The 72,089-nt window shown below is 37.1% G+C and overlaps 2 protein-coding genes across 5 annotated transcripts in view; one reads left to right on the forward strand and one right to left on the reverse strand.

Moving 5' to 3' along the window:
• Positions 1-9,811: 9,811 nt before the first annotated feature.
• DDX43 (DEAD-box helicase 43) lies at positions 9,812-42,739 on the forward strand. Of its 3 annotated transcripts, none has more exons than XM_077162235.1 (17): positions 9,812-10,165; positions 11,474-11,529; positions 13,612-13,741; positions 21,930-22,028; positions 28,251-28,332; positions 29,109-29,265; positions 29,499-29,617; positions 30,719-30,829; positions 31,248-31,389; positions 32,413-32,513; positions 33,300-33,387; positions 34,841-34,968; positions 35,177-35,286; positions 37,210-37,348; positions 39,477-39,564; positions 40,301-40,445; positions 42,292-42,739. In XM_077162235.1, the coding sequence occupies exons 1-16, from the start codon at positions 9,916-9,918 to the stop codon at positions 40,412-40,414; spliced, it is 1,914 nt and encodes a 637-aa protein (XP_077018350.1). In that variant the 5' UTR covers positions 9,812-9,915; the 3' UTR covers positions 40,415-40,445; positions 42,292-42,739. The 3 variants fall into 3 exon arrangements, 2 of the variants coding, with proteins under 2 accessions (XP_077018350.1, XP_077018349.1); XM_077162234.1 differs by having other exon boundaries at positions 21,897-22,028; positions 42,292-42,738; XR_013176226.1 differs by lacking the exons at positions 39,477-39,564; positions 40,301-40,445; positions 42,292-42,739 and adding an exon at positions 35,823-35,959 and having other exon boundaries at positions 21,897-22,028; positions 37,210-37,299.
• Positions 42,740-56,925: 14,186 nt separating this feature from the next.
• CGAS (cyclic GMP-AMP synthase) overlaps positions 56,926-72,089 on the reverse strand; it is a 25,218-nt gene continuing 10,054 nt past the window's right edge. Inside the window, exons 3-5 of one of the 2 annotated variants that reach the window (XM_077162237.1) lie at positions 69,398-69,640; positions 59,542-59,644; positions 56,926-58,493 (exon numbers count right to left, since the gene is read on the reverse strand). In XM_077162237.1, coding sequence (XP_077018352.1) covers positions 58,142-58,493; positions 59,542-59,644; positions 69,398-69,640 — 698 coding nt within the window. In that variant the 3' untranslated portion in view covers positions 56,926-58,141. The remainder of the gene's footprint in view (positions 58,494-59,541; positions 59,645-69,397; positions 69,641-72,089) is intronic. The other variant, XM_077162238.1, reaches the window with a different exon arrangement.

A 72,089-nucleotide genomic window follows, 5' to 3' on the forward strand; every position in this document is an offset into this window, starting at 1 on the left:
AGAGAACTGGATATCCATATGCAAAAGAATGAAAGAGGACCCATATCTCACACCCTATACAAAAGTTAACTCAAAATGGATCAAAGATCTAAACATTAGGTCTAAGAGCATAAAACAGTTAGAGGAAAATGTAGGGAAATATCTTATAAATCTTATAATTGGAGGCGGTTTTATAGACCTTCCACCCAAAGCAAGAGCACTGAAGAAAGAAAGAAAGAAATGGGAATTCCTCAAAATTAAACACTTTTGTGCATCAAAGAACTTCATCAAGAAAGTAAAAAGAGGAAGATGGGGGCTTAGTAAGACGCGCGGGTCTTAGTTCCTCCTCCAGAAAAGCAACTAAAGAAACAGAAACAATACAAAACAGCTCCCGGAGTCACGACAGAGACCAAAAAAGACAGCGTACCCCATTCTGGAACGGCTGAACGGGTAGGGAGAATCCACTGCTGTGAGATACCCGAGGGGTGCACGTTTTCCCGGCTGGGGTGGCTGGCGTCTGGGGTCCCCTCCACGCACGTGGCTCCCCGGTCTGACTGGGAACATTGGATAGCGGGGCCCTCCTGTCACGCTTGGCGTCTCGGGCCAGCTGGGCAATTTGGACCGGCACTCCCCCAAGCCATGGCCAGCGACCCCCGCCTCCACGCGCGGTTTCCCGGGCCGACTGCCCTGCAGACAAACGACCGCCACGAGCGCCACCTACTGGGCAGGAAAAGAAAAACAGAGCCCAGAGATTCCACAGAAAAACCTTTCAACCAGCTGGGTCCCACACCCAGGGAGATCTGATCAAATGCCCAGACACCAGCAGAAAATAATGGATGACGCTCGGAAAATTGAAGATATGGCCCAATCAAAGGAACAAACCAATAGTTCAAATGAGATACAGGAGCTGAGACAACTAATGCTGAATATACGAACAGAAATGGAAAAACTCTTCAAAAACCAAATCAATAAATTGAGGGAGGACATGAAGAAGATATGGGCTGAACAAAAAGAAGAAATAGAAAATCTGAAAAAACAAATCACAGAACTTGTGGGAGTGAAGGACAAAGAAGAAAAAATGGAAAAAACAATGGATACCTACAATGGTAGATCTAAAGAGACAGAAGCTACAATTAGTGAACTGGAGGATGGAACAACTGAATTCCAAAAAGAAACAGAAACTATAGGGAAAAGAATGGAAAAACTTGAGCAGGGAATCAGGGAACTGAATGACAATATGAAGCGCACAAATATACGTGTTGTGGGTGTCCCAGAAGGAGAAGAGAAGGGAAAAGGAGGAGAAAAACTAATGGAAGAAATTATCACTGAAAATTTCCCAACTCTTATGAAAGACCTAAATATACAGATCCAAGAAGTGCAGCGCACCCCAAAGAGAATAGACCCAAATAGGCGTTCTCCAAGACATTTACTAGTTAGAATGTCAGAGGTCAAAGAGAAAGAGAGGATCTTGAAAGCAGCAAGAGAAAAACAATCTGTCACATACAAGGGAAACCCAATAAGACTATGTGTAGATTTCTCAGCAGAAACCATGGAAGCTAGAAGACAGTGGGATGATATATTTAAATCACTAAAAGAGAAAAACTGCCAACCAAGACTCCTATATCCAGCAAAATTGTCCTTCAAAAATGAAGGAGAAATTAAAACATTTATAGACAAAAAGTCACTGAGAGAATTTGTGACCAAGAGACCAGCTCTGCAAGAAATACTAAAGGGAGCACTAGAGTCAGATACGAAAAGACAGAAGAGAGAGGTATGGAGTAAAGTGTAGAAAGAAGGAAAATCAGATATGATATATATAATACAAAAGCCAAAATGGTAGAGGAAAATATTATCCAAACAGTATCAACACTAAAAGTTAATGGACTGAATTTCCCAATCAAAAGACATAGAATGGCAGAATGGATTACGACCCAGCAATACCACTACTAGGTATCTACTCAAAGGACTTAAGGGCAAAGACACAGACGGACGTTTTCACACCAGTGTTTATAGCAGCAGTATCTACAACTTCAAAGAGATGGAAACAGCCAAAATGCCCATCAACAGACGAGTGGCTAAACAAACTGTGGCGTATACCTACGATGGAATATTATGCAGCTTTAAGACAGAATAAACTTATGAAGCATGTAATAACATAGATGGACCTAGAGAACATTATGCTGAGTGAGTCTAGCCAAAAACTAAAGGACAAATACTGTATGGTCCCACTGATGTGAACCGACATTCGAGAATCAGCTTGGACTATATCATTGGTAACAGAGACCAGCAGGAGTTAGAAACAGGGTAAGATAATGGGTAATTGGAGCTGAAGGGATACAGACTGTGCAACAGGACTAGATACAAAAACTCAAAAATGGACAGCACCATAATACCTAAGTGTAATGTAACTAGGTTGGAACACTGAATGAAGCTGCACCTGAAATATGGTTTTTTGTTTGTTTGTTTGTGTGTTTGTATCTTTTGTTTTTGTTTTTTTCTTTTTCCTTTATATATATATATATATTATTAGTATTATTATTTTAATTCTCTTCTCTATATTAACATTCTATATCTTTTTCTGCTGTTTTGCTAGTTCTTTTCCTAAATCGATGCAAATGTACTAAGAAATGATGATCATACATCTATGTGATGATACTAAGAATTACTGAGTGCATGTGTAGAATGGAATGATTTCTAAATGTTGTGTTAATTTCTTTTCTTTTTTTTGATTAATAAAAAAATTAAAAAAAAAAAAAAAAACAAAGAAAGTAAAAAGACAGCCTACACAATGGGAGACAATATTTGGAAATGACATATCAGATAAAGGTCTAGTTTCCAGAATTTATAAAGAGATTGTTCAACTCAACAACAAAAAGACAGCCAATCCAATTACAAAATGGGAAAAAGACTTGAACAGACATTTCTCAGAAGAGGAAATACAAATGGCCAAAAGGCACATGAAGAGATGCTCAATGTCCCTGGCCATTAGAGAAATGCAAATCAAAACCACAATGAGATATCATCTCACACCCACCAGAATGGCTATCATCAACAAAACAGAAAATGACAAGTGCTGGAGAGGATGTGGAGAAAGAGGCACACTTATTCACTGTTGGTGGAAATGTCAAATGGTGCAAGCGTTGTGGAAGGCAGTATGGCAGTCCCTCAAAAAGCTGAATATAGAATTGCCATATGACCCAGCAATACCACTGCTAGGTATCTACTCAGAGGACATAAGGGCAAAGACACAAACAGACACTTGCACACCAATGTTTATAGCAGCATTATTTACAATTGCCAAGAGATGGAAACAGCCAAAATGTCCATCAACAGACGAGTGGCTAAACAAACTGTGGTATATACATAAGATGGAATATTATGCAGCTTTAAGACAGAGTAAGCTTATGAAGTATGTAACAACATGGATGGACCTAGAGAATATTATGCTGAGTGAGACTAGCCAAAAACTAAAGGAGAAATACTGTATGGTCTCACTGATTGAACTGACATTAGTGAATAAATTTGGAATATTTCGTTGGTAACAGACCATCAGGAGATAGAAATAGGGTAAGATATTGGGTAATTGGAGCTGAAGGGATACAGACTGTGCAACAGGACTGGATACAAAAACTCAGAAATGGATAGCACAATACTACCTAACTGTAATACAATTATGTTAAAACACTGAATGAAACTGCATGTGAGAATGATAGAGGGAGGAGGGCTGGAGGCATAAGTGAAATCACAAAGAAAGATAGATGTTAAAAGATTGAGATGGTATAATCTAGGAATGCCTAGAGTGTATAATAATAGTGACTAAATGTACAAATTTTAAAAATGTTTTTGCATGAGGAAGAACAAAGAAAGGTCATTATTGCAGGTGCTGAATATAATGGTAATTAATATTTTAAAATGTCACCTTATGTGTGAGTCTAAAGCAAAAAATGTTTATTTGGTACAAAATTTTTTATTTTGACTAGTGCATTTCCTAATATAACTTATGTAGATAGTTTGAACACCATAAGTACTTGGAATCTCAGGTAGGACATGAGATTTTGTTGGTTTGTCCAGAGTGATGCCCTGATGAATCCCAGAGTGATTCAATCAGTAAGTGGAAAAGTATTTGCAAAGCCCCCTTCAGGGAATGGGGAGAATGGGGAGAAATTCAACTTCCCCAAGTTGAATTCTTGATATTCCCACAAGCAGTGTGGACAACCAAAGCTATAGGCTGAGCCCTAAGTCTTGGGGTTTGTTCATATGAAACTTAACTCCACAAAGGATAGGTCAGGTCTACTTAAAATTTAGGCCTAAGAGTCACCCCCAAGAGCCTCTTTTGTTGTTCAGATGTGGCCTCTCCAGCCAACACAGCAAGCAATCTCACCACCCTCCCTCTGCCCTCATGGGACATGACTCCCGGGGGTGTGGACCTTCCTGGCAACGTGGGACAGAAATCCTAGAATGAGCTGAGACTTAGCATCAAGGGATTGAGAAAACCTTCTTTAGGGAAGAGTGAAATGAGACAAAGTGTCAATGGCTGAGAGATCCAAACAGAGTCCAGAGGTTATCCTGGAGATTATTCTTACGCATTGAGTCGATATCACCTTGTTATTCAAGTTGTAATGGAGAGGCTGGAGGGAACTGCCTGAAAATGTAGAGCTGTGTTCCAGTAGCCATGTTTCTTGAGGATGATTGAATAATGATATAGCTTTCACAATGTGCTGTGTGATTGTGAAAACCTTGTGTCTGATGCTCCTTTTATTTACCTTGTCAACAAACGAGTAGAACATATGGAATAAAAATAAATAATAGGGGGAACAAATGTTAAAATAAATTTAGTTTGAAGTGCTAGTGATCAATGAAAGTGAGGGGTAAGGGGTATGGTAGGTATAATCTTTTTTTTCTTTTCTGTTTTCGTTTTATTTCTTTTTCTATTGTCTTTTTATTTCTTTTTCTGAATTGATGCAAATGTTCTAAGAAATGATGAATATGCAACTAAGTGATGATATTGTGAATTACTGATTATACATGTTAATGTTTTATTTGGTTTGTTAATTTTTTTAATTAATAAATAAATTCTTAAAAAGTTGGTATCTAGGTGGGAGTATGTTGGAGTTCTGTATGGGTTTTGTATTACTTTTACAACTTCCTGTAAATTTGAAAAAATAAAATAATTAAATGGTTAAATATATTAAAAAGTAAAAGTAAAAAAACCCAAAGAAAACACTGAATACACTGTAAAATACCAGAAATTTGCCTAGAAAAAGAGCTTGAAAGAAATACATTTATCTCTGGTGACCTAAACTGCTTCTCTCTAGATTGAGCTGAAGGCCTTATTTCTCTCAGGATCTTACCCATTCTTTGCACTCTCCCCATCAAACCTGATGACCATGAAATTAATCTTATAGCTGTAGGTCTGCAGAGAAAAACAATTCGGACTGCAAGGATAAAACAAAAACAAAAAGCAAAAAACTACAGCCACTAGCTATTTCCAATATCTGACTTGCCACGGACCTTCCCTGTTCAATTTGCCAGATGGTACCTTTTCACTGCCCTGGTCCTGCTATAAAACTTAGCCAACCCTCTGTCTTTTCTCGGGTGCCATCAGACCCGTTCTGAGCTTGATCTCTCCCTTCTCACAATAGCCTGAATAAAGTCAATCTTTGCCGGTTTAACACTGTCCCATGCAATTTTTCTTTGACACTGTTATATACATACATTTTTTATTCTCCAAATTGTATGCAATGAACATTTATTTATTTGCCAGCCCCTTGTAGGAACCCTCTTTGCCAGATGAGGTCGCGGGCGGGAGACCATCTCTCTAGAGCAGAGGGACTCCCGGGAGCAGACTTCAGGCGGGGACCCGGGGAGGGGGTGTTGGGGAGCGACCTCTGGACCTCTGGTTCCTCGCGGCCAGGGGGAAGGGGCGCCGATGAGAAGGCCGGCCACACAGCACCCTCGCTGATCCACACCTGGGATCCTTCAGGGAGAAGGGGATTATACGAAACCACCCAGTGGGCGGAGGAGAAAGGCCCCGGCACAGCACCTGGGGTTGGAAGCTAGAGCGGAGATGCCATCAGGGATGGGAGCATATTCAGCTTCTACCTCCTGCGCCCGCCCGAGGAGGCTTTCCCGGCAGTCGCCCCTGTCCAGCCACAACTGCGGCAAAGGTGTGAACCAGCGGACACCTGTGTATCTGTGGAAAGAAAGCACAGCCTTCAGGTCAACCCAGCGTGAACTCCCTCTGGCCTTTTCATCCTTTTCGGTGTCTGGAAGGTAAGTGGAAGATCGGACCTGAAAGAAAAGACCATGGTCGATCGATTTTCTATCTGCTTAGTGAATGCTCTGCCGATATCTAGACCAAAGTAAATTCTGTTGGTAAGAGTTTCTGCCAATTTTGATCGCAAAAGGCTCAGTGTCACAAACTTGAAAAAAAAAGCATTTTGCTCTAATTCATGAAAAATTTAAAATACAGGAAAATACAAAGATTCGTATTACCTGGAATTGTTGTTTAAGAAATGCCCTTCCTATTTGCAGAGTCCCCTAGGGAAAATGGTGAGAAAGGGGGAAAACTCAACTTCCCCAAGTGGAGAATTCTTGATACTCTCTCAGGCAGGGGGGACAGCCAAAGCAATAGGCTGAGCCTCCAACCTTGGGGTTTGTTCCTATGAAACTTAATCCCGCAAAGGATAGGCTAAGCCTACTTAAAATTAGGCCTAAGAGTCACCCCCAAGAGAACCTCTTTTATTGCTCAGATGTGGCCTCTCTCTCTCTCTCTCTCTGCCAACACAGCAAGTGGACTCATTGGCCTCCCCCTCTCTACGTGGGACATGACTCCCAGGAGTGTGGACCTTCCTGGCAACATGGGATAGAAATCCTAGAATGAGCTGGAGCTCAGCATCAAGGAACTGAGAAAATCTTCTCGACCAGAAGGGGAAAGAGCAAAATGAGACAAAATAAAGTATCAATGGCTGAGAGATTCCAAAGAGAGTAGAGAGGTTATCCTGGAGGTTATTCTTACACATTAAATAGATATCACCTTGTTAGTCAAGATGTAATGGAGAGGCTGGAGGGAACTGTCTGAAAATGTGGAGCTGTGCTCCGGTGGCCATGTTTCTTGAAGATAATTGTATGATGATATGGCTATCACAATGTGACTGTATGGTTGTGAGAGCTTTGTGTGTAATGCTCCTTTGTCTACCTTATCAACAAGTAAAACATATGGAATAAAAATAAATAAATAATAGGGTGTTCTAGTTTGCTAGCTGCTGGAATGCAATATACCAGAAATGGAATGGCTTTTAAAAGGGAGAATTTAATGAGTTGCAAGTTTACAGTTCTAAGGCCGAGAAAATGTCCCAATTACAACAAGTCTATAAAAATGTCCAGTCACAGGCATCCAGGGAAAGATACCTTGATTCAAGAAGGCTGATGAAGTTCAGGGTCTCTCTCTCAAGTGAGAAGGCACATGGCGAACACAATCAGGGCTTCTCTCTCAGCTGGAACGGCACATGGTGAATATGGCGTCATCTGCTAGCGTCTTCTCCTGGCTTCCTGTTTTGTGAAACACCCCGGGAGGTGTTTTCCTTCTTCATCTCCAAAGATCACTGGCTGGTGGACTCTGCTTCATGGTGCTGCTCTCTCTGAATCTCTCATTCTCCAAAATGTTTCCTCTTTTATAGGACTTCAGAAACTAATCAAGACCCACTCAAACGGGTGGAGACATAGGGGGAACAAATGTTAAAATATATTTAGTAGATGAAATGCTGGTGATTGGTGAAGGGGAGGGGTAAGGAGTATGGTATGTATGAATTTTTTTCTGTTTTCTTTTTATTTCTTTTCCCGAATTGATGCAAATGTTCTAAGAAATTATCATGTTGATGAATATGCAACTATGTGATGATATTGTGAATTAATATATATGTAGAATGGAATGATCATATGTTAAGAATGTTTGTGTTTCTTTGTTGTCAAATATTTTTTTAATTTAAAAATTAATAAAAAAAATTAAAAAAAAAAGAAATGCCCTTCCTCACCATCCTTCACCAGTCGAGAAAATGGAATCTCAGAATGTTGGAATTTGCTGGTCAATTGCTCAAGGGTAAAGAATCAGCGAATCCAATTAAAAACACACAAAAAAACTAAAAGCGTGACAGATACAAAATTCCTTTTTAAATATCGTTAATACTACCAACAATAAAGATTAATGGAGATTAAATGCATAATATCTTTCATCTTAATATTTAGTTTGTATTTATATCTTTCCTAGATGCGACCATAGCACTTTATTTCTATATCCCCAAATCATTGCATTGCATTAAAGTCGTTACTGTTAATTGGATGTGAGTTAATCCATTCAACTGGGAAACAGTGGGGATGGATAGTCTCCAACGTCTTATTTCAAACCTGGCACTGACCCATGTGCTTAGTATTATAATAGGTGTCTATTGTTTAACAGATGCTTGAAAATTCAGAAAATTTGAAGACCCTTATCAACGCAGTGGCACTCCCAACCTCGGTGGCATCCCTGCAGTATTCTGTCCAACCACAGAGCCAGGTCCAAGCATGCAAATATGTCAGACATTTATTCATTTCATTAGTTTTAAAGTTATAGCAACATTAGGGTCATAGTGTGAAGCAGCTTCTCAATTTTTTTGAGAAGTAATTTTTTGAAGGTTTATAGAATATTTTATTTCTTTTTTGTTGCAGATATCTCATTCATAACCCACCACCGCTAAGATTAATAAGATGCCCTACTCTGCACTTGGCTTTCAAGGTGTTTTATTGATTTAATGGTTGTGATTTGGGCAGAGAGCAGATTTTAAGTCCTACTCTTCAGGTGAATACTCAGAGGAGTGGGGAGCTGAAAGTTTTGCAAGGAAAACATTTTGTGAGAATTTGTCAGATCCCTGATATTTGTACTTGGATAAATCAAGTACTAATTTATTTATTTTCCTTGTGTTTAAGAGTTTAACAGGTACAGTGTTTCCAGTTGTTCCCATCTAATTTTGTTTAATTTCCAGGGTCGGTTGAAAGGTTACTTCTTTTCAGTCCTTCTACTAAGACACCTAGAAAAGCTAGAGCGCGGCTGGCCGGCGTGAGGTCCTAGTAGGTGCAGCAGGCAGTGAAGAGCAACTGGGTGGAGAGTGACCCAGAAGAGCCTGTATGAACCTACTGTCCTTGGGCAGTTAGCCACGGCCCGCTTCATAAAAGCCTCCTGGATTGCCTTCTTGTTTTCAGCCTTGCCGTTCCAGGTGGTAAGTGCACTGGCCTGCAGGGCCGATCCATAAGAGAAACTTAGTTTCCAGGACTTAGCTAGATGGCAAAGGTTGACAGCATTGAGGTCGAAAGAGAAGTAACTTTTAAATCATGGGTTATACCCATTAGTAGGTTATGAAATAATTCTGTGGATTAGACCAAGATTTTCAAAACTAAAATACTCTTAAATGTGTTAAAGAGTATTTTACCCCTACCTCTCATGGAGCAAGGGTAAATACGTTTTGTCAATCCTTTGTTTCAATTTTGGGTCACGTTGTAAAAGGTAATTCTTATTTGTAAGCCATCGTCAAAAACGTTTTGGAGTGACTGAGACTGGGTGCACTCGGGATGGGTGTTTAGTAGGGTGAGGTGTAAAGTGGAAGCTCCAGTAAAGTCCCACGCCTAGAGAGAAACACCCGCTGGCGCATTGACTCAAGGAGTGCTCCCACGATTCAGAGAGCGGATTGGTCAAGCCATGAAGGTCCCACCCACGACACCTCGTCGGCCAATAGCTGTGTGCCCAAAGCAGGGCGGGGCAAAGGCGGGGCGAGCCTCGCGCGTGCTCCTTAAGTAGCGCCTGCGTAGCTGCCCTGGTAGAAACAAGGCTTACGACTGCCTAGTTGGGCGGTGCGGGGTCAGAAGAGAACGACGTCGGGAACGCCGGCTCTTCTTCTTAGGGGCATGTCTAGGCGAGAAGCAGGCTCCAACGCCTCCTCCTGGGTCGCTGCTTCTCGGCGAAGCTCCGCAGTGTCCCGGGCGCCAGAGCGGAGGTCGGCTGAGGAACCGAATCGAAGAGGTCGCGGGGGCCGTAGGGGCGGCAGAAGTGGCGATTGGAGGGACCCTTCCGGCCTCACGGGGTATGTGGCCGCTGACCCCGGGGAACCGCCGCTCTGCTTTGGATTGAAGAACGACTTGGTCGGCGTGGTGATCGGTGAGAGCAAGAGAATGGGTGCGGCGATCGGAGCTGGGGAAGAGTGGGTGGGGTAGGGAGCGGGACCTGGAGAAGGTCATCCCCACCCATTTGCCTCGCCTCCAATCAGCTGCCGCCTCGCCTCTACTCAGCTGTCACCTAAAGAAATTCATGTCCCTCCCTATGATTCTCCTAAGATCATTTAGTGCTAGAATGATGTCATTTTATGCATCTTTTGATATTTTATAGAGATTGGTTTTTGTTTATTTTGCGTGGGCAGGTACTGGGAATCGAACCTGGGTCTACCCGCATGGCAGGTGAGAACTCTGCCTGCTGAGCCACCATGGCCCACTCGAGACGGTGTTTTGACAGGCAGCTCTTAGAGTGCTGATAAAACCTTTGATAGGGAGTAAAAAAGGTTGCTAAAAAGACCAGAAGTTTTTACAGACAGGCTACCCCAAAATGAACAACAGAACAGTGATGAAATTAATGTTTCTTTGAGCACCGTTTAGAGCCATTTAATCAAATGAAGGAAGTTATAGGACTTATTACAGGGCTGCTCAGAGTATAGGCCATATCTTGTACTTTAATTTTTTTGGTCTATTGTACATCTGCTGAAAAACAGGATTTTTTTTCTCAGTGTATCTTGAAATTTGCAGATTCATTTTCTGAAAAGCATTTTAAAATAGTTGGAATGGAGAGTTTCCCATATATTGCCATTAAGACTGAAATGATAAATATTAACATCTTGCCCACTAGGTATGGGAGATAATATTTTGCTTTACCCTTAAAAAAAAAAAAAACCGTTGCCTACGAAATTAACAGAGTTTACAGGCTGCTAAACAGTGCATTATAAGACTGATTGTTAGATTAGCCCCCCAGGAGGCTTAAGCTTAAAGATCTGAAGAGTGATACTTCAAAAATAAAACCATCAAGTCTGTAATAAAAACACTTCAGCTCTCATTCAGTTCTGTAAATACTTACAACCTGTGAAGAGCTGACACTATGCTTGAGAGCACCCACTTGATGTTGGATCTGGATCCAATTAATTTTTGCATGAACTGATAAGCCTTAGTATCCACCTCTTTGGGAAAGGAATCCCCTTCTACCATTCACCAAAATTTGGAGCGGACGCCTCTTGTTTCCCTTTTTCCAAACTTAAAGTAATTACTGAACCCTTAAAGCCTTCTTTGGATGATTTGGGTAAGAACTAGAGAAGCTGCTTTGAGGGAGGTAGGTAAATCCCCTTTATTGATTTCCGCTTATATATATTCCTTTTTTGTTCTTTATTTATTTGTTTGTTTTTTAATCCTTTATTTTTTAAAATAGGTCGTGGTGGGTCAAAAATAAGAGACATCGAAAGTACAACAAACACCAAGATACAGGTAAGGGATATATGTGATCTGCATTCTTAAGCATGTAATAATATAATTCATTCCTAATGGAACTAGACTCAGCCAGCAGACAAGACCCAATCCTGATTTCTGCTCAGTGGTTAACAGTGTGTTAACTTTGATATGTGGCTAAAGCTTTTCAGATTGCCATCCTTCTCAAGAACTTACCTGAGCTGTGGTCCATTCCAGGTTTGGATTTTGTGAGTCTTGAAGGTAAAAATCTTGAGGTAATCTCCGTTTAAGATTGAGATCTGTGAGGTATTTATCAGGTCCAAAATGACTCCCTTTCTCATCCCCTTTCGTGAAACCTTAACCTGTTGCTGTGTTCCCAATCCCAGTGAATGGCAGTATCATTCAACAAGTTCCTAAGTCAGAAATCTCAGACGTCTTCCATAGTACTTCACTCTCCTTAGCCTTCAACCAGTCCATCACCAAGTCCTTTCTATTTCCTGTGCTTCTCAAGCAGACTGCCATCATTTGGGGTAGTCTTGTCCTGCTCTAGCCATTCTTCACTGTGGCCAGAGCAGTCTTTCTAAAACACAGACTGTTTTCATGTTCCCTTCATGCATCATGGCAATTCAGGCTCTTAAAAAATCTGAACTCCTTAATATGGTCCAGTTGATCTGACCTGTTTACCTCCTCAGCCACCTTTTCCCACCCTCCCTCCCCCTACTACCTCTTGTGAACACTGTCACCAGTGCACACTGTTCCTACTTCTAAAAACCCCCCTGTCCTTTGCCAGGGTAACTCTTACCCATGTTTCAGATCAGCTTAGTTATCATTTCCTCAGGGAAATCTGAGACCTTCCTCTCCCCTATTTTGAGTTGAGTATTCCCTCTTTCACTCAGTGTCTTATAACTGCCCCATTTCAGTTTTTTTTTTTTTTGCATGGGCAGGCACTGGGAATCGAACCCAGGTCTCTGGCATGGCAGGTGAGAACTCTGCCTGCTGAGCCATCGTTGCCTGCCCCGTGCATCAATTTTTGTGTCCGTAAATCCTGCAGATAATAAGCTTTGAATCAACAGCCTAAAGTAACATCTGGTATAAAGTATATTCTAACTAAATGTTGCTAAATGATTGGGGATATTTGAGATTATGCCCATTTAAAGGTATTGCTTATAGATTTCCTTCTCAAAAATGTCATTATTTCAACCTTGTTCTAAATTTTCTGGTTTAGTTAGCTGAAGTTGTTGAAATGCAATGTACCAGAAATGGGTTGACTTACACAATCAGGGTTTATTAACTTACATGCTTACAGTTCTGAAACCAAGAAAATGTCCAAATCAAGGCATCAACAGGTGATGCTTTCTCTCTCAGACTTGCTACCAGTGATCCTCAAGGCACATGGCAACATCTGTTGGCCTCTTCTGGGTTTTGCTGCTTCTAGCTTCTGGCTTCAATGGTTTCCTTCCAGTCTTTTCTCTCTTAGCTTCTCAGTGTGTGTCTCTGAATTTCATCTGTTATAAAGGACTCCAGTTAGAGGATTACTGGAGCACGCCTCAACTGAAATAACCTAATCAAAATGTCCCACCCAACAATAGGTCTACACCTACAGGAATGGATTAGCTTTAAGAATATGATCTTTTCTGGAGTACATATAGCTTCAGACCATCACACACTGCCTTCATTATAGTTTACATGTATAAGTATAATATGACTGTTTCAGTAAAGTCTAATCTAAATAGTACATAAGTTAACTCTCTCCACCCCCATAAAAATTCTGTAAGTTTAGTTAAACATTATTACCATTTTGTAGGTGAGAAAATGAAGATTTGAAATAAAGAATTCCACCAGTCAGATTAACATGTTAATTTTCTTTCTTAAACTATTTGCTGAATTTCTTCCCTAGCTGTCATGGTAATTTTGTAATTTGCAATGTGTTTTACTCTTTCCTCATCCAAATAGAAGGTAAATCCCAGAGTAGAAAAAAGTAGGATCTTCCTCAAAATAATTAGAAATTCAAACATACCTATTGATAGCAAAAGTATGTTTGCTTAACACCTTTACACTATTTGAAGTTGAGTGAATGTTGTGGTGGGGTGGGTCTCATCTATTTTTCCCTCTTGTATCTAGATAACAAAAGGGTATCCTGAAGCAGAAGTCAAAATTTTTGGCAGCAAGGCAACGCAGACAAAAGCAAAAGCAGTGATAGATAGTCTTGTTAAAAAACAAGAGGAAAATTACCATTCAGAATCCAGAGTCGGTAAGTAATTTTTGCCCATTGAAGCCTGTTTTGGTTTGCTAAAATACATTATATTTATATTGCTGAAGTACAATATACAAGAAACAGACTGACTTTTAATAATGGGGATTTATTAACTTGCAAATTAGAGTTCTTAGGCCGTGAAAATGTATCAAAAGGAAGGCATCAAAAGGCTGCTGGTATCCATGGTTCCTCTGTCAGATCTTAAGGTGATGGCCAGTGTCTACTGGTGTCCTTCACTCCCTGGTTTTGCTGGTCTTGCTCCTAGTTTCAGTGACTTCCTTTCTGAGCTTCTGTGGGTCCTCTCAGCATCTCTGGGGCTTTTGTCACGCAGCTCCTTCACAGGCTTTTTCTTTACGCTTTCTCCAGACTTCTTTGGGCATTTCTGTCTGAGTTCTCTGGGCTTTTTCTGACTTTTATCCTCATAAAGGACTACAGTAAAGGATTAAGACCCACCTTGAATTGGACAGGTCACATCTCAATTGAAACAACCTAATCAAAAGGTCCCACCCACAATAAGTCTGTACCCACAGGAATGCATTACAAGAACATAGCTAGGGCACTAGGAAAAAAGGAGGAAATATTCAACTTCCCCATTTGAAGAATTTCTGATATTTTTACAGCAGTGGAGACAACCAAGTCAATAGGCTGAACCCTCAATCTTGGGGTTTGCCCCTAAGGGACTTATTCCTGCAAAGGATAGGCTAGGCCTACTTAAAATTGGTCCGAGGAGTCACCCCCAGAACACCTCTTTTGTTGCTCAGATGTGGCCTCTCTAAGCCAATGTGGCAGGTGAACTCACTGCCTTCCCCCTTCTATGTGGGACATGACTCCCAAGGGTGTAAATCTCCCTGGCCATGTGGAACAGAAATCCAGAAATGAGCCGGGACCTGGCATTAAGGGATTAAGAGAGCCTTCTTGACCAAAAGGAGGAAGAAGAAATAAGACAAAAGGAAGTTTCAGCGGCTAGAGACTCCAAACAAACGAGAGAGGTTATCCTCGAGGTTATTCTTATGCATTATATATATATCCTTTTTTAGTTTATGGTGTATTAGAGTGGCTAGAGGGAAGTACTTGAAACTGTTGAGCTGTGTTCCAGTAGCTTTGATTCTTAAAGACAATTATATAATGATACGGCTTTTATAGTGTGACTGTATGATTGTGAAAACCTTGTGGCTGATGCTCCCATTAGGGTATGGACAGATGAGTAAAAAATATGGATGGAGAATGAGCAAATAATAAACAGGACAAAGGTTAAAATAAATTGGGTAGATAGAAATACTAGTGGTCAATGAGAGGGAGAGGTAAGGGGTATGGTATGTATGAGATTATTCTTTTCTTTTTCTGGAGTGATGCAAATGTTCTAAAAAATGATCATGGTGATGAATGTACAACTAGGTGATGATATTGTGGCCCATTGATTATAAACCAACTATGGAATGTTTGTATGTTACGATTTATCACTAAAAATTTTTTTAAAAAAAGAACATGGCATTTTCTGGGATACGTAACAGCTTCAGACCAGCACAAAGCCCTTTAAAATTAAAAAAAAATTTTTTGAGTGTTGCATATATTATAGCTGACTCCTTTCTTTTTTTAAAAAAATTATTTCCTGTTTGCTCTTCTTTTTTTAAATTTATTTAATTAAAAAAATTTTACAAATGAAATAAAACATTAACATATATAATCAGTAATTCACAATATCATCACTTAGTTGCATATTCATCATTTCTTAGAACATTTGCATCCATTCAGTAAAAGAAATAAAAAGAAAATAGAGAAAAAAAGATTATACCTACCATACCCCTTACCCCTCACCCCCATTGCTCACTAGCGTTTCAAACTAAATTTAACATTTGTTCCCCCTATTATTTATTTCTATTCCATATGTTCTACCCATCTGTTGACAAGGTAAATAAAAGGAGCATCAGATACAAGGTTTTCACAATCACACAATCACATTGTGAAAGCTATATCATTATTCAATCATCATCAAGAAACATGGCTACTGGAACACAGCTCTACATTTTCAGGCAGTTCCCTCCAGCCTCTCCGCTACATCTTAACTAAAAAGGTGATATCTATTTAATGCATAAGAATAATCTCCAGGATAACCTCTTGACTCTGTTTGGAATCTCTCAGCCATTGACACTTTATTTCACTCTTCCCCCTTTTTGTCAAGAAGGTTTTCTCAATCCCTTGATTCTGGGTCTCAGCTCATTCTAGAGTTTTTCTCAATCCCTTGATGCTGAATCTCAGCTCATTCTGGGATTTCTGTCCCATGTTGCCAGGAAGATCCACACCCCTGGGAGTCATGTCCCAGGTAGACAGAGGGAGGGTGGTGAGTTTACTTGTTGTGTTGGCTGGAGAGAGAGGCCACATCTGAGCAACAAAAGAGGCTCTTGGGGTGAATCTTAGGCCTAAATTTTAAGTAGACTTGACCTATCCTTTGTGGGGTTAAGTTCCATATGAACAAACCCCAAGACTGGGGGCTCAGCCTGTAGCTTTTGGTTATCCACACTGCTTGTGAGAATATCAAGGATTCAACTTGGGGAAGTTTAATTTCTCCCTATTCTCACCATTCCCCGAAGAGGGCTTTGCAAATACTTTTCCACTCATTGATTGAATCACTCTGAGATTCATCAGGGCATCACTCTGGACAAACCAACAAAATCTCATGTCCTACCTGAGATTCCAAGTACTTATGGTGTTCAAACTATCTACATAAGTTATGTTAGGAGATGCACTAGTCAAAACATAAATTTTATACCAAATAAACATTTTTTGCTTTAGTCTCATACAGAAGGTAACATTTTAAAATATTAATTACCATCTATTTTCAGCACCCTGGAGTAATGACATTCCTTGTTCTTCATGTAAAAACATTTTTAAAATTTGTACATTTAGTCACCATTATTATACACTCTAGGCATTCCTAGATTATACCATCTCAGTCTTTAACATCTATCTTTCTTTGTGATTTCATTTATGCCCCCAGCCCTCCTCCCTTTATCATTCTCACATGCAGTTTCATTCAGTGTTTTAACATAATTGTATTACAGTTAGGTAGTATTGTGCTGTCCATTTTTGAGTTTTTATACCCAGTCCTGTTGTACAGTCTGTATCCCTTCAGCTCCAATTACCCAATATCTTACCCTATTTCTATCTCCTGATGGTCTCTGTTACCAACGAAATATTCCAGATTTATTCAATAATGTCAGTTCAATCAGTGAGACCATACAGTATTTGTCTTTTAGTTTTTGGCTAGTCTCACTCGGCATAATGTTCTCAAGGTCCATCCATGTTGTTACATACTTCATAAGCTTACTCTGTCTTAAAGCTGCATAATATTCCATCTTATGTATATACCACAGTTTGTTTAGCCACTCGTCTGTTGATGGACATTTTGGCTGTTTCCATCTCTTTGCAATTGTAAATAATACTGCTATAAACATTGGTGTGCAAATGTCTGTTTGTGTCTTTGGCCTTATTCCTTTGAGTAGACACCTAGCAGTAATATGGCCAGGTTATATTGCAATATAACCCATTGCAACTTTCCCATTCTGTAATTGGATTGGCTGTCTTTTTCTTGTTGAATTGAACAATCTCTTTATAAATTCTGGATACTAGACCTTTATCTGATATGTCGTTTCCAAATATTGTCTCCCATTGTGTAGGCTGTCTTTTTATTTTCTTGATGAAGTTCTTTGATGCACAAAAGTGTTTAATTTTGAGGAGTTCCCATTTCTTTCTTTCTTTCTTCAGTGCTCTTGCTTTGGGTGTAAGGTCTATAAAACCACCTCCAATTATAAGATTTATAAGATATTTCCCTATATTTTCCTCTAACTGTTTTATGGTCTTAGACTTAATGTTTAGATCTTTGATCCATTTTGAGTTAACTTTTGTATAGGGTGTGTGATATGGGTCTTCTTTCATTCTTTTGCATATGGATATCCAGTTCTCTAGGCACCATTTATTGAAGAGACTGTTCTGTCCCAGGTGAATTGGCTTGACTGCCTATCGAAGATCAATTGTCCATAGATGAGAGGGTCTATATCTGAACACTCTATTCGATTCCATTGGTCAATATATCTATCTTTATGCCAATACCATGCTGTTTTGACCACTGTGGCTTCATAATATGCCTTAAAGTCAGGCAGCTTGAGACCTCCAGCTTCGTTTTTTTTCCTCAAGATACTTTTAGCAATTCGGGGCACCCTGCCCTTCCAGATAAATTTGCTTATTGGTTTTTCTATTTCTGAAAAGTAAGTTGTTGGGATTTTTATTGGTATTACATTGAATCTGTAAATCAATTTAGGTAGAATTGACATCTTAACTATATTTAGTCTTCCAATCCATGAACACGGTATGCCCTTCTATTTATTTAGGTCTTCTGTGATTTCTTTGAACAATTTCTTGTAGTTTCCTTTGTATAGGTCTTTTGTTTCTTTAGTTAAATTTATTCCTAAATATTTTGTTCTTTTGGTTGCAATTGTAAATGGGATTTGTTTCTTGATTTCCCCCTCAGATTGTTTATTACTAGTGTATAGAAACACTACAGATTTTTGAGTATTGATCTTATAACCTGGCACTTTGCTGTACTGGTTTATTAGCTCTAGTAGTTTTGCTGTGGATTTTTCAGGGTTTTCGACATATAGTATCATATCATCTGCAAACAGTGATAGTTTTAATTCTTCCTTTCCAATTCTGATGCCTTGCATTTCTTTTCCTTTTCTAATTGCCCTGGCTAGAACTTGCAACACAATGCTGAATGACAGTGGTGATAGTGGACATCTTGTCTTGTTCCTGATCTTAGGGGGAAAGTTTTTAGTTTTTCCCCATTGAGGATGATATTAGCTGTGGGTTTTTCATATATTCCCTTTATCATTTTAAGGAAGTTCCCTTGTATTCCTATCCTTTGAAGTGTTTTGAACTTCAATTTTGTCAAATGCCTTCTCTGCATCAATCGAGATGATCACGTGATTTTTCTGCTTTGGTTTGTTGGTATGGTGTATTACATTAATTGATTTTTTTATGTTGAACCATCCTTGCATACCTGGGTTGAATCCTACTTGGTCATGATGTATAATTCTTTTAATGTGTTGCTGGTTTCGATTTGCTAGAATTTTGTTGAGGATTTTTGCATCTATATTCATTAGAGAGATTGGTCTATAGTTTTCTTTTTTTTGTAATATCTTTGTCTGGCTTTGGTATGAGGGTGATGTTGGCTTCATAGAATGAATTAAGTAGCTTTCCCTCCTCTTCAATTTGTTTGAAGAGTTTGAGCAGGATTGGTACTAATTCTTTCTGGAATGTTTGGTAGAATTCATATGTGAAGCTGTCTGGTCCTGGGCTTTTCTTTTTGGGAAGCTTTTGAATGACTGATTCAATTTCTTTACTTGTGATTGGTTTGTTGAGGTCATCTGTTTCTTCTTGAGTCAAAGTTGGTTGTTCATGCCTTTCTAGGAAGTTGTCTATTTCATCTACATGGTTGTATTTATTAGCATAAAGTTGTTCATAGTATCCTGTTATTACCTCCTTTATTTCAGTGGTTATGTCTCCTCTTCCATTTCTGATCTTATTTATTTGCATCCTCTCTCTTCTTCTTTTTGTCAATCTTGCTAAGGGTCCATCAATCTTATTGATTTTCTCATAGAACCAGCTTCTGGTTTTATTGATTTTCTCATGTTCTCAATTTCATTTATTTCTGCTCTAATCTTTGTTATTTCTTTCCTTTTGCTTGCTTTGAGGTTAGTTTGCTGTTCTTTCTGCAGTTCTTCCAAGTGGACAGTTAATTCCTGAATTTTGCCTTTTCTTCTTTTCTGATATAGGCATTTAGGGCAATAAATTTCCCTCTTAGCACTGCCTTTGCTGCGTCCCATAAGTTTTGATATGTTGTGTTTTCATTTTCATGTGCCTCAAGATATTTACTGATTTCTCTTGTAATTTCTTCCTTGACCCACTGGTTGTTTAAGAGTGTGCTGTTGAGCCTCCACATATTTGTGAGTTTTCTGTTGCTCTGCCTATTATTGATTTCCAACTTCATTCCTTTATGATCTGAGAAAGTGTTGTGTATGATTTCAATCTTTTTAAATTTATTGAGACTTGCTTTGTGACCCAGCATATGGTCTATCTTTGAGAATGATCCATGAGCACTTGAGAAAAAGGTGTATCCTACTGTTGTGGGGTGTAATGTCCTATAAATGTCTGTTAAGTCTAGCTCATTTATTGTAATATTTAAATTCTCTGTTTCTTTATTGATCCTCTGTCTAGATGTTCTGTCCATTGTTGAGAGCGGGGAATTGAAGTCTCCAGCAATTATGGCAGATGTGTCTATTTCTCTTTTCAGTGTTTTCAGTGTTTGGCACATGTAGTTTGGAGCATTCCGGTTCGGTGCATAAATATTTATGATTGTTATGTCTTCATGCTGAATTGTTCCTTTATTAGTACATAGTATCCTTCTTTGTCTCTTTTAACTGTTTTGCATTTGAAGTCTAATTTGTTGGATATTAGTATAGCTACTCCTGCTCTTTTCTGGTTGTTATTTGCATGAAATATCTTTTCCCAACCTTTCACTTTCAACCTATGTTTATCTTTGAGTCTAAGATGTGTTTCCTTTTGACAGCATATAGATGGGTCCTGCTTTTCAATCCATTCTGCCAGTCTATGTGTTTTGACTGGGGTGTTCATTCCATTTATATTTAGTATTATTACTGTATGGATAGTACTTTCTTCTGCCATTTTGCCTTTTGGATTTTATATGTCATATCTAATTTTCCTTCTTTCTACACTCTTCTCCACAACCCTCTCTTTTGTGATTTCATATCTGTCTCTAGTGCTCCCTTTAGTATTTCTTACAGAGCTGGTCTCTTGGTCACAAATTCTCTCAGTGATTTTTTTGTCTGAAAATGTTTTCATTTCTCCCTCATTTTTGAGGGACAATTTTGCTGGATATAGAATTCTTGGTTGGCAGTTTTTCTCTTTTAGTAATTTAAATATATCGTCCCACTGTCTTCTTGCCTCCATGGTTTCTGCTGAGAAATCTATGCATAGTCTTATTGGGTTTCCCTTGTATGTGATGGATTGCTTTTCTCTTGCTGCTCCCAAGATCCTCTCTTTCTCTTTGAACTCTGGCATTCTGATTAGTAAGTGTCTTGGAGTTCGTCTATTTGGATCTGTTCTCTTTGGGGGTGTGCTGCCCTTCTTGGATCTGTAATTTTAAATCTTTCATAAAAGTTGGGGAATTTTCAGTGATAATTTCCTCCATTAGTTTTTCTCCTCCTTTTCCCTTCTCTTCTCCTTCTGGGACACCCACAACACGTGTATTAGTACGCTTCATATTATTCAATTCCCTGAGTCCCTGTTCATATTTTTCCATTTTTTCCCTATAGTTTCTGTTTCTTGTCGGATTTCAGATGTTCCGTCCCCCAGTTCACTAATCCTATGTTCTGTCTCTCGAAATCTACCATTGTAGGTTTCCATTGCTTTTTTCATCTCTTCTGCCTTGCCTTTCATTTCCACAAGTTCTGTGATTTGTTTTTTCAGACTTTCCATTTCTTCTCCTTGTTCACTCCCTGCCCTCTTTACATCCTCCCTCAAATCATTGATTTGGTTTTTGATAAGGTTTTTCATGTCCATTCACATATTCTGAATTAATTGTTTCAGCTCCTGTATGTCACCTGAATTGTTGGTTTGTTCCTTTGACTGGGCCACATCCACAATCTCCCTAGTGTGACCCGTCATTTCCCGCTGGAGGAAAAAAAGAACAGACAGACTCAGTTTCAAAAGTGTTGCCTTTTAGTGTTTCACGGGAAAGAACTGCACTTCTAAAAATCCATTTCTTTGTGGGTAACATCTGCCTCACAGGATTATTGTTAAGATTAGTAGTCTGAATGATGTGTTTATGTAGGCACTAGGCTCTCATGCTGTTTTCCCTCTCCAATATTTTTTTTCCATTTCATAAATTCATTATAGATAATGATCACAAAAATCATAACCAGAATTGTCATAATAACTGTAATATGAAAAATCCAAATTTTATATTTTAAGTATTTTCACCCGGTTATTAATAAATACAAAATAGTACAGTAGCTTTGGAGATTTTGTACTGGCAAGATTTGTCATGAAACTAACTTGGTAAACATATTTTTAATAGATATTGTTGCATTCCAATCTTCTGCTGAAACAGATATAAGCCAAGATGACAACCTTACAGATGATCAACCATTGATAGATTGGAACCAAATTCGAGAAGATGCAGTGAAATGGGAAAAAGAAAAGTGGGCAAGTTAGTATTGAACCTTAACATTTTATGCAGTGTTAGTGGTTTCTTTTTTTTATTTTAATTTTTATTGTGAAATATAACATATACAAAAAAGCAATAAATTTCCAAGTACATTTTAACAAGTAGTTATAGAACAGATTTTAAAGTTTGGATTTTAAAGTTTGGATCAGTTCCATGATTTTTCGTTTTTTCTTCTAGCTGCTCCAAGACACTGAAGACCAACAGAAATATCAATATAATGATACAGCCATCATACTCATTTGTTAAATCCTACCTTCTCTGTTATACTGCTCCTTCTCTTTAAATAACATATATACATAACACAATACATTTCAAAGAAATTCACAACAGTTAGTTGTAGAACAGATGTCAGAGTTTGGTATGGGCTGTAATTCCACAATTTTAAGTTTTTGTTTCTAACTGCTCTAAGGTACGGGAGGCTAAAAGAAATATCAGCATAATGATTCAGCACTTATACTCATTTGTTAAACCTGACCTTCTCCTTATAACTCCACCATCACTTTGATCTTTCTCCCATTCTTTAGGGGTATTTAAGCTATGTCCATTCTAACTTTTTATATTGGAAGGGGCTGTCGATCATATGGGATAGGAGGATGGACTAGTTGATGTTCTGGAAAGACTGGCCCCTCTCCATTTCAGGACTTACCTGGTTCAAGGACCCATCTAGAAGTTGTAGGTTTTGGAGAGTTACCCTAGTGCATGGGACTTTTGCAGAATCTTATATAATGCCCTAGGTATCCTTTAGGATTGACAGGAATGGTTTTGGTTGGGGTTTGGCAAGTTATGCTAGGTAGCAATATCTAACTAAAGCTAGGTAGCAATATCTAACTGAAGCTTGCATAAGAGTGACCTCCAGTGTGGCATCTCGACTCTATTTGAACTGTTTCAGCCACTAATACTTTGTTATACTTCTTTCCCCCCTTTTGGTCAGGATGGCATTGTTGATTCCACAGTACCAGGGCCAGACTCATCACTGTGAGTCATCTCCCATGTTGCCAGGGAGACTTTCACCTCTGGAAGTCATGTCCCACGTAGGGGGGATGGCAATGATTTCAGTTGCAGAGTTGGGCTTAGAGAGAAGAGGGGCCACATCTGAGCAACAAAAAAGATCCTCCAGCGGTGACTCTTAAGCATACCTATAGAGCAAGCTAGCTTTAAGATCAAGGGTTTGGCCTATTGATTTGGGTATCCCTAATGTTTGGCACAGTATTCGGAGTTTCCCTGATGGTAAAGTTTAATAGTTCCATATTTTTTTCTCTCATCCCTCAAGAAATTTTGCCAATACTTTTTTTTCAACTTTTTAAATTAATTTTTAAATTTTTTTGAAACAAACAAACACAAACATTCTTACCATATGATCACTCCATTCTACATATATAATTAATAACTCGCAATATCATCACACTGCTCTAAATTCATCATTATAGTCATTTCTTAGAATATTTGCATCAATTCAGAAAAAGAAATAAAACAGAAAAAAAACATACATACCATAACCTTTACCCCTCCCTTTCATTGATCACTAGCATTTCAATCTACTAAATTTATTTTAACATTTGTTCCCCTTATTATTTATTTTTAATCCGTATGTTTTACTTGTCTGTCAAAAAGGTTGATAAGAGGAGCATCAGACACAAGGTTTTCACAATCACATAGTCACAGTGCGAAAGCTGTATCATTATACAATCATCTTCAAGAAACATGGCTACTGGAACACAGCTCTACATTTTCAGGCAGTTCCCTCCAGCCTCTCCATTACGTCTTAACTAAAAAGGTGATATCTATTTAATGCATAAGAATAACCTCCAGGATAACCTCTCAACTCTGTTTGGAATCTCTCAGCCATTGACACTTTATTTTGTCTCATTTCATTCTTCCCCCTTTTGGTCGAGAAGGTTTTCTCAATCCCTTGATGCTGAGTCCCAGCTCATTCCAGGATTTCTGTCCCACATTGCCAGAAAGGTTCACACCCCTGGGAGTCATGTCCAGAGAGGGAGAGGGTGGTGAGTTTACTTGTGTTGGCTGAGAGAGAAAGGCCACATCTGAGCAACAAAAGCGGTTTTCTGGAGGTGACTCTTAGGCCTAATTTTAACTAGGCTTAGCCTATCCTTTGCAGGGTTAAGTTTCATATGAACAAACTCCAAGATTGGGGGCTTAGCCTGTTGCTTTGGTTGTCCCCACTGCTTGTGAGAATATCAAGAATTCTCCACTTGGGGAAGTTGAATTTTCCCCCCTTCCCACCATTCTCCCAAGAGGACTTTGCAAATACTTTTTTAGTCACTGTTCAAACACTCTGGGATATATCGGGGCACCACTCTGAATAAACCTATAAAATCTCATGCCCTACCTAAGATTCTGTGTACTTATGGTATTCAGTTAAGCTGTTCACATGAGTTATAATAGGAACTGCACTAGTCAAAATATAAATTTTGAACCAAATAAACATTTTTTGCTTTAGTCTCACACATAAGTTAAAATTTTTAAATATTAATTACCATCTATTTTCAACACACTGCAGTAATGACATTCCTTTGTTCTTCCTCATGCAAAAGCATTTTTAAATTTGTACATTTAGTCATTAGTGGTTTCTTTTAACTAAAGTTTTTATCCTCTAAATAATATCTGTTCCTTTTATTTTTTTACTAATGTTATCTATATGAAAAATGAAGATAGTAAAATTTAAAGTGCTGCAGTTAGTTCCTAAAGCATGCTAGATTCTATGTCTGCCATGATTTATGCTATAAATGGGAAATTAAATATTGAGTGTTCTTAGAGCAGTTAGAAGTAAAAACCTAAAATTGCGGATTTGTAACCCATACCAAACCCTGAAATCTGTTCTACAACTAATTGTTGTGCTGTGCTTTGCAATTTATTGCTTTTTTTGTATATATGTTATTTTTCACAAAGAAGAAAAAAAGTTAATTGTGATGATAAAAAATTATTTATTCCTTCTAGCCTCCTGTATTCTGGAGTAGCTAGAAGGAAAAATCTGAGATGATGGTATGGTAGCCCATGACAAACTCTGGGAGCTGTCCTGTAAGAGTACTTTGAAAACTATTGCTTTTTTCTTTCTTTGCTTTATATAGATGTTATATTATACAATAAAAAATTGGAAATAAAGAAGTAAAATTTTTTAAAATGTTGAGTGTCTTGGCTAGCAAAAACAAAATATAACAGGAAAAATATTAAATTATGGGAAAGAAAGAAGCGTAACAGTTCCTCAGAAGAGACAAGGTGTTATATTTGTTTTATTTTCTTTAATTTTACATGAAATTTCTCACTTGGAACATTATATATATGTGTAGGTATAACGTTTCACAATAAATTCAGGTGCTAATTTTGACTATCAGAATAGGAGGCAGCAATATAGCATCCTCTATTTTTAAAAATTAAAAGCTAACGTACTAATATGTGGCCAAAATAGTGACAGTGGTTAATAATGACAGTGGTTAATATTTATCAGCCTGTTACATTTCCAATGCCCCCTTTTATTTTTTTAATAACAAACTCAGATTTATTTGTTAGGCTATTATTACAAAGACAGAACAATTCTCCTCTAAAATACTTTGAGGACTTTCACTGGTTCTGTTGCAAAAAAAAAATCACCTAAGATGTTTGAATTTGAAGGATATAACCTAAGAGGTTATAACGAAAAGACTAGAATTTTTCAGGTACAGTAAACATGGTGAAAAGAGCAAAAGCTAATCAGGACAAGACTTGTGTTAGAGGTAGTTTGTATGGCTGGGATGTTTCTGAAGAGGCTACCTAGAAATGTCTGAATTAATTAACCGGGGCCCCAAATTAGTAAAAGACTCCCCCCCCCCCCCCATGGAGAATAAACAGAATAGTACTCCTCTGAGATAAATTTGTGTCTCTTTTTAAGGGAGAAGGGTATCCTTAGATTCCCAATGGAGCCTGTTTCTTCCCCACCTCATTTACCTCTCCCTCTAAGCTGCTGTTCTAGTTTGCAAGCTACTGGAATGCAATATACCAAAAACAGAATGGCTTTTATAAGGAGGAATTTATAAAATTGCAATTTTACAGTTCTGAGGCTGTGAAAATGTCCAAATTAAGGCACCATCAAGAGGTTACCTTCACTCAAGAAAGGCTGATGAAGTTCAGGGTTTCTCTCTCTGGAAACCATGCTGGAAAGGCACATGGCAAACATGGCAACATCTGCTAACTTTTTCTCCAGGCTTCTTGTTTCCTGAAGCTCCCTCGGGGGGATATTCCTTCTTCATCTCCAAAGATCTGGGGCTGTGTGGGCTCTGTGTCTCTATTCACTCTTAAACTTTTTCCAAAATGTTCCCTCTTTTAAAGGATTCCAGTAAACCAATCAAGACCCCCCTGGAATGGATATAGTCACATCTCCCTCTAATCAAACGTTAATAACCACAACTGGGTGCACCACATCTCTGTGGAGATGATCTAATCAAGGTTTCAGCCTACAATGCTGAGTAGGGATTAAAATAAATGGTTATCCCCACGAGGTGGATCAGGATTAAAACATGGCTTTTCTAGGGTACACAGTCCTTTCAGACTGACACAGCTGCTGTGCATTTTTACCATGCAGGCTTGCTATCTTTCAAAAGATGCATATAGTGAAGACAGGCATTACAGTCCTGCTCAGAGGGTACCTAGACACAGAAAGTTGTAGACTCTGATAAAAACTACATTCAGCCTCTTGATTAAGTTAACTCACCTTTGTTCATAAAGGTCACAAGTTTCTTCTGCTGGTGACAGGTTGCTGTCTGAGTATATAATCTATTTCAAGAAAGAACTGGTTTAAGTGAATTTTGGAGAAGGAAAAAGATTTTCATCCCTACTCCACTGTATAAAAGGAACCAAGTTCTCTCCTACAGTAATTGTCTGAATCTTAAATCAGCATAAATCATCTTCAGTGATTGACATCTGCATCCTCAAATTGTCCCGCAACTGTTGGTGTAGTATCTGTCTCCATCCCATCTTTATAATCTCTTATTGAGTCTTCTGTCCGGACCCCAACTGTGTTATACTGGCTGCTCACAGACTGAGAAAACATTCCTTCTAACGTCTCTGAAGTGACTTGGCCTTCTGCTGTTGAACAGGATAGTCCTTCTTCATAGGTGTAAGATGTAGGGATATCCCCTGTCCTTGTTCATGTGCTTCCACATCATACTGTTCTCCATCATAATCATCTGAATCTTCATCCTCAGAATCTGGATGCAAACCCTGGCATTCACACATTGCAGTGAACATTGTTTCCAATGCTGGTTTATCACTAGGCACAAATCCAATAGGCACAAATCACTAGGCACAAATCAGCAATAGGTTCATTTATCATCATCACTGTCTTCCTCTTCTTCATCAGCAACAAATTCTTCTGATTCTTTTTCTCCAAACTTGACATTCACTATGATATACAAATGTTCTCATGGATAGGCACTTAGGTCCCTGGCTATAGCATGTAAGTGAATGGTGGGATATTCCAGAGAGAAACCTAATCCAGAGCCATCTAACCAAGACAGGTGGCTCTCAGCAACGTAAAGGGTGCCAGTGCCCAAGGCTTTCCTGTCTAGCACAGCTTCAGTATGTGACATCTGGTGCTGAAACCCCTCAGTGGGGCTGGTGGCAGAACAATTTTGGGGAAAGTCAACGCAGCAGGGAACACCAAGGCACAGGCCAGAGGGAGAGAAGGCGACAGCAAACCCATCTCACCCGTATCCTGCCCTGGAAGTGGTAGCATTCACCCCGTCCAATGCATTAACAAAATACATATTGGGGAAGGTTGGAGTAGAGGGCCAATGAAAGGATATAAGTTTGGAGGAGGTATGAGAGAAGTTTAAGAAAAAAAGCAGTAGTTTCAGAGCTTAAAATAAAGATACTAACTTAATTCTTATAGTGTTCAAAAGAGGCTTCATCAGTTGTGGTGACTGTCTTGTAGAGCATGTTTTCTTTCATTTAAAAGAAATATTTAGTTTTCTTTTGATAATATTAAAGATCTCTTTTTTTTTAATGAAAAATGTAAACTTGAAAGACAAGCCATAAAGGAAAATCCCTTGGAGACTGGCATAAGCCTGGCAAAGTGTATAGCTGTCCACAGCTAATTTACGTATGATGGGCTTAATAGAAATTTTAGATTGATTTTTGTAACTCAAATAAATGTCAATGGAATATAAATTCTCATTATATTTATTAAAATTTGAATTTTCACCTTTCTCTAAGATTTACCTCCAATTAAGAAAAACTTTTACATAGAGTCAGCAGCAACAAGCTCAATGTCACAAATGCAGATAGACAACTGGAGGTAGGTAGTTTTGTTTTGTTACCACTTTATAGCATTAAGCTATACAGATTTATAAGCCCTCATTCCCATTCTGGGCTCCATGTGTTTGGTCTGTTTAAATGAACTGTTGAGGCAGGTTGAATTAGATTGTGTGCAACAGAAAATTTAGGTTTTAGACAAAATAATCTTCCCTTGGTCTCATAAAGTAGATGAAGTTCTAAAATACAGACACTGTCATCCTTTACCCTATATTCTGATTTACAATGGCAGCTTTTTTTTTAAATTAAATTCTGTACTAAAACTAAGGTACAGTATGGTATAGTGGAAAGAATGGTTACTTGAGGGGCTGAGTAGGCCTCAGGCCATGGGTAAGTAACTGAGCTTATGGTATGATCAGATCAATGAAGTCAGATCAGAATAATTCTTACCTCACAGATTGCTGAGAATTAATTAAAGAAATATGCATGGGACATTATAGGCCCTCAAGTGTTTGCCAAAACTGATTATGATTAATGATATATATAAATTTCAAGCTCCATTCTTTATCATCTTTCACCATGAAATTCATTGGCCTATTCATACATACAAGTTTTGTTTTACTTCTCTCTGCAGCTGTTTCCAGAAAAGTGAAAGAGGGGCTTCTATTTCTACTTCTCAGTTATTACAATTCACTGTAACTTTCCATAACAGTCTGGTAGTTGACTTTCTGGATATGACCTGAACTAATTTGGGGGAAAATTCCTTACCTGGGGAGTAAAGTGACCAAGCCACTAATGCATGTGTCATTTTTTCTAAAGGAAGGAAAACTATAATATAATGTGTGACGACTTAAAAGATGGAGAAAAACGTCCTATCCCCAATCCTACTTGTAAGTTTGAGGATGCCTTTCAATGTTATCCTGAAGTTATGGAAAGTATACTAAAGGCAGGCTTTCAAAAGCCAACGCCAATTCAGGTATGATTTCCTTAATTCTAATATTTCACTGAAGATTTTCTTCTAAAACAATGATATCTGATTGTTTGAAGTTCAATAACCGGGGAGTGACTGTCTCTTATGAGCACTCCCCCAGCACCACAAATGCTTAGCACTCCAGAAATGTTTATTGAAAGAAGTTTGAGACTGGGAGAGGAGGGATACTTGGCAAGTAGAGTCATACTTTTTGCTTTATTGTTTATAATTTGTTTCAGTCACAGGCATGGCCAGTAGTTCTTCAAGGAATAGATCTTATAGGAGTAGCCCAAACTGGAACAGGGAAGACATTGTCCTATTTAATGCCTGGATTTATTCATCTTGATTCTCAACCAATGTAAGAATTCCTACATCTGGGTTCTCTTTATATGGGTTTCGTAGATATAGACACCAAAAACACAATTAAAGTTTTTTTTATCTGTTAGTCAAAAGTAATACCTGTTCTCAGGGAGAATACTAGGAAATAGACACTTGACAAGCAGTTTTAAAAGGCACTAGGTAATAGGTAATGTCAACCAAAAGCCTAACTACAGTGAAAATTGTTTAAATTATCTTGGTCTGAAAAGGCAGGTCATATTCAATAGCCCAATTTTGTTTTAAAATGTCTATAAATGTATATCAAGCATAAAGGTATCTCTTACCAACCTGGGTTGTGGAATGTTTTTTCTATGTGTAGCATTTTTTTGTATTTCCCACTTTTTCTGGTGAATGTATTAAAACCTATCCCTTAACTCTGAGTTTTAAATCCTAATGAAATAATATTAATCTCTGAAGTAATGCAGTCTTTGAAAATGATTCAAAGTTTTTCTTAAGGGGAAGTAGTTTAACCTTTCTTGATAATATCAGCTACTTTTTTTTTAGATGTGTGAATCAACAGATATTTATTCTCTCACAGTTCTGTATGCCAGAAGTCTTGAAATCAAGTTGTCAGCAGGGTCATGTTACCCTGAAGGCTCTAGGGAAGAATCGTTCCTTACCTCTTCCTGGTTTCTGGTGTTTGCCTGCCATCCTCAGTGTTCCTAGGCTCGTAGCTGCAATACTCCAGTCTTTGCCTCCATTGTCACATGGACTTCTTTCCTATATATCTCCTGCATCTCTGTATCTCCATAACAGCAGTCATTGGATTTAGGGCTCATCCCAATTCAGTATGACCTCATGTTAACTTGATTATGTCCGCAAAGACTATTTCTAAATAAGGTCACATTCTCAACTATGGAGGTTAGGGCTTCAATATATTTTTTTGAGAGATACAATTCAGTCCACAACAATTAGTAAATCAAAGTCTATAATATATTTAGGGAACTTTTAATCATACACCTTTTCACAAAATGTCCAAGGGCAAAAATATCTGTGACTATGTCTTACTGACTTTGACATTCATTCCGGAGTGCTTCTGAAGCAAATACTTGAATGTTAATTTTTCTGTTTTCTCTTAAAGAGCTAAAGAAAAAAGGAATGGACCCGGCATGTTAGTCCTTACACCCACTAGAGAATTAGCTCTTCAGGTAGAAGCCGAATGTTCTAAGTATTCATATAAAGGCCTTAAAAGGTAAGTCACTTCTGTTACCAGTGTTATATTGTTTTAGTCTTTGTATCATTTTGGTTGTTTTAGTCATTGTATCTTTAAATATATTCACCCAGTTATTTTTTACACTTGAAGAAAATCTGATTGGCTCAGTTTGGATCATGTATTTCCTACTCATTCTCCCAGGACTTTGGGGTCAGATAATAATGATGCAAACATGGCTCTTTGGAGTCCACCCCACGAGTTGATGGGTGTGGATAGTTCTCAGAAAATGGCAGGTACCACAAAGGTATCTGATACGTTTTACAATTTTTATACCAATTTTACACCTTTTACATCTTTATCTAGCTGTATACCCAAAATGCTTAGACTGGTTGGGATTTTGGGTAGTAATGGGATATTCTTTGCCTGAACATGAACCTTTGGATTTTTTTTTTTAAAGTGTTTGTATATATGGTGGTGGAGATAGAGATGGACAAATACAAGACCTTACAAAAGGTGTAGATATCATTATTGCAACTCCTGGAAGATTGAATGACCTACAAATGAATAACTTCGTCAACTTGAAAAGCATAACCTACTTGGTAAACTTAGAGCAGAGGTTTGGAATGCTGGGAGGAAGTACTGAAGTCTTATTTTTTTAGAATGACTGCCCATTTTTTATAATGATTTTAGATTCTAGGAATGTTTCCCATTCCCTCTAGCATGTCAAAAATTTAAAGATAATTCTGTTTTTAAAATTATGATGTGTGTTTATTTTAGGTATTTTATTAAGTGCAGATAAACACAAAAGAAAATTAAAATCCATTTGGTTATTTTAGACATTTAAAATCTTTCATCAAATAGATTTAGAAAAATATCAAATTAGTCTATTATTCATAACTGCCAATGGCTAATTATTTTGACTTCTGTGGGAGAAATTAAAATAGAAATAAAGTTCTTTTTTAAATTAACTTTTCACATGCAATGAACCTACTGAAGAAATACTGAGATGCATGAGCTTTGGACTACAGAGGCTTAAATTCTAGCTGTGCTGTTCAACTTCTCTGTGGTTTAGGTAATACAAGAAATAAGAAAGCCTACCTCTTAGTTGTTATAATCATAAAAAGAGAGCATACATATTCGCTACCTCTCATATCTAATGTAGCCATGTTCTTCAATTTCTTTCTTAAATAAAACTCTTTGTATACTTAAAAAAAAAATCTTTGAGATATCATCACACACATACAGTCCATCCAAAGTATATAATCAATGGCTCATAATATCATCACATAATTGTGCATTTATCCCCATGATCGTTTTTAGAACATTTGCATCACTCCAGAAAAAGAAATAAAAAGAAAAAACTCACACATCCTATATCCGTCACTCCTTCCCTCTCATCGACCACTAGTATTGCAGTCTGCCCAATTTTTTTTTTACCGCTTACCCCCCCATTATTTATCTATTGTCCTTATTTTTTTATTCATCTGTCCATACCCTGGATAAAGGGAGCATCAGCCCCAAGGTTTTCACAGTAATAGCTAAATAGTTATACAATTGTTTCCAAGAATCAAGGCTACTGGAATTCATAAAACTTATGTTTAACTTCTTAATTCTTAATACAGGTTTTAGATGAAGCAGACAAGATGCTGGACATGGGATTTGAGCCACAAATAATGAAGATTTTATTAGATGTGCGCCCAGACAGGCAGACTATTATGACAAGGTAAGTATATATGTCTAATTAACTGCAGAATAAAAATCAGTGGAATAAAATTCAATTCTGTTTGGCTGATTTCCTCCTAATATTTTAGGGCATTATTTGTGAATAAGTGATTACTTTTCTTCAGAGATAAGCATTGTGTACTGAATACTTTTTTCGCCTAAGATAAAGCTGAGGGAACAATGGTTATTTGGATACTAAGTGATCTTAAAGATTAATTTCTCATAAAATTATACATTTTGTGCTCATTAGTATTAAAAAGCATAGTATATAATAGTTAAGGAAATAAACTAAATTCTTTCCATTTGTCTTCTTACTAATAAATCTTCCCACCTCAAGAAAAATGAAGTTAGATTTCATTGTAATTACTGTAAAGGTACAAAGGGTGATTACTTTCCTTATGTCCTATGTGGTTAAAGAAACATTTGAACTTACACAATTTTTTATCAGCCCACTTAAAATGATTTTTATTTGGCATAAGCACTGGTTTTCCTCCTGTCATTGTAAGAAAAATACTAGAAATGTTAAGAAATCTACATTTCCATAGATTAGATACTAGCTTAAGGTATATAAGTCTCCTTCACCCATGGTTTATTGAACCGATTTATTATAAAAGTTTCATCGTGTAGCTTCACTAGAATTGAGCAATTTTGGTGAAACTTACATTATCTGTAAAATCTGCCTTACTTATTGAAAAGATAGGAAATACTAAATCTGTTTTTTATGAATAATTTGATTCATACCCTACTAAAGGAAACTTTAATGACTGTGTACTTGCTTTCTTTCCAGTGCAACTTGGCCACATGCTGTCCGTCGACTTGCACAATCTTATTTGAGAGAGCCTATGATTGTATATGTTGGTACTCTGGACCTAGTTGTAAGCTCATTTTTTAGCACTATTTTTAAAACATTTCTTATTATGGAAATTCTAAACATAGTGAATTTTGGCATGTCTACTCTGCCTGCTCCCCAATTTTAGAGCAAGTCCCAGATTCTGATAATTTTATCCATAAATATTTCAGTGTGTATTTCTAAAAGACTATTTTTATCATAACTACAATAACTGTTATCCAGTTAAAAATTTTAATAATCATATATCCAAGCAGCATTCGGATTTTCCTGCTATATCATTTTTTTTAATCTATTAGAATTGGTCTAAACAAAGAATATGAATGTGTATATTTGGTTATTTCCCCTGATTCTTTAATCTGTAGGTCTCCCAACCTCTTTTTTTTTTTGCATGTCATTTATTGGTGGAAGAAACTGATTTTTTTGTCTGTAGAGTTTTCCACATTCTAAATTGGACTGATTGTCATGGGGTTAAGTATGTTTTCCATACTTACTATTTCTTGTAAACAAATGTGATTAGATATAGGAACTTGGTCAAATACTGGATTGTTTCCTTTTTTTTCTCTTTTGTGTTTTTTTATTTGGGGTAGGGGGGTGTTGGTAAGAATTCTTCATTTTTAGAATGTGTTTTTGTATCAGTTCAAAAGGAATGTAAGTCTGGTACTCTTTTTATGAAGTAAGATTGATCAGTGAGAGCGGGCCACGGTGGCTCAGCAGGCAAGAATGCTTGCCTGCCACGCCAGAGGACCTGGGTTTGATTCCCGGTGCCTGCCCATGTAAAAAAAAAGAAAGATTGATCAGTGAGTTCAGATGTTTCAGTCTGATCCCTCCATTATAAAACTCCTGTAATTTTCACCTACCTAATAGTGATCATTCCCTAGACCCTTGATTTCATTAGGGGTTGCCAAATGGTGATCAAATATAATTCTTTAATAAAATGATTGTTACTCATTCAGGAAAGGCAGAATAAATGCTTCTTTCCCTTTATTAATTGTTACTAAAATTTATTTTATCTAAAGAGTGAGATATTTTATCTTTCTGTGTCAAAGAATGTTATCAATGGTATTTTGAAATGTTATATTAAATTGTCAAAATACTAGTTGAATTGAAATTCTTGTATCATAAGTGGATCATCCTTCTTCATTGTAAGGGCCGTATCTAAGACTTATGGTGACATTTTTATAAGCCTGTCCTCATCTGTTACATGGTTATTTTTTCCTCCAATTGTAACCAGTTGCTTTCAACACACTCTGCCAAGCAGTCATGCATCTCCAACTTTGAGTGAATAAATGATTAAAGTGAAAGGCTGAGCTATGAATCTTGAGTAAAAACACATCATTTTTCTAGGACCTCTGCCATTTTTTCTTGTAGGTAGTTTATTAAAACATTAGCCAATGGTAGAAATAAGATATATTTTGGGCCAATGTGTGTGTGGGATTTCTCCTTCAAAATTGATGTGTTATGATTATTGAATCCTTTAGGCTGTAAATACTGTGAAGCAAAGTATAATTGTTACCACAGAAGAAGAGAAACGGTCTCATATCCAAAGTTTCCTAGAAAGCATGTCTCCAAAAGACAAAGTTATTGTGTTTGTCAGCAGGAAAGCTGTGTAGGTATATTTTCCTTTTGCTACCATTAGGAATATCAATCAAATTGAATTTGTTTAGGATTGATTCTGTTTGAATGCTAATTTTAAATGGGGGTGGACATGTTTGTTACAGTATGTTAATCAAGACTCTTGCTGACAGAAATAAAACTAGTCAATTGATGGCGATAGTACAATAGCACCTAAAATTGTTGATTGTCTTTTACTTCAGTGCCGATCACTTATCAAGTGACCTGATTCTCCGACACCTATCGGTAGAGTCTCTGCATGGCAACAGAGAACAGAGTGACCGGGAGAAAGCATTAGAGAATTTTAAAACAGGTACATTTATACAATTTGTAGTATTTGTTGTAAGCTAAAAAGAATGTCCAGTGCCTGGGCCAAGTGACATGCCTTTTCATGGAATCCATAAGATCTGCCCTCACCTCTTTCTCTGCCTTATTTTTTATTTCCTTTATTGGTTTATGGCTATACCTCATTGCTTTTTGGGTTGTTTTGTTGTTTTTTTGTTTTGTTTTGTTTCTTTTATTATTTTTTGTTGATGTTATACCTCACTGCCTTTTATTTCAGTAGTTGCTGTAAGGTCTACAGTCTACATCTTTGATTTACCAATCACAATCTACTGATGGGGAGGTCACCAACTAGCCCAGTGGCCACCTCCCAGCACTTGCCTACCCCCTCCTTTTCTGTTGTACAGATGTTTCAATATGTTTCCATTCTGTAGCCTAGGGGAGGCTTTAGGTCTAATGAAAAAACACAAAATCTGGAACAAGCAGCCCCAGCTGCTTACTAGGGTGGGAACTTTCTGGCAGGGCCACTTTCCCCATGGGGTATATAAATATTCAACACTCACACAGCACAGGGTCTCTCCTCTCCATTGGGAAATGGGCGGTGCGGAGCTGCCATCCACCGATCCTGATCCAAGCAATTGGCCTTCCCTGGAGACCGGCCTGATGGGATCTCTTGCCCTGCTCTTTTGGACCCTTTGTGTTGTGTAAGTAATAAAGAGCTATTCGCTAAAAATTTCTGTTGTACCTGAGCCTGTGACCCACACTGCAACATAAAGCAACTTACTTTTAGATCTACCGCCAAATAATATTTATCACTGCACTTTGTTTATGATGTGTCTTCATGTTTTTCTGCTTAGAGTTAATGGAGGTTTTTGTGTATGTGAATTTATAATTTTCATCAAATCTCTAATTTTTGGCCATTATTTCTTCACCTATTTTTTTTCTGTTCTCCAGCCCCCTTCCCCCTTCAGAGATTCCAATTGCATGAGTATTAGGCTGCTTAAAGTTGTCCTACAACTCACTGGTGCTGTTTAATTATTGCATCTTTTTTCTCTCTTCATTTTGGATAATTTTTATTGCTTTGTCTTCAGATTAATTCACTGATGTTTTCTTCTGCACTATTCTGCTGTTACTAAGTATATTTTTCATCTCTTGAAGTTTGACTTGTCTTTTATATCTTCATTGTCTACCCTTGATGTGCTCATGATTTTCTCTCACTTTGAACATATGGAATATAGTTATAAAACTGTTAATTTGTCTAATAATCATTGCTGTCATTTCTGGATCTGCTTCTATTGATTATTTTCTCCTGGTTATAGGTCAATTTTCCTGTTTCCTGTTAATTTTTTATTGGATGCCAGAAAGTGTGAATTTTGTATTTTTAGTACTAGAGTTTCTTGTATTCTTTTAAATATTTTAGGGCTTTGTTCTGGGGTACACTTAGGTTACTTGGAAACAATGCTTATTATGAATTTTTTAAATCAAAGTGCCCATTAATCACAAACCTCCAGATACAATGTTAATGTTTTGGAAAGAGGTAACATTTTGATATTTTCTAATTCATTCTCAGGATGTTTGTAGCATTCATTTTCGGTAACTCCTCCCCTTCTTCCAACCCATCTTCCAAAATCATGAATAGCCAATATTGTTCTATACTTTATAAATGATAGGGGTTTTTTGGTTTTAAAATATAATGCTGGCCCTTGAACCTATTCAGATGGTCCAGGGACCAGTTGGTGAATCATGGTATCTCTTATGTTAGAACTAGCCAGCAATTTTAGTCAATTGAGTATCCCTTTTCCATTTCCACTTAATTAGCATTTTAATGTAAGCAATAGTAGTTTACCTGGTTAAATATTAAGGGAAAATATGCTTTTCATTTATTTATATATATATATCTTGGGTTGGTTTGTACCAGAATTTGTCCATATTCATTTGGTACCTTACTCTTTAGGTAAAGTGAGAATATTGATTGCTACTGACTTAGCATCCCGAGGTCTTGATGTCCATGATGTCACGCATGTCTATAATTATGATTTCCCCCGGAACATTGAAGAATATGTCCACAGAGTAGGACGTACTGGAAGGGCAGGGTAAGTAAGCATAATCAACTCTTAAAAGTAGAATTACAAGGGGAGTGGGGAATGGGGAGTTGTTGCTTAATAGATACAGAGTTTCTTTTGTGATTGATAAAAATTTTGAAACTAGATGGTGGTTATGGTTGTACAACATTGTGAATGTAATTAATACTACTGAATTGCATACTTCCAAATGGCTTAAATGACAAATTTAATGTTACATATATTTTACCACAAATAAAAAATAAATTGGAGGAAAAAAATTACATACATTAAAGAGATATCACCTTTTTAGTTAAGGTGTAAAGGAGAGGCTGGAGGGAACTGCCTGAGAATGTAGAGCTGTGTTCCAGTAGCCATGTTTCTTGAAGATGATTGTATAATGATACAGCTTTCTCAATGTGACTGTGTGATTGTGAAAGCCTTGTGTCTGATACTCCTTTTATCTACCTTATTGACAGACGAGTGAAACATATGGATTAAAAATAAATAAATAATAGGGAATTATTTATTTAGTAATAATATTATTATTTAGTATTTAGTAATATTATTTAGTAATAATCATTACTCCCCTCACAAACTGTCCTTGCCTGGGAAACCATTTTGACTTTTTGCCAGTGAATTGTCTGCCTTTCCCAGAATCTGCTTGTCCCTGTCCAATTGGCCTGCTACAGATTCAACCACATCCTCCCTCCATGATTAGCTTCATGCAGATTCCATTCTTTGCTTTGTATCTATAGCATCACAGCATTAAGCTATACCAGTGGTTACCATAAATTGTCCAAGTTGGTGTGCTTATGAAAGGGGATATTTTTTACCCCTAAGAACACTATCATATACCCCTTTCTGATGTTTTTAAATAACTGCAGATTATTTGGATTCCAAACGATGGTTTACATGACCTTAAATTTTTTTTAATTAATTTATTTTTTATTCAACATACAAACATTCTTACCGTATGATCATTCCATTCTACATATATAATCAATAACTACCAATATCATCACATAGCTGTAAATTCATCATCATGGTCATTTCTTAGAACATTGGCATCAGTTCAGAAAAAGAAAACAGAAAAAAAAAATCATACATACCATACCATTTACCCCTCCCTTTCATTGATCACTAGCATTCAATCTACTAAATTTATTTTAACATTTGTTCCCCCTATTATTTATTTATTTTTAATCCATATGTTTCACTCGTCTGTCAATAAGGTAGATAAAAGGAGTATCAGACACAAGGCTTTCACAATCACACAGTCACATTGAGAAAGCTGTATCATTATACAATCATCTTCAAGAAACATGGCTACTGGAACACAGCTCTACATTCTCAGGCAGTTCCCTCCAGCCTCTCCTTTACACCTTAACTAAAAAGGTGATATCTCTTTAATGCATAAGAATAACCTCCAGAATAACCTTTTGACTCTGTTTGGAATCTCTCAGCCATTGACACTTTATTTTGTCTCATTTCGCTCTTCCCCCTTTTGGTCGAGAAGGTTTTCTCAATCCCTTGATGCTGAGTACCAGCTCAGTCTAGGGTCACGTTGCCAGGAAGGTACATACCCCTGGGAGTCATGTCCCACATAGAGATGGGGAGGGCAGTGAGTTTGCTTGTCATGTTGGCCGAGAGAGAGAGGCCACATCTGAGCAACAAAAGAGGTTCTCTGGGGGTGAGTCTTAGGCCTAATTTTAAGTAGGCTTAGCCTGTCCTTTGCAGGATTAAGTTTCATATAAACAACCCCCCAGATTGAGGGCTCCATATATTGCTGTGGTTGTCCCCACTGCTTGTGGAAATACCAAGAATTCTCCACTTGGAGAAGTTGAGTTTTCCCCCTTTCTCACCTTTCCCCCAAGGGGACTTTGCAAATACTTTTTTATTCACTGTTGAGATCACTCTGGGATTTATTGGGGCATCACTCTGGACAAACCTATAAATTTCATGCCCTACTCAAGGTTTCATGTACTTATGGTGTTCAATTAAGCTGTCCACATAACATGACCTTAAATCTTAATACATAAAAATCTTTGGATTAATGTGAAGAGTTGAGTTTTTCTGGTTTTTAAAAAATTCTGTTTTGCTAACTGAACCATGAATACAATTATAAGTCAAATGACATGAGTTTTTTCCCCCCTCGAAGGAGAACTGGAGTGTCAATTACCCTTATCACTAGGAATGACTGGAGGGTTGCCACTGAATTAATTAATATTCTGGAAAGAGCAAACCAGGTGAGAATATGAAACTCATAAGAAGTCTACCTCTTATCACATTTCCAATGTTTCAGTCATATTCTCTGTCATTTTCTTTATTATATATTGTCATATTCTTTATTACATATTATCATATATTGTATATTGTATCTTGTCATGTTCTTTATTATAGATTGGTGATATATAATTGTGAAAAAGGCAGGCATAATCCCTAGAGCTTACTGCCTAACAGGCAAGGTACTAAACAAGTAATTAAGGATATTACAAGGACTTTTGGATGGCAAAGATTAGAACATACTATAGGAACATACAATTGGGGACCCTAATCTAATGAAAGCCCTGCTAAGGAAGAAACTGGCTGGAGGTGACTAAAGTCCTAGAAAATAGGGAAAGTTCCTGCAGAGGAAATATTCAGGCTGAGAGGTGAAAAAGAACATGCATAAAGTGGCACTAGATAAGGGTTTGCTAAGGGCACTGGGAGCAACTGAAGTGCTATACAAGCAGAGGAGCAACGTGATGCATATTTTTAAGATCAGTTTGGTTTTGTAGCCTGAAGATGGATTCAGGATTTGGTAGGTAGAGAGACATTTGATTGTTTGAAAGATGTAAAAATTGTTACCAGTTGTATAGAGTCTCAGGTTGAAATGAGTTGGAGACATTTTGGCATATTGTAGACAGCTGTTAATACTAAAATAAAATATTCAAAATACTAAAATAAAATATTCAAAATTCTAAACACATCTAATGATTTCAGAGTGTCCCAGAGGAACTTGTGTCAATGGCTGAGAGATATAAGGCAAATAAACAGAAAAAAGAAATGGAAAAAAAATTGGGACGACCTCAAGGAAAACCCAAGAAGTTTTATTAATGTCTATTTGAAAAGTTTCAGGCCACTGGAGGTAAGCCTTAAATAACTAACAGACTTTAGGATTTGTTAGTGTGTGTAATGCAAAAGTATTATCTCAATAAGTCTTTCTTTAATAGAATACATTATTAGGTGTTACTTCTACCTATTAGGTTAAGTGCAGTTAATATATTTTAGAGTTAGAAGCTATTCTAATTCAGAGTTTAGAAAGTAAACTTTTAAGTTGTCCAGAATGATCATTAGAAGTATAATGGAGGGGTTGCGAGGGTAATTCAGTGGTAGAATTCTCATCTGCCATGTGGGAGACCCAGGTTCAATTCCCAGCCGAAGCACTTCCCAAACAAAACAAACAAATTAAAAGCCAAACCAAAAAAAGAAAAAATTCAACAAATGGTGCTGCGCTAAGGGAATATTCACATGGAAAAAGAATGAAATGTGACTCCCGCCATACAGCATACAAAGGGAAAAAAAAGGTATGATGGAGTTGCTGAAGGTATAAATGGGCATAACCTCTTCTGAGAAACTTGGTAATGTATAAGTTATAAACAAATATAACTCTTTGATCCAGCAGTTTCTTTTCTAGGGATGTGTTCAATATATTTGCACATACAAGTAGAGATTGATTGTAGCAATATTTATAGTAACAGCGTATTAAAACCTAAATGTTAGATGAGTAAGTTATGGTATATTGTTGTGCTATGGAGCTGGTAAGGAACATGTGTACTACCTTTAAGATGTCCTGTACATGTTAAATGTAAAAGATTTCCTGCTAAGATACATTGAACAAACACAGGAAACCTTCCCTCCTACTTCAAACTCATAAAAATAGGAGATAAAATATATTTTTTAAAAGCTATGTGACAGATACATGAGGGCTTATTATACTATTCAAAATATGCCAAAGATTTTTCCATAATAAAACATTTTTTAAAAGTCAGTATTTAAAATTTAGATTGAGATGCTAGTAATCGATGAAAGGGAGGGGTAAGGAGTATGGTATACATGAATTTTTTTCTGTTGTCTTTTTATTTCTTTTTCTGAATTGAAGCAAATGTTCCAAGAAATTATCATGATGATGAATCTGCAACTATGTGATAATGTGAATTACTGATTATACATGTATAATGGAATGACCATAAGTTAAGAATGTTTGTGTTTGTTGTTATATATTTTTTTAATTTAAAAATTTAGACTGCAAAAAAATAAAGGCAGTATTTACCAACTTATGGATGCAGCACTGAAGTAGACCATATGCCCTGGACTCGGAGAGAGTTTGGAGAGGAGGAAAGAGTGAACTAAAAAAACCTAAATTCAGACCTTGTGGGCTGAGAAATCAGTTTTAAAAATGTCCAAGAATAGGTGAAATGCAACTGAGCTAGCAGTTACTCCACACATGAACAATAGCAAATCGGCAAATATGAGATACATACATATATATATATATATATATATGTGTGTGTGTGTGTGTGTACATCACCAAGGAATTAAGAGATGATAAAGTAATCCAAAAAAGGCTTTGTGATAAATACATATGAAGTGTTCAGAAAATAGAAACAGATCTGATGGCTTGTGAGAAAAAGATGAAAACCTTTTTCAGATGAAATTTGAAAACTCAAGAATTAAAATAGTACTGAAGAGAATTAATGCATTGTAAGAACAAGTGAAATTATGCCAGGCCTCTGAGATAAAGAGAGAGAATGTGAAAGAAAAGTGTAACATATAAGCCTGTTTAAATTTTAGAAGGAGATTTTTAATGTTTGCATGAGCACAAACTGTGGAAAGAAGCCTCAAATCTAACAGTGGTTGCCTCTCTTTTTACCATTAAAAGACAAAGAATAATGGAAGAGTAATTTACATTTTTCTTCTATTTTAATTTTCAGGATTCAAGGTTTTTTAAAGTTATATACTATTTAAGATATATATATATGGAAGTACTGGAAACATGTTGGCAGTATGAAGAGACTTGACTGATTCTTAAAGCAATAGTGTTTAAAATGTAGAATTCAATATTTTATACTTTCTTTAATAAAGTCAAAAGCATTTAAACTTGAGTTGAAATTTTTTTCATGGATATTAAGGAATGTAGTGTTAGGTTTTCTTTTTACCTAACTTATTTTGAAAAGAAAAACAAACAAAAAAATTGTCCCCTGTAATGTTGCTGTATTAAGTTCAATCTTTAAAGGGCTTAATGCTTGTTCAGATGTTGTCAAGGCAATGAAAAAAATACTGTTTTCAAAATAAATGTTGATTTCTGTGATTAAAACTACAAGCTGATCTTTGTCTTTCTGTATAACCTTTTAATTTTGTGTTTGCTATATAGTATGTTGGTTGGGTGTACTTTTCTTAAATAATTATACTTCATCTGTTTTAAAGAAACTCTGTAATGGAACAGTCTAGAATAATTATTTCATGGGCTCAAAACACCTAACAGCTTAAATTTGGGGCCCATAGCTCCATGCTAAAATAAATCCTAGAAAATTAAATTTACATCTCTGTGAAAGTTTCTTTGATTAATCACATTTGCCATCACTTTTTCCTTAGAACTTTGTGTTTCCTGTACCACAATATGATAGTTACATATATGTGATTATAAAAGCTAATTAGTATGTAAGTATGTATTACATATGTGTACATAATTAATTTAGGCCTTCATCATCTTACCTTATTTCATTCATGCTATTGTGGCCTGATATTAGCAACAAGACTAGTAAAAATTGAATTCTGCAATGGAATAATATGCCAACACTAAAAAGGATGAGGCAGTTAGATCTGTACCAAGATGGAATGATTTCCAAAATAATGTGAAAATTATAAATTATTTTTATTAGAATATATGTATACATGTAGGCATATCCTAGAAGGGTATTATTCTAGTTTGCTAGCTGCTGGAACACAATATACCAGCAATGGAATGGATTTTAGAAGGAGAATTTAGTAAGTTGCAACTTTACAGTTCTAAGTCTGTGAAATTATCCAAATTAAAGCAAGTCTATAGAAATGTCCAAGTTAAGGCACCAACAAGAGGGTACCTTCACTCAAGAAAAGCCGATAAAGTTCAGGGTTTCTCTTTCAACTAAAAAGGCACATGGTGAACATGGCAATATCTGCTTTCTCTCTAGGCCTCTTGTTTCATGAAGCTCCCTCAGGGACGTTTACCTTCTTCATCTCCAAAGGTCTCTGGCTGGTGGACTCAGCCTCATGGCCCTGCTGTGGTTCTGCAGCTTTGTCCTCATTCCAAGCTTTCTCCAAAATACTTCCTCTTTTAAAAGCTTCCAATAAACTAATCAAGACCACCTGAAATGGATGGAGCCATATCTCCGTGGAGATAATCTAATCAAGTTCCAGCATGCAGCAGTGAATAGGATTTAAACAAATGGTTTGTCTCCACAGGATTGGATTAGGATTAAAGCATGGCTTTTCTGGGGTGCATAAATCCTTTCAAACCAGTACATTCCACCCTCTGGACCCTAAAAATGACATGTTTCTTTTTCCACATAGAAAATACATTCCATCACAATATCAAAAATCCTCAAACCATTTCAGTAATAATACAAATACAATACAAGATTAGAACCAGTACAAAGTCTCATCAAAGTCAGTTATGGGCATGGACAGTCCTAAGGCAAAATCTTCCTCTGGCTCTACACTTGTGAAACCAAACAAGTTATTTGTGCCAACATACAGAGGAGGGACAGTCGTAGGAAACATATACCCATTTCCATAGGGAGAAATTGGAAGGAACACAGGGTCACAGGACCCAAACAGTTTTTGAAAACCTGCAGGGCAAAGCCTCAAAGTCTGAGAGTCATTTCTCTTTGGGGCTTTAGAAAGCAGCAGTTCCAGCCTTTCCAAGGTGGCAGTTTCCAAATGCAACGTTGGGAGACAATGTGGAGATCACCTTTTTATTGGCTTCACCTTCTAAAGCATCAGGGCTGCACCCAGGCTCTCTGACATCTCCGGGGCACACACTCAACCCCACAATGTGGCAGCCAGGTTCTCTCCAATCCCCAAGGGATGTGCTCCACCCTCTCCAAGGCCTGAGGCAGTAGGACTCTTCCTCTGCAATAAGGTGAAAGGCCCATCCTCTACCCTCAGGGCAAACTCATCCTCTCCACAAACTTGGGTAAATCTGCTCTCCTAACCCGAGGGTTCTTGACTCTAGACTTTAGCGTTTGTAGTTCCGCCTCTGAAATTATGTTTTTCTTCACATTGTCCCTTTTTTGAACCCTTCAGTCCAGGCTGGCAGTGGCTCTGTTAATGCCACAGCACCATTGTTGGCTTTCTATGTAGTAAGCAAGGATTCTGCCCATCAGACAGCAGGAGTTTCCATAAGTCCTTCCTGGATAACTCCATTTCCAATCTGGCTTTTTCTGAAATGGCTAACTGGCTCCACATTTGGTTAAATCCTCACATGGGGCACCCTTTTCTGGGGTCTCCCTTTTTGGAAGCCCAGAATTTCCCAGAACATCAGTTTCTGGTTTCTTTGTGACCAAGAGTTCAGTTCTCAGCTTAATCTCTTTCCTGTCACATTTCACTATAGGCTGTGAGGAGAAACCAGGCTGCCCTTTCAACATTTGATTTGGAAATTCCTTCCGCTAAATATCCAAGTTCATGGCTTTTAAAATCTGCCTTACAGCCAAAGCCATTAGTCAATTTTGCCAGATTACCTGCCTTGTTTTTAAAAAAAAAGGATTGCCTTCCTTATGGTTTGCAATAGCACACACCTCATTTCTGTCTAGAGCCTCATCAGAGGTATCCTTAGAGTCCACATTTCTAACAACAGTCTCTTCAAAGCATTCTAGACCATCTCTTTCAAGTTTCTCACAGTTCCATCAGAATCTTCCCCGTATTCATTTAAACAGCTGGTCCAACATGTTTGGTATTTGCAAACCATGGCGGAATCCCACTTCTCCAGTACCAAAATCTGTTCTAATTTGCTAGCTGCTGGAATGCAGTATACCAGAAATAGAATGGCTTTTTAAAAGGGGAATTTAATAAGTTGCAAGTTTACAGTTCTAAGGCCAAGAAAATGTCCTAATTAAATCAAGTCTATAAAAATGTCCAAATTAAGGCATCCAGGTAAAGATACCTTGATTTAAGAAGGCCGATGAAATTCAGGGTTTCTCTCTCAGATGGAAAGGCACATGGCAAACATGGCAATACTTCAATAAATTTTAAAAGACTGAAATAATACAAAACACTTTCTCAGATCATAAAGGAATGAAGTTGGGAATCAACAGCAGACAGGGCAAAAAAATTCACAAATATAAGGAAGCTAAACAACACACTCTTAAACAGTGGGTCAAGGAATAAATCAGTAAATATCTCAAGGCAAATGAAAATGAAAACACAAAATATAAAAACTAATTGAATGCCATAAAGGCAGTGCTAAAGGGAAATTTATTGCTTTAAATGCTTATATTAAAAAAGAAGAAAGAGACTTCCGGAGAAGATGACGGCATAGTAAGAAGCGTGGGTCTTAGTTCCTCCTCCAGAACAGCTACTAAAGAAATAGAAACAGTACAGAATAGCTCCCGGAGCCACGACAGAGAACAGAAACACAGCATACCTCATTCTGGAACAGTTGAACCAGCTAAGAGAATCCGCTGTGGTGAGGTCCCCGAGAGGCGCGCGCTACCCCAGGCCATGGAGGCTGGCAGCCGGAACCCCTCCCTCCCTCCTTCCCGGGCGGCTGGGAGATTTGGATCGGCAGTCCCTCAAGCCGCGGCAGATGGTGCCCCCCCCACGTGCGGCTTCACGGGCCAGCTGGGAGCTTTGGATCGGCACTCCCCCAAGCCGCAGCGCTGGCGCCCCCCCCAACGCGCGGCTTCCCGGGCCGGCTGGGAGATTTGGATCGGCACTCCCCCAAGCCGCAGCGCTGGCGCCCCCCCCAACGCGTGGCTTCCTGGGCCGGCTGGGAGATTTGGATCGGCACTCCCCCAAGCCGCGTCGGCTGGCGACCCTCCCCCACAGTGAGAGTCTTCCAAAGTTAAAGGAGCCACAGCATCTTTTACTGGTGGGACCCGCAGACAGATGAGCACCACATACTGGGCAGGATAAGAAAAACAGAGCCCAGAGCCTTCACAGGAAAGTCTTTCAACCTGCTCGGTCCCACACCCAGGGAAATCTGATTAAATGCCCAGATGCCAGCAAAAAATAACAAATCACACCAGGAAAATTGAAGATATGGCCCAGTCAAAGGAACAAACCAATAGCTCAAATGAGATACAGGAGCTGAGACAACTAATGCTGAATATACGAACAGAAATGGAAAACCTCTTCAGAAACTAAATCAATAAATTGAGGGAGGACATGAAGAAGACATGGGCTGAACAAAAAGAAGAAATGGAAAGTCTGAAAAAACAAATCACAGAACTTATGGGATTGAAGGACAAAGTAGAAAAGATGGAAAAAACAATGGAAACCTACAATGGTAGATTTAAAGAGACAGAGGCTAGAATTAGTGAACTGGAGGATGGAACATCTGAATTCCAAAAAGAAACAGAAACTATCAGGAAAAGAATAGAAAAATTTGAGCAGGGGATCAGGGAATTGAATGATAATATGAAGCGCACAAATATACGTGTTGTGGGTGTCCCAGAAGGAGAAGAGAAGGGAAAAGGAGGAGAAAAACTAATGGAAGAAATTATCACTGAAAATTTCCCAACTCTTATGAAAGACCTAAAATTACAGATCCAAGAAGTGCAGCGCACCCCAAAGAGATTACACCCAAATAGGCGTTCTCCAAGACACTTACTAGTTAGAATGTCAGAGGTCAAAGAGAAAGAGAGGATCTTGAAAGGAGCAAGAGAAAAACAATCCATCACATACAAGGGAAACCCAATAAGACTATGTGTAGATTTCTCAGCAGAAACCATGGAAGCTAGAAGACAGTGGGATGATATATTTAAATTACTAAAAGAGAAAAACTGCCAACCAAGACTCCTATATCCAGCAAAATTGTCCGTCAAAAATGAGGGAGAAATTAAAACATTTTCAGACAAAAAGTCACTGAGAGAATTTGTGACCAAGAGACCAGCTCTGCAAGAAATACTAAAGGGGGCACTAGAGTCAGATACGAAAAGACAGAAGAGAGAGGTATGGAGAAGAGTGTAGAAAGAATGAAAATAAGATATGATATATATAATACAAAAGGCAAAATGTTAGAGGAAAATATTATCCAAACAGTAATAACACTAAATGTTAATGGACTGAATTCCCCAATCAAAAGACATAACTGGCAGAATGGATTAAAAAACAGGATCCTTCTATATGCTGTCTACAGGAAACACATCTTAGACCCAAAGATAAACATAGGTTGAAAGTGAAAGGTTGGGAAAAGATATTTCATGCAAATAACAACCAGAAAAGAGCAGGAGTAGCTATACTAATATCCAACAAATTAGACTTCAAATGTAAAACAGTTAAAAGAGACAAAGAAGGACACTATCTACTAATAAAAGGAACAATTAAACAAGAAGACATAATAATCATAAGTATTTATGCACCGAACCAGAATGCCCCAAAATACGTGAGGAATACACTGCAATCACTGAAAGGGAAATAGACACATCTACCATAATAGTTGGAGACCTCAATTCGCCACTCTTATCAATGGACAGAACATCTAGACAGAGGATCAATAAAGAAATAGAGAATTTGAATATTACAATAAATGAGCTAGATTTAACAGACATTTATAGGACATTACACCCCAAACAGCAGGATACACCTTTTTCTCAAGTGCTCATGGATCATTCTCAAAGATAGACCATTTGCTGGGTCACAAAGCAAGTCTTAACAAATTTAAAAAGATTGAAATCATACACAACACTTTCTCGGATCATAAAGGAATGAAGTTGGAAATCAATAATAGGCGGAGTGCCAGAAAATTCACAAATACGTGGAGGCTCAACAACACACTCTTAAACAACGAGTGGGTCAAGGAAGAAATTACAAGAGAAATTAGTAAATATCTCGAGGCGAATGAAAACAAAAACACAACATATCAAAACCTATGGGAAGCAGCAAAGGCAGTGCTAAGAGGGAAATGTATTGCCCTAAATGCCTATATCAGAAAAGAAGCAAAGGCAAAAATGCAGGAATTAACTGTCCACTTGGAAGAACTGGAGAAAGAACAGCAAACTAACCCCAAAGCAAGCAAAAGGAAAGAAATAACAAAGATTAGAGCAGAAATAAATGAAATTGAGAACATGAAAACAATAGAGAAAATCAATAAGACCAGAAGTTGGTTCTATGAGAAAATCAATATATTGATGGGCCCTTAGCAAGATTGACAAAAAGAAGAAGAGAGAGGATGCAAATAAATAAGATCAGAAATGGAAGAGGAGACATAACCACTGACCTCACAGAAATAAAGGAGGTAATAACAGGATACTACGAACAACTTTGCGCTAATAAATACAACAATTTAGATGAAATGGACGGGTTCCTGGAAAGGCATGAACAACCAACTTTGACTCAAGAAGAAATAGATGACCTCAACAAACCAATCACAAGTAAAGAAATTGAATCAGTCATTCAAAAGCTTCCCAAAAAGAAAAGTCCAGGACCAGACGGCTTCACATGTGAATTCTACGAAACATTCCAGAAAGAATTAGTACCAACTCTGCTCAAACTCTTCAAAAAAATTGAAGTGGAGGGAAAGCTACCTAATTCATTCTATGAAGCCAACATACCCTCATACCAAAACCAGGCAAAGATATTACAAAAAAAGAAAACTACAGACCAATCTCTCTAATGAATATAGATGCAAAAATCCTCAACAAAATTCTAGCAAATCGAATCCAGCAACACATTAAAAGAATTATACATCATGACCAAGTAGGATTCATCCCAGGTATGCAAGGATGGTTCAACATAAGAAAATCAATTAATGTAATATGCCATATCAACAAATCAAAGCAGAAAAATCACATGATCATCTCAATTGATGCAGAGAAGGCATCTGACAAGATTCAACATCCTTTCCTGTTGAAAACACTTCAAAAGATAGGAATACAAGGGAACTTCCTTAAAATGATAGAGGGAATATATGAAAAACCCACAGCTAATATCATCCTCAATGGGGAAAAACTGAAAGCTTTCCCCCTAAGATCAGGAACAAGACAAGGATGTCCATTATCACCACTATTATTCAACATCGTGTTGGAGGTTCTAGCCAGAGCAATTAGACAAGAAAAAGAAATACAAGGCATCAGAATTGGAAAGGAAGAAGTAAAACTATCACTGTTTGCAGACGATATGATACTATACGTCGAAAACCCAGAAAAATCCACAACAAAACTACTAGAGCTAATAAATGAGTACAGCAAAGTAGAGGGTTACAAGATCAACATTCAAAAATCTGTAGCATTTCTATACACTAGCAATGAACAAGCTGAGGGGGAAATCAAGAGACGAATCCCATTTACAACTGCAACTAAAAGAATAAAATACCTAGGAATAAACTTAACTAAAGAGACAAAAAACCTATACAAAGAAAACTACAAAAAGCTGTTAAAAGAAATCACTGAAGACCTAAATAGATGGAAGGGCATACCGTGTTCATGGATTGGAAGACTAAATATAGTTAAGATGTCAATCCTACCTAAATTGATTTACAGATTCAATGCAATACCAATCAAAATCCCAACAACTTATTTTTCAGAAATAGAAAAACCAATAAGCAAATTTATCTGGAAGGGCATGGTGCCCCGAATTGCTAAAAGTATCTTGAGCGAAAAAACCGAAGCTGGAGGTCTCACGCTGCCGGACTTTAAGGCATATTATGAAGCCACAGTGGTCAAAACAGCATGGTATTGGCATAAAGATAGATATATCGACCAATGGAATCGAATAGAGTGCTCAGATATAGACCCTCTCATCTATGGACATTTGATCTTTGATAAGGCAGTCAAGCCAAGTCACCTGGGACAGAACAGTCTCTTCAATAAATGGTGCCTAGAGAACTGGATATCCATATGCAAAAGAATGAAAGAAGACCCATCTCTCACACCCTATACAAAAGTTAACTCAAAATGGATCAAAGATCTAAACATTAGGTCTAAGACCATAAAACAGTTAGAGGAAAATGTAGGGAGATATCTTATGAAACTTACAATTGGAGGCGGTTTTATGGACCTTAAACCTAAAGCAAGAGCACTGAAGAAAGAAATAAATAAATGGGAGCTCCTCAAAATTAAACACTTTTGGGCATCAAAGAACTTCATCAAGAAAGTAGAAAGACAGCCTACACAATGAGAGACAATATTTGGAAACAACGTATCGGATAAAGGTCTAGTATCCAGAATTTATAAAGAGATTGTTCAACTCAACAACAAAAAGACAGCCAACCCAATTACAAAATGGGAAAAAGACTTGAACAGACATTTCTCAGAAGAGGAAATACAAATGGCCAAAAGGCACATGAAGAGATGCTCAATGTCCCTGGCCATTAGAGAAATGCAAATCAAAACCACAATGAGATATCATCTCACACCCACCAGAATGGCCATTATCAACAAAACAGAAAATGACAAGTGCTGGAGAGGATGCAGAGAATGAGGCACACTTATCCACTGTTGGTGGGAATGTCAAATGGTGCAAGCACTGTGGAAGGCAGTTTGGCGGTTCCTCAAAAAACTGAATATAGAATTGCCATATGACCCAGCAATACCATTGCTAGGTATCTACTCAAAGGACTTAAGGGCAAAGACACAAACGGACATTTGCACACCAATGTTTATAGTAGCATTATTTACAATTGCAAAGAGATGGAAACAGCCAAAATGTCCATCAACAGATGAGTAGCTAAACAAACTGTGGTATATACATACGATGGAATATTATGCAGCTTTAAGACAGAATAAACTTATGAAGCATGTAATAACATGGATGGACCTAGAGAACATTATGCTGAGTGAGACTAGCCAAAAACTAAAGGACAAATACTGTATGGTCCCACTGATGTGAACCAACATTCGAGAATAAACTTGGAATATGTCATTGGTAACAGAGACCATCAGGAGTTAGAAACAGGGTAAGACAATGGGTAATTGGAGCTGAAGGGTTACAGACTGTGCAACAGAACCAGATACAAAAACTCAAAAATGGACAGCACAATACTATCTAATTGTAATGTAATTATGTTAAAACACTGAATGAAGCTGCATCTGAGCTAGTTTTTGTTTGTTTGTTTGTGTTTTTTGTTTTTTTCCTTATTTATATTTTTTTATTTTTTATTTTTATTATTTTTATTTTTTTCTCTATATTATCATTCTATATCTTTTTCTGTTGTTTTGCTAGTTCTTTTCCTAAATCGATGCAAATGTACTAAGAAATGATGATCACACATCTATGTGATGATATTAAGAATTACTGATTGCATATGTAGAATGGAATGATTTCTAAATGTTGTGTTAGTTAATTTTTTTTAATTAATAAAAAAAAAAGAAGAAAGAGCAAAAATCAAGGAATTAACTGTTCACTTGGAAGAATTAGAGAAAGAACAGCAAACTAACCCCGAGACAAGCAAAATGAAAGAAATAATGAAGATTAGAGCAGAAATAAATGAAATTGAGAACATGAAAACAATCAAGAAAATCAACAAAACTAAGAAGTTGGTTCTTTGAGAAATCAGTAAAATTGACTGACCGTCAAGATATAAGGGAGAGGCTGGGGGGAACTGCCTAAAAATGTAGAGCTGTGTTCTAGTAGCCATGTTTCTTGAAGATGATTGTATAATGATATAGCTTTCACAATGTGACTGTGTGATTCGAAAACCTTGTATCTGATGCTCCTTTTATCTACCTTATCAACAGATGAGTAAAACATATGGAATAAAAATTAATAATAGGGGGAACAGATGTTAAAATAAATTCAGTTTGAAATGCTAGTGATCAATGAAAGGGAGGGGTAAGGGGTAGGGTATATATGAATTTTTTTCTATTTTCTTTTTATTTCTTCTTCTGAATAGATGCAAATGTTCCAAGAAATGATCATGATGATGAATATGCAACTTTGTGATGATATTGTGAATTACTGATTATATATGTAGAACAGAATGATCAAAAGTTAAGAATGTTTGTGTTTATTTGGTGTTTTTTGCTATTTCAAAAAAAAATTTTACAATTAATAAAAAAAATTGACTGACCCTTAGCAAGGTTGGCAAAAAGAAAATGAGAGAGAGGATGCAAATAAATAAAATCAGAAATGGGAGAGGAGACATAACCACTGACTCTGCAGAAATAAAGGAGGTAATGAGAGGATACTATGAGCCTCTATATGCTAATAAACTAGACAACATAGATGAAATGGACAACTTCTTAGAAAGGCATGAATGACCAGCATTGACTTGAGAAGAAATAGATAACTTCAACAAACCAATCACAAGTAGAGATTGAATCAGTCATTAAGAAGCTCCCAAAAAAGAAAAGTCCAGAACCAGATGGCTTCACATGTGAATTCTACCAAACATTCAAGAAAGAATTAGTACCAATCCTGCTCAAACTCTTAAAAAAAAATTGAAGAGGAGGGAAAGCTACTTAACTCATTCTATGAAGCCAACATCACCCTTATAGCAAAGCCAGACAAAGATACTACAAGAAAAGAAGATTACAGACTGATCTCTCTAATTAATATAGATGCGAAAATCCTCAACAGAATTCTTGCAAATCAATTTGACAAAATTCAACATACTTTCTTGATGAAAACACTTCAAAGGATAAGAATAGAAGGGAACTTCTTCAAATGATAAAGGGAATATATGAAAAACCCACAACTAAGATCTTCCTCAATGGGAAAATACTGAAAGTTTTCCACCTAAGATCAGGAACAAGACATGAATGTCCACTGTCATCACTGTTATTCAACGTGGTGCTGGAAGCTCTAGCCAGAGCAATTAGACAAGTAAAAGAAATACAGGGCATCGAAATTGCAAAGGAAGAAGTAAAACTGTTTGTAGATAATATGATACTATATGTTAAAAACCCTGAAAAACCCACAGCAAAGTTACTAGAGCTGATAAATTAGTACAGCAAGGTGGTAGGGTACAAAATCAACACTCAAAAATAAGTAGTGAAAAAAAACCAGTAGTGTTTCTACACACTAGTAATGAGCAATCTGAGGAGGAAATCAAGAAAAATTACATTTACAATAACAACCAAAAGAATAAAATATTTTGGAATAAATTTAACTAAGGATACAAAAGACCTACACACAGAAAATTACAAGAAATTGCTAAAAGATATCACAGAAGACCTAAATAACTGGAAGAGCATACCATGTTCATGGATTGGAAGACTATAGTTAATATGGCAATTCTACCTAAATTGTTTATAGATTCAATGCAGTCCAGTTAGAATCCCCAAAACTTACTTTTCAGAAATAGAATAAACAATAACCAAATTTATTTGGAATAACAGGGTGCCCCAAATAGCTAAAAATAATTTGCAAAAGAAAAATTAAGTGGGAGGTCTCACGCTACCTGACTTTAATGCATATTACGAACCTACAGTGGTCAAAACAGCATGGTACTGGCATAAAGATAGATATACTGATCAGTGGAATTGAATAGAGTGTTCAGATATAGACCCTCTCATCTGTGGACAATGGATCTTTGATAAGGCAGTCAAAGCAACCCACCTGGAACAGAGCAGCCTCTTCAATAAATGGTGCTTAGAGAACTGGATATCCACATGCAAAAGAATGAAAGAGGATCCATAGCTTACACTTTATACAAAAATTAACTCAAATGGATCAAAGACCTAAACATTAGAACTAAAACCATTAAACTTTTAGAATAAAATGTAGGGAAATATATTATAAAACTTGTAATAGGAAGTGGTTTCCTAGATCTTACACCCAAAGCATGAGCACTGAAGAAAGAAATAGATAAATGGGATCTCCTGAAAATTAAACACTTTTGTGCATCAAAAGACATTGTCAAGAAAGTAAAAAGGCAGCCTATGCAATGGGAGAGAATATTGGGAAACCACATATCAGATAAGGGTTTAGTATCCAGAATAGATTCTTCAACTCCACCACAAAAATACAAACAACCCAATTAAAAAATGGGCAAAAGACATGAGCAGACACTTCTCAGAAGAGGAAATACAAATGGCTAAAAGGCACATGAAAAGATGCTCAATTTCATTGGTTATTAGGGAAATAGAAATTAAAACCACAATGAGATATCATCTCACACCCACCAGTATGTCCATTATCAGAAAAAGAGAAAACATTAAGTGCTGGAGAGGATGTAGAGAAAGAGGCACACTTATCCACTGTTGGTAGGAATGTAAAATGTTATAACTGCTGTGGAAAACAGTTTGGTAGTTCCTCAGGAAGCTAAATATAAAATTGCCATTTGATCCAGCAATACCATTGCTAGTTATTTATTCAGAGGACATGAGGGCAAGGACACAAATGGACATTTTCACACACGTTTATAGCAGCATTATTTACAATTGCCAAGAGATGGAAAAAGCCCCAAAGGCCATCAACAGATGAGTGGCTAAACAAGCTATGGTATATACATATGATGGAATATTATGCAGCTGTAAGACAGAATAAAGTCATGAAGCATGTAACAACATGGATGGATCTTGAAGACATTATGTTGAGTGAAATTAGGCAGAAACAAAAGGACAAATACTGTATGGTCATAGTGGTATGAACTAACATTGAGTGAACTTGGAGAATTTTGGTTAAGAACACAGGTTATAGGGTGGGCCACGGCGGCTCAGCAGGCAAGAATGCTTGCCTGCCATGCCAGAGGATCCGGGTTCGATTCCTGGTGCCTGCCCATGTTAAAAAAAAAAATTAATAAAAAAAAAAGTCAAGAACACAGGTTATCAGGAGATAGAAATAGAGTAGAGATTGGGTAATTGGTGCTAAAGGGATACAGATTGTGCAACAGGACTGACTGTAAAAATTTAGAAATAGATAACACAATACTACCTGATTGTAGCACAGTAATGTAAGCACACTGAATGAAGCTGAATATAAGAATGATAAAGGGAGAGGTGCTGGGGGCCCACATGAAACCTGAAGGAAAGATACATGATAAAGACTGAGATGGTATAATGTAGGAATGCCTAAATCTACAATGATGGTAATTAAATGTACAAATTAAAAATGTTTTTGCATGTGAAAGAACAAAGGAATGTCAGTATTGCAGTGTGTTGAAAATGGATGGTCATTCACATTTTAAAACTTCAACTTCTGTGTGACACTAAAGGGAGAAATGTTTATTTGGTGCTAAATTTATATTTTGACTAGTATATTTCCTAATTTAATTGTATCATCAGTTTAATTGAACACCTTGAATAGGGCATGAGATTTTGTTAGTTTGTCCAGGTTAGTGTGATGCCCTGATAAACCCCAGAGTGATTTGAACAGTGAATAAAGAAGTCCTCTTGAGGGAATGAAGAGTAAGGGAGAAATATTCAGATTCCTTATTTGGAGAATTCCTGATATTTTCACAAGCAGTGGAGACAACCAAATCAATAGCTGAGCCCTCGATCTTGGGGTTTGTCCCTATGAAACTTATCCCTGCAAATGATAGACTAAGCCTACTTAAAATTAGGCCTAAGAGTCGCCCCCAGAGAACCTCTTTTGTTACTCAGATGTGGCCTCTCTCTCTTTCTCTCATGTATAGAATGCATGTCAAGAATGTTTGTATATTTATTTGTTAAAGTTTGGCAATAAAAATATTTATATTAAAAAAGGATACAGGTTAAAGATGATATGGTCTATATTTTAAAACTTCAACTTCTGTATGAGACCAAAGAGAAAGATGTTTAATTGGTGCAAAATTTATATTATGGTAGCACATTACCTAATTTAACTTGTATGGTCAGTTTCTTTGAACACCAAAATTACACGGAATCTTGAACAGAGTGTGAGATCTTGTTGGTTTGTACAGGTTAGTGTGATGCCCTGATATATCCCAGAATAATTTGGGTAGAGAATAAAAAAGTATTTGCAAAGTCTCCTTGGGAGAAAGGAGAAAATATTAAATTCCTGATATTCTCACAAGCTGTGGGGACAACCAGTTCAAAGGCTAAGCCCTCAGTCTCGGGGTTTGACTCTATGAAACTTATTCCCACAAAGAAAAGCTAAGCTTCCTTATAATCGTGCCTAAGAGTCACCCCCAGAGAACCTCTTTTGTAGCTCAGTTGTGACGTCTCTCTAGGCCCATTCAGCAAGTGAACTCACTGCCCTCCTGCTATGTGGGACATGACTCCCAGCCATGTAAATCACCCTGGCAATGTTGGACAGGACTGCCAGGATGAGAGGGAGGGTTAAGGGTTATGGGATGTATGAGTTTTTTCTTTTTATTTCTTTTTCTAGAATAATGCAAATGTTCTAAAAATGATCATAGTGATGAATACACAACTATGTGATGATATTATGAGTCACTAGCTGTATACTGTGAATGGATTGTATGTGAAGATTTCTGAATAAAAAATATTTTTTTAAAAAAAAGTAACTTCTATATTCCTGTAAGATTATGTATTTCCTGAAAGCAAAGACAATATAGAACTTATTTTTCTATTTCCTTCTTACATATTGTCCTAGGTTGTTAAATGCTGCCAGAATACAATATACCAGAAATGGAACGGCTTTTAAAAAGGGAATTTATTAAGTTACAAGTTTATAGTTCTAAGGCCATAAAAATGTCCAAACTAAGGCATCCAGAAAAAGATACCTTGACTCAAGAAAAGGTGATTTCTGTCATATGGGAAGGCACATGACTGGCATCTGCTGGTCCTTGTTCCCAGTTCCATTGCATCCAACTTCTGATGCCAATGATGTCCTCTCTAAGCATCTGTAGGCCTTCACTTAGCTTCTCCAGGACACAACTCTGGGATCTGGCTTGCTTAGTATCTCATGGGAAGGCACATGGCTACATCTGCTGGGTTCCACATCTCCAAATGTCCATGTCTAGGTGTCTGCTCTCTTTGTCTGTTGGCATTCCAATCACCTCCCAATGTCTGCATCTCTGTTAGCTCTGAAGCAACTGTTTTCTCCAAAATGTCCCCCTTTTTAAAGGACTCCAGTAAATTAATCAAGACCCACCTTAAATGGGTGGAGTCACATCTCCATATAATCAAAAGGCCACACCACAACTGGGTGTGCCATATCTCCATGGAAGTAAACTAATCAAAAGGTCGCACCCACAATTGAATGGGTCCATCTCCATGGAAACAATCTAACCAAAGGTTTACACCCTACAATATGTAATCAGAATTAAAGGATGTGGCTTTTCTGAGGTACATAACACTTTCAAACCAGCAGACATACTTTAACATCTAAGGCGAAATATTGCTTTCACATATATCTATACTGAACAAACCCTACAGGTTTTGTGGAGGTAGGGATCATTTAAAAAATTGTCCCTTGCAACCTTCCAAGTATCCATACTTCATGAAGAAATGCTATTGAATAGTGGTTGATAAATTTAATTAAATTGACATATATTTTGTCCTTCTTTTAATTCTAATATGGCAAAGGTTTAAGCTTTTAATGACTTATTTTGCTTCTTATTCCTGAAATAATTCCTTTCTAAGGGTAGGCAATCCTTTTATGATGATCACCATTTATCAAGAGACACTGAGAGCTAAGCAGTTCCATTCATTTTAGCCAGTGATAGCCATGACAAATTTCAAATATTCTGTTTATTATAAAGTCACTCAAATTCTTGATTCTTTTTAAAATATAATTTTAAAATTCATCAAAAACTGGAAATCCATTGTTTCTTTCATATTCAATCTGCCTTAAAAGAAATTCTTTACTTATTTTGTCAATTTTGTCTCGAGAGAACAGATTGACTCCAGGAATAAAATAATGCTTAAGTTCCTCTGTCCTGAGGCACTGAAGAAAGTATGTCACACAGTTATTAAAGCAGTAGTCCAGGTCTTTGGACTGCCATTGGCTGTCCTGTGGGTCCTGGGTACACACATGAAAGAAGGCAGTTTTCACATGGTAGGAACAGAACTTAGTCATTTCCTTTCGATTTTCAAACTTTTTTTTCAGTTTTTCTAAAAGATTCTTCATTAGTTTTAAACACTCTTTCCTGGTGAATAAAAAGGAAAAATAATTATTTATATTTACAACCTACCTCACCCTCCAAAGGATTTAAGGCATCTTATAGGAAAAACAGTAAAGATATAAATAATACAAATAAAGTTACAGACTCACCATAAAATCTGATTACTTTCAAATATATGTTCTGAAGTTTCAAAAACATCTCTCTTATTCCCTCTTCCTCAATCCAGCTTAAAAGTTTTATTCTATCAGAATTAATTCAAGTATATAAAACTGACATTTATAATATTCATCCAATTATTTAGTGGCCACAAAAATCTTTTTAAAATTTCTATAAAATGATTTCACTTTATTGAACTGCAAATATATATGTATTATTCATCTAGTTATTTAGTAGGTGACAACAATTAATGTTTATAAAATTATTTAGAGTTACTGGCAATATATTTTCTTAATACCTGCAATGAAGCCTTAGAGAACTTGTGCCTGCACATTAGGCTTTACTTTTTGACTTTCTAACTTTTGTGACCTTTACACTGGTCAACTTTAGGAACAAATAAACAATTCCTTTTCAGTCTCAGTTCTTTATGATGTTTATCCTACCAGGAAATACAATTTCCCTTCTCTTACTGTTGCTCAAGTTTGTCCAGTCAGTCCATGGCTTTCAATGCAGCCACAATATCCCCAAACACCAGTTTCCAATAAGAATGAGCATTTGGCCTCCTCCCATTACATGACATTAATATTCATTACCTTTAAGCAACCAGAATATTGAAACACATCAAATTATCATGCCTATTATTCACAGCCTCTCATTCCATCCAACCTTATATATCCATCCTGATCCAGGGTTCAGGATTGTTTATAACCTTGCCTTCTAACAATATGCTTCCTTGGTTCCTCGGATCTGGCTTCTCTAGTCTCATGCTCATCCTCCAATACTATTCCATGTCAACCCAACCTGCCATGTCCCTAGGACCCAACCCAGCAATGATTTTTAAGTCTGAGTTATCTGCCTTAACAAAGAATTAAACATTCCATAGATAATCCACCATTTAACAAAATAAGAAAGTTACCTGCAACATTTCACTCCATCGATTTCACAGCATGTTTTAGATTGCCCATGGTTATTCAAAATGCACTTTTCAATGTGAGAGAAAGACAGCCGCCATGTTTCTTCTTGATTGTGAAAAGATAGAAAAGTATTTTACCAAAATCATCCAGAACTGAACGCCACAATATATAAAAGATTCCCTTCATTAAAATATCACTCTGCCATGAAAGAAGTGACTGGGGCCTCCCTCATCCTCTCTCTAGGTCAGTTTACAGGCAATCTGTCCTCCTTTGTGGTTCCCTGGCCTTGTTCTAACTGGGAAAGACTGACTTGGGAAAATTGCCCTCCAGGCAAAAGCAGCTTGAGACAATGAAATCAAAGTGAAAAACAATTAAGGTGGATGGCCTGCAGCAAAGGACAACTTGTTTTAAATACAACAGAGAAGCACCCAGAAGAAGGAGAAGTTCTGTCTCCTAGACAGTGGAAGGCACATTCAAACTCCCACAAACAGGAGAATTCCTAAGCAATCAGAAAGCACAAGACCAGGAAAAGACACTGGCCAAGATAGGACAGGGAGGACGTTGGGTGAACACTCCTGATAGGAGGGTTGGCACTCAAGAAAATCTCTGCCCTATTACCAGCTGTTACAACCTCAAGACATCTCAGAGAATAAAACCCAAAATTAACACTTTAAAATATTAAAATGTTCAGTGTACAACAAAAGATTACAAGACAAGCAGGAAATGATGGCCCATCGAAAGGTAGAGGATAAAAATCCAGAAAACACCAACAAAGAAGACCAGACTCTGGACATACCAGACAAATACTTCTAAAAAACGATATTAAAAATGCTCAAGGAAATGAAGGAAAATAGAGAGAGTAAACCAGAGGATATCAAGGAAATAATGAACAACCATACAGAAATCTCTAAAGAGTTAGAAATTTTCAGAAGGAACCAAACAGAAGTTTTCAAAAGGAACCAAATTTTCAAAAGGAACTAACTATTGCAGTTTAAGGCAACAATAACTGAAATTTTTAAATGTCCAAAAGGGTTCCAAAAGCAGACTGGAGCAGCCAGAAGAAACAATTGGAAAACTTGAAGACAAGACTATTGAAATGAATCAGGCTGAGGAGCAGAAAAAGAAAAGAATTATAAAAAAGTAAAAATAGCCTAAGAGACCTCTGGAACAACATCAAGCATACCAATATACACATTATGAAAGTCCCAGAAGGAGAAGAAGGAGAGAAAGGGCAGAAAAAGTATTCAAAGAAATAATACAGAAAAATTCCCAAACTTAGCAAAAGACATAAAAATGCACATCTAAGAAGCTCTAAGAACACCAAACAGGATAAATTTGAAGAAAAATATACCCCATCACATATTATCCAAAGGACAAGTAAAGAGTGCTGAAAGCTGCAAGAGAAAAAGCACTAAGTTATGTATAAGGGAGTCCCAATTAGATTGAGTGCAAATTTCTCATCAGAAACCATGGAAGCAAGTGGGTTGAAATATTTAAAATGCTAACAGAAAACAATTGCCAAACAGAATTTTACATTTGGCAAGACTTTCTTTCATAAATGAGGGAGAAGGGGTGCAAGGGTAGTTCAGTAGTAGAATTCTCACCTGCCATATGGGAGACCCGGGTTCAATTCCTAGTCTACCTACTTTCCAAAAAAAAAAAAACCACCAAGTAAAACAAATACCAAACTAAAAATTCAACAAATGATGCTGCAATAATGGGATATTTACATGGAAAAATAATAAAATGTGGCCCCTCCATACAGTGTACAAACAAAAAAAGGGGGGGAGAAAAAAATCTTGAGCACAAGATTAAGACATTCGTAGATAAACAAAAGCTGACAGAGTTCATTACCATTAGACTTGCCCCATAAACATGACTAAAAGGAGCTCTTTAGTCTGAAAGGAAAGTAGTGCAAAGAAATAAAGACTTCCAGTAAAGATAACCATTTGGGTAATGATAAATGCCAGTACTATTGCATAATATTTTTTGGTATGTAATTCCACTTCTTACTTCCTACCAATGCTAAAATGAAAATACATATAAAGCAATGATAAATCTATAGTTCTGACATAAAAATATACAAAGATATAATTGATAATAAGTACAAAAAGTGGGTGATGAAGGGGTATAGGAAAAGCGTATGTACATACCATTGAAGTCAAGTTAGTATCAAGACAAATATGATTGTTATATATTTAGGATGTTGTTAACCCCATGGTTACCACAAGGAACACATATGAAAAATATATCCCTATAGAAATTAGAAGGCACTCAATATCAAAAAAATTAAATATATACAAAAATAGGCATAAGCAGATGAACTGAGGGAAGAAAAGGTGTAAGAATTATAAAGACTACATAACAAAATGCCAGAAGAAAGTCCTGCATTATCAGCAGTGACTATAAATGTAAATGGATTAAACTCTCCAGTCAAAAGGCTGAGATCAACAGAATGGATTTAAAAAAAAAAAACATGACCCAAATAAATATATGTGTCTACAAGAGACTCACTTTAAATTCAAAGACATACGCAGGTTGAAAATGAAAGGATGGAAAAAGATACACCACACAAGGAGCAACCAAAAGAGAGCTAAGGTTGCTAAACTAATATCAGATAAAATAGACTTTAAGTTGAAAAAAGTTATTAGGGAGGAAGACAGGCATTATATACTGATACAGGGGTTAATTCAACAAGACTTAACAATTAAAAGTATATACGCACCTTTATGCCAAAATCAAATGTCAACAGGCAGGAGGCATGGGGAAGGGGTACAGATTCTTTGTGGAAGAAAAGGAAATGTCTTCATATAGATTACGTTGGTGAAGGTATGTCTATACACTTAGGTTGGATTATTAGGTGTGTGAATAAAACTGTTTAAAAATGAACAGAGAGAAGCAAGTGCTAGAGATAATGTGGTAAAGGAGATGTACCTATTGACTGTCAGTACAGAAACTGAGAGGTGCTGTACCTTGTGTGGTGGTTCTATAGAAGGCTAGGGGTGGGGCTGCCATATGATCCCAAAACCCCATTGCTCAGTATATGCCTGGAGGAACAGAGGGTGGGGACACAAATGGACATTTGCACACTGGTGTCTATGGCAGCAGTGTTCGCAATCCACAATGGATAGAGGCAACCTAAGGGTACAAAAACTGAACAATGGAAGGGGGAACTATGGTGTATACATACAGTAGACTACTGAGAGGCTGCCAGAAGGAATAAAGTTCTGAGGCATGCAACTAGTGAATGAACCTTAAGAACTATATGTTGAATGAAATGTCAGAAACAAAAAGACAAATATTATCATGCCTCACTCATACGGACTACCTATAATATAAAACTTGTTGAACTGAAGTCAAGAACATGGGTTATCAGGTTGGGGTCTATTGTAAGGGGTCCTAGATTGTAAGCCCTTACAGAAGGCACATATATTCACGAGTTGTAACTGTTATTTCTAAATCCTGAGATACTGAGCTGTTTGTTTATAACCTGGTCATTCACAGAAACTTCAGGTATTTATGTGACCCCTGAGACTCAGAGATCTGAAGCTATGAAAGTCAGCAGTACCCCACACAGGAACTGCATAAAAAGGTGAAAAAGGGATCTGACTTCAAGCAGAGAGATGAATAAAGCTGATCTGGATAGGACTAAGGTAAATCAGAATACAGGGTAAAAGATGACATCATCCATATTTTAAAACTTCAACTTCTGTGTGAGACCAAAGAGAGAAATGTGTATTTGGTGCAAAATTTATATTTTGGGTAGTACTTCCTAATTTAACTTGTACTGTCAGTTTAGTTCAAGACCATAAATACATGGAATCTTGAATAGGACATGGAACTTTGTTGGTTTGTCCAGGTTAGTATGATGTCCTGATATATCCCAGAGTAACTTAGGCAGTAAATAAAGAAGTATTTGCCAAGGTCCCCTTGGGGCACTGGGGAGAAAGGAGGAAATATCCAATTTCCCCATTTGGAGAATTTCTGATATTCTCGCAAGCAGTGGGGACAACCAAATCAATAGGCCGAGCCCTCGATGAAACTTATTCCTACAAAGGATAGGCTAAGCCTACTTAAAATTAGGCCTAAGAGTCACCCCAGAGAACCTCTTTTGTTACTCAGATGTGGCCTCTCTCTTTAAGCCGACAAGGCAAGTGAAATCACTGCCTTCCCCCTCTACATGGGGCATGAATACCAGGGGTAAAAATCACCCTGACAAAGTGGGACAGATGCTAGGATGAGCCAGGACCTGACATCAACGGGTTGAGAAAGCCTTCTTGACCAAAAGGTGGAGGAGAGAAATGAGACAAAATAAAGTTACAGTGGCTGAGATATTTCAAACAGAGTCAAAAGGTTATCCTGGATGTTATTCTGACAGATTATATAGCTGTCCCTTTTTAGTTTATGGTATATTGGAGTGGCTAGAGGGAAATTCCAGTAGTCTTGATTCTTGAAGATGATTGTACGATGATATAGCTTTTACAATGTGACTGTGTGATTGTGAAAACCGTGTGTCTGATGCTTCTTTTACCTAGGGTATGAACAGATGAGTAAAAAGTATGGGATAAAGGATAAGTAAATATTAGGGGGGACAAAGGTTAAAATAAATTGGGTAGATGGAAATACTAGTGGTCAATGGGGGGGTATGTACGAGTTTTTCTTTTTATCTCTTTTTCTGGAGTGAAACAAATGTTAAAAAAAATGATCATGGTGATGAATATACAACTATGTGATGATATTGTGAGCCACTGATGGGACACCAGATATGGACTGTACATGTGTGAAGATCTATCAATAAAAATACTAAAAAAAAAAAAAAAGTCAGTTCTACTCAAAGCAATTTACAGATTCAACACAATCTCAACTAAAATTCAAACAATCTTTTCTTCACAAATGAAAAAGCCAATCATCAAATTTAGATGGAAGAATATGGGGCCCTGAACAGCCAAAGCCATTTTGATAAAGGAAGAATGAAGTTGGAGGAATCATACTTTCCAAAAAAGTTTGGTGGTTTCTTAAAAAATTAAATATAGAATATATATAGATAGATAGAATATATAAATTCAACTTATATATGTATCCAAAAGAATTGAAAGCTGGCACGTGAACAGATATTTGTGCACCCATGTTCATAGATTAGTCACTATAGCCAAAAGATGGAAACAACCAAAGTTCCATCAACAGATAAACAGATAAACAAAATGTGGTATACTTGGAATATTATTCACTTATAAAAATGAATGAAGTTCTGATGCATGAATGAGCAAGGATGAACTTAGAAGGCATCATGTTGAGTGAAATAAACCAGACACAAAAGGACAAATATTATATGATTTCATGTATATGAAATACCTAGAATATGCAGATTTATAGAGAAAAAGCAGATTACAGATTATGGGGTGGGGGTATAGGGAGTGAAGAGAATGAGGGGTTACTGTAAATGGGCACAGAATTTCTGTTTAGAGTATTGAAAAATTTTAGTGATGTAATGGTAGCACTATTGTGAAGGTAATTAATACCACTGAATTGTATACTTGAAAGTGGTTAAAATGAAAAATTCTATGTTGTGTATATGTTGCCACGCACACAATTATAAAGAACAGCCTAGCTGTATTTAGCATAGGTAGCAAAGTACATATGTATGTACTTAAATATTTGTAAATTGGAAGAATAAACCAAAAATAGTTAAAAAGCGCTCCTATTGGAAAAGGAGAGATGCGTGTGAGGGGGATATGAATGGAATGGAAGCTATATTTCTCTGAGTTTAACTTCTTCTGTAGCTTTGACTTTGCTTTTTTGATGCAATCTTACTGAGATACATTCACATACCTTATAATCATCCAAAGTATACAATCAAAGGCTCACAGTATCATATAGTTGTACATTCATCACAATCAATTTTAGAACCGTTTCATTACTCCAAAAATAAAATAAAAATAAAAATGAATGCCTAAACATCCCACACCCCTCCCTCCCCTCCATTATTTATTTATTTATTTATTGTCTTTATTTTCTTACTCATCTGCCCATATGCTGGATAAAGAGAGTGTCAGTCACAAGGTTTTACAATCACATGGACACACCGTAAAAGCCATGTAGTTATACACACATTATCAAGAATCAAGGCTACCAGATTACATTTCAACAGTTTCAGGTATTTCCTTCTAGCTATTCTAATACCCTAGAAATGAAAAAGGAATATCTATTTATAATGTATAAAATTAATCTCCAAAATGACCACTCAACTCTACTCGAAATCTCTTAGCCACTGAAATTTCACTTGGTTTCATTTCTTTTCCCCTTTTTGGTCAAGAAGGTTTTCTCAGTCCCTTGATGCCAAGGTCAGGCTCATCCCTGGGTGTCGTGTCCCATGTTTCCAGGGAGAAACCTCCTGGAGTCATGTCCCACATAGAAGGGAGGGTATTGAGTTTATTTACAGAGTTGGTTTAGAGACAGAGGCCATATCTGAGCAATAGAAGAGGTTCTCTGGGGGTGACTCTTATGCATACTTTTGAGTAGGTTCAGCTTCTCCTTTGCAGCAATAAGATTCATAAGGGCAAACACCAAGATCGGGGGCTTGGCTTTTTAAACTGGTAGTCCCTAATGCTTGTGAGAATACCAAGAGTTCACTAGGCGGGGAAGTTTAATATTCCCACATTTTTCCCCAGTCCCTCAAGGGGACTTTGCAATTACATTTTTATTTTATACCCGATTACTCTGGGATATATCAAGGTATTATATTAACAAGATCTCATTCCCTATTCAAGGCTCCATGTAATTATGTTGTTTGAATAAATTGCCCATAGAGGTTAAAATTAGCTAGTGTGCTACAGAAAATATAACTTTTGTAACAAATAAACATCTCTTCCTTTGGTCTCAAACAGAAGTTGAAGTTTTAAAATATGGTCAATATCACTGTTTACCCTGTATTCTGATTTGTCTTAATCCTAACCAGATCAGCTTCATTCATATCTCTAGTTGGAGTCTGATTTTTTTTTTTTCAGCTTTTTTAACAGTAATGCTGACTTTCATAGCTGCAAAACTCTTAACTCTGAGTCTCAGGTACACACTGATACCCAAAATTCCAGGGAACGACAAGATTATACAAAGAACAAAGCATCTCAGAATTTAGAAATAACAATTAAACCTCAGAAATAGATGTGACTGCAGTTAAGACCTTACAATCTAGTTACCTTTATAATAAGTCTTCCCCTGATAACCTTTACTCTCAAATTCAATTCTCAGAGTTTACACATAACAGTTAGTCCATATTATTGAGGCCTTACAGTATTTGTCTTTTCCATTCTGGCTTATTTCACTCAACATAATGTCCTCAAGTTCAATCACCTAGTTGCATGCCTCACAACTCTTTTCCTTCTTGCAGTGCTCAATATTCCATTGTATGTATACACCATAGTTCACCCTTCCATTAATCAGCTGATGTACCCTTAGGCCACCTCAATCCATAGTAAATCGTGAATACTGCAACCATAAAACCAGTGTGTAAATGTCCACTTGTGACCCTGCTTTCAGTTCCTGCAAGTATATACCTAATAATGGTGTTACAGGGTCATATGACAACCCTATACTTAGGTAGTTTTGAGTCTGGAACCATGTGAATATTTTATATATTTATAAACAAAATTGCATCAGATGTTTAAAAAGCAACTCTGAAAACAGAAACCCTAATGAAACAAGTGAATACAACTATGTTGACTTGGTAGCTTAACTACCCAGAGAAATTTTTTTCAAGTGACTTTAAAAACTGATGTTTTGATTGTCCTTCTATCTTAAGAAAAAAAACTTCAAAGAATTCTTAAAATTTTTAAAATTATATTCTTGTTAATAATATGCATACTGTTTTTGTGATAGAGATGAAAAACTTGAATTTTAATGAAAATAAATGATATTTTCAAAAATATTTATAAATACCCCAAAGGACATTACTGGAGCATTGAATATAGACTGTAAGCTTTACATCAATGTTAGATTGCTTTAATTTGATAACTACTTAAGGTGGTTATGTAAGTGAGTATCTTTGTCCTCAGGAAATGTATACAGAAGCTATAAGTATTCAACAGACATAATGTATTCAACCTACTCTCAAATGTTTAGAAAACAGATATAGATAAATGGATGGATGGATGAATGGACGTATGAATGGATAGAGAGAATGATATGACAAATGTGCCCAAATGTTAAAAGTTGATAGTTCTGGGTATCTGGATGGAGGGTATTTTGTTGAGTTCTCTCTATGGGTTTGCATTATTTTTTAAATTATCCTGTAAATTTTAAATTATTTCAAAATAAAAAGTTTTAAAATTAATATAGTTTGTGAGACCAAGATACTTCTGGTAAAATATTAAGAAAAAGAGACACTAAAGCAGATGTTTAAGTATCTCCAATCTAGTACAGATTCATTGCTAATATACCACTCTCTTTAGTCACTCACACATACACATGAACACAAAGGTAGGGTTTTGTCTGGATTGAAAAAACCTGGAATGATGGGCGAGAGAGAACAACCAAGGGTAACAGCAAGCAGAGATGAAGCTACGCACCCCTTACCTGCCACTTGTTCTCATCTAGAAGCAAGGATGTGAGGAACTACTCAACCACATAGGTCTTTTTATAGACACAGGGCCACCAAAGGATTTATCTTTCAGTCTTCCCCAAGACAACAGAACACCAACAAGAGTATGGTCTTGGGTCCTGTTACTCCATAGGGATTTTGGTATCTATTACTGGAAGGGTTTCTTGTGACATGTTCAACACTCTTTGCAAAAAGCTGTTCCTTCTACAAAACAATGAAATGCTAATATATTCAATTTTCCCTTATAAACTATTTTTCTTGCAAAAAAAGACTCCTGATAAATATGCAGTATAAAAAAGTATTACATGTCTACAAAATACAAGCCACCAAATTTAGCTTGACTTGACTATTTCTGGGTTGTTTTTTTTTAAAGTGATATTCATTTGTAACTTGATTAATTTGTTTTGTGGTCTCCTCCAATTTCCCTGGAATTAAGATATAGCAGGTGCCAAAGTTTTATATAAATTCTTGAGAGAAAATGAAAAAAATTTAAAAAATTTTTCTGCCACCTGAGAAAATGTCACCATTATTCAGTTTTAGCAGCAGACAATTCAGTCCAGTTCCTGAAACTCAAGTGTTACACAAAAGCACAGTCTGAATCCTGTCCTGATCTATGAGGCTGGGGCATATAAATGAGAAGGCAGATCTACGCACTTCATCCACTCACAGCTGAGGCTGGAAAGGTCTGCTGGTTGCATGAGGAGCAGTGGAATGGGACGGTAAAGAAAGAAACAGGCTAGGAATGAAAGTCAAGGCTCTGAAGATAATTTCAATAATGACATATAACTGTTATGCACTGAACTAGGGATACTAGTTATAAATACTGCCTCATTGTTATCCTCCCAGAATCTTTCACGTTGCTTTGATTAATCCATTGTACAGATGAGGAAGCAAGTTTAGAGAGGTTTAGTAACTAGCCAACAACCACAGAGCTACTAAGAGAAAAATCCTCAGGATTCAGATCCAGGAAAGTCTGACTCCAAGGCCAGTGCTATCTTTCTTTACAAATAAATAAATAAAATTCAAAATGGGCTACTAGACATTTTAAAGGTGAGTATTTGATATTATTACTACAATTATGTACTTTTCAATTCTTTCACTCAACAGATTCCCATCTTATGGCCTATTTAGCCTGGGAGCTCTTGAAATGTCTAAAGCATTCATTTGCTGTTCATCTTTTATTGCCCTAGTATATAACATTAACAATTATTGCTTCATCAATACCTCTTTTATATATCCTAAGCTAATCTTCACGTTCAAGATACCTTGAAAACCATTTCCTTCCTTTGCGTGCTTGGGTATGAGGTAAAATGGCTGTCGTCTTAATTCATTCCTAACTTTTGATCCGAGCCAGTTCTTGATGGGCAGGCCTTCCAGGGTGCTAGCAGGCCAGCTACTTTTTGATTCCAAAGCCAAGATTACATCCACAGATATTTCTTTTGGTTTTCTAATAAGAAGTGTTACAGCAGGACTCCCTTTCTTCTTTCTCTCCATAGTGACATCTGCATCTATTTAAACATATAAAAGGGAAGGAAGGCTTTATGGATCCGCAGAGAAAATAACGATACCAGGAGATCTACAAAGTGCTAAGTGTAAAGTGAAAATTAGTTCCAAAACAGAAACGGACATCAGAAAGCAAAGTGTTTTATTCATTTAACCAATATGTATTGATATCTACCATGGGAAGGTATTGTAAAGATTCTGTATGAGCATCCCAGAGTAAGTTAGGCAGAGAATAAAAAATTATTTGCTAAGTCCCCTTGAGGGACCAGGGAGAAAGGAGGAAATATTAAACTTCCCCACCTGGGGAATTCCTGATATTCTTGCCAGCACTGGGGACAATCAATTTAATAGGTTGAGCCCTCGATCTTGGGGCTTGCCCCTATGAAACTTATTCCTGCAAAGGAGAAGCTAAGCCTCTTATAATTATGTCTAAGGGTCCCAGAGAACCTCTTTTGTTGCTCAGAAGTGGCTTCCCTCTCTAAGCCATCTCGGCAGGTGACCTCACTGCCCTACCCTCTATATGGGAAATGACTCCCAGGGGGTGTAAATCTCCCTGGCAATGTGGGACATGACTCTCGGGCTTGAGCCAGAACCTGGCATCAAGGGATTGAGATAGACTTCTTGAGCAAAAGGGGGAAGAGCAAAATGAGACTAAAGTTTCAGTGGCTGAGAGATTTCAAATAGAGTCGAGAGCTTATTCTTTAAGTTATTCTTACATATTACAGATATCCCTTTTTTGTTTTCAGTGTATTGGAATAGCTAGAAGGAAATGCCTGGAACTGTTGAACTGGGTTCCAGTAGCTTTGGTTCTTGAAGACGATTGTGTAACTATAGTTTTTACAGTGTGACTGTGTGATTGTGAAAAGCTTGTGGTTGATGCTCCCTTTATCCAGGGTATGGACAGATGAGTAAAAAAAATAAGGACAAGAAATAAACAAATAATAAGAGGAGGATAAGGTGTAAAAAAATTGGCTAAAGTGTAATATTAGTGGTCAAGTGAAAGAGAGATATAACAGGTATGGAATGTATGAGGTTTTTTTTAATTTCTTTTTCTGGAGTGATGCAGGTGTTCTAAAAATGATCATGGTGATGAATACACACTATGTGATGATATTGTGAGCCCCTAATTGTATATTTTGGATGGACTGTATGGTGCATGAAGATATCTCAATAAAAATATTTTAAAAAAAAATTAGATTCCATATAAGGAGCCCCCATATAAGGAGACTTCGGGAGTGCTGTTTTTAAATTTTCATTTGAAATTACAGATGGCAGTTTGGAGAGAAGCCTCTCTGGAGGAGAGGCCAGGCAAGCAGTAGGGAGGCAAGCACAGCAATAGTCCAGCACAAAGGATGGGTGGCTGTGGTAGCAAAGACACAGTGAGGATCAACAGACAGGGAGGGAGTAGAAGTGAGAGCAATTTAAAGAGATCAAACCAATGTAACTGGTGGATGGCTTGAATGTATGGGGTGAGGAAAAAGAAGGTAGGAGTCAAGGATGGTGATGTGGGTTGAATAGTGTCTGCCACAAATTCATGTCCACCCATAACCCCAGAATGTGACCTTATTTGGAAATAGGATCTTTGCAGATATAATTAGCTAAGTTAAGATGAGGTTATACTGGATTAAGGTGGGCATCAATCCATGACTGATGTCCTTATGAGAGGACAGAAGCATACACAGACACATACAAGGAAGAAGGCAATGTGACCATGGGGGCAGAGAATGGAATCATGCAGCTATAAGCCAAAAAATGCCAAGGATTGCCAGCAAGCAGCAGATGCTAGGAAAGAGGCATGGTTGTCCCTCAGAGCCTCCATGAGGAACCGACTCTGCTGATACCTTGTTTCAGTCTTCTGGCCTCCTGAACTGTGAGAGAATAAATTTCAGTTGTTTAAGCCACCAAATTTGTGGTAGTTAGTTACAGCAATCCTAGGAAAGTAAAATAGATACTATGCTAGGAGTTTAGCCTGGAAAATGTTTGATGTTGATTATATTCTCCGAAATAGGAAGAAGGAAGAAAGGTTGGGACAGATGAACTCCATTTCAGACACACTGAGCTCTGATGTCAGTGGGACACCTAAGTGGAAATGGTCACCAGGCAGGTGGCTGTGGTGGTCAGGAGCTTGGTAGAGGCCTCTGGATGAGAGATGCTGGCTTTGGGGATTAGGAGTGTACAGGCAGTAAAGTAAAAGACTTCTGGGAGAAACTGTAGTGAGAAAGAAAATTAAGGAGAAAATTCTAAATAAAGAATGCCCTCATTTCTTATTTTCTCATCACTAAATCTGCAACCTGCCCAGCTTTTACCCATTGTTTTCTTCCTCTCTCCTGTTACCACTGAAAAAGCATCCTTTTCTTTTCAAAGGGGATCCCTACAGGTGGGCTCTGGATCCATTCCCTCTCATCTTCTCAAACACCTTTCTCCTCCAATCATTCCCATTTTTTGCATCAGCTG

The sequence above is a fragment of the Tamandua tetradactyla genome, chromosome 5, assembly GCF_023851605.1.
Source record: "Tamandua tetradactyla isolate mTamTet1 chromosome 5, mTamTet1.pri, whole genome shotgun sequence".
Taxonomy (NCBI): domain Eukaryota; kingdom Metazoa; phylum Chordata; class Mammalia; order Pilosa; family Myrmecophagidae; genus Tamandua; species Tamandua tetradactyla.

Coding starts and splice junctions, on each gene's coding strand:
- DDX43 (XM_077162234.1), top strand. CDS start 9,916: ATGTCTAGGCGAGAAGCAGGCTCCAACGCCTCCTCCTGGGTCGCTGCT. Junction 22,029..28,250: donor GGAAAAAGAAAAGTGGGCAA/GTTAGTATTGAA, acceptor CCTTTCTCTAAG/ATTTACCTCCAATTAAGAAA. Junction 33,388..34,840: donor TTGGTACTCTGGACCTAGTT/GTAAGCTCATTT, acceptor TGAATCCTTTAG/GCTGTAAATACTGTGAAGCA.